The sequence below is a fragment of the Protomyctophum parallelum genome (genome assembly GCF_964188405.1).
Source record: "Protomyctophum parallelum genome assembly, chromosome: 3".
Lineage (NCBI taxonomy): Eukaryota > Metazoa > Chordata > Actinopteri > Myctophiformes > Myctophidae > Protomyctophum > Protomyctophum parallelum.
This window is the reverse complement of record NC_139698.1, coordinates 19,585,551-19,657,639: the sequence shown is the minus strand read 5'-3', so window position 1 is coordinate 19,657,639 and position 72,089 is coordinate 19,585,551. Positions and strand designations below refer to the sequence as shown.

At 40.7% G+C, this 72,089-nt stretch overlaps 2 protein-coding genes across 2 annotated transcripts; both read left to right on the top strand.

Moving 5' to 3' along the window:
• Positions 1 to 39,349: 39,349 nt before the first annotated feature.
• On the top strand, positions 39,350 to 40,477 carry LOC310855450 (actin, cytoplasmic 1-like; the record flags this gene model as incomplete). Its single annotated transcript, XM_083760468.1, has 1 exon — positions 39,350 to 40,477. One exon carries the CDS (start codon positions 39,350 to 39,352, stop codon positions 40,475 to 40,477), a length of 1,128 nt encoding a protein of 375 aa, XP_083616594.1.
• Positions 40,478 to 64,089: 23,612 nt separating this feature from the next.
• LOC310855381 (protein rapunzel-like) lies at positions 64,090 to 65,155 on the top strand. The gene has a single exon (XM_083760359.1). The coding sequence runs from the start codon at positions 64,093 to 64,095 to the stop codon at positions 64,780 to 64,782; it is 690 nt and encodes a 229-aa protein (XP_083616485.1). The 5' UTR covers positions 64,090 to 64,092; the 3' UTR covers positions 64,783 to 65,155.
• The last annotated feature ends 6,934 nt before the right edge of the window (positions 65,156 to 72,089 follow it).

Sequence of the window (72,089 nt, the reverse complement as noted above, 5' to 3'; positions counted from 1 at the left end):
GCCCATGTTCAAAAATGATGAAAAACGAGGTTAAAAAAAAAATCAAAATTTCAAAAAACGATGGGCTATAACCCATGTTTTTTGAAATTTTGAATTTTTTTCAAATCCTCAAAAATGATGAAAAACGGCGTGCTATAGTATGCCGAACGGTAGGGGCTATATAGCCCATGTTCAAAAATTATGAAAAATGAGGTTAATTTTTTTTTCAAAATTTCAAAAATCGATGGGCTATAACCCATGTTTTTTGAAATTTTGAAATGTTTTCAAATCCTCAAAAATGATGAAAAACGGCGTGCTATAGTATGCCGAACGGTAGGGGCTATAGCCCATGTTCAAAAATGATGAAAAACGAGGTTAATTTTTTTTTTCAAAATTTCAAAAAACGATGGGCTATAACCCATGTTTTTTGAAAATTTGAATTTTTTTCAAATCCTCAAAAATGATTAAAAACGGCGTGCTATAGTATGCCGAACGGTAGGGGCTATAGCCCATGTTCAAAAATGATGAAAAACGAGGTTAATTTTTTTTTTCAAAATTTCAAAAAACGATGGGCTATAACCCATGTTTTTTGAAATTTTGATTTTTTTTCAAATCCTCAAAAATGTTGAAAAACGGCGTGCTATAGTATGCCGTACGGTAGGGGCTATAGCCCATGTTCAAAAATGATGAAAAACGAGGTTAAAAAAAAAATCAAAATTTCAAAAAACGATGGGCTATAACCCATGTTTTTTGAAATTTTGAATTTTTTTCAAATCCTCAAAAATGATGAAAAACGGCGTGCTATAGTATGTCGAACGGTAGGGGCTATAGCCCATGTTCAAAAATGATGAAAAATGAGGTTAAATTTCTTTTTCAAAATTTCAAAAAACGATGGGATATAACCCATGTTTTTTGAAATTTTGAAATGTTTTCAAATCCTCAAAAATGATGAAAAACGGCGTGCTATAGTATGCCGAACGGTAGGGGCTATAGCCCATGTTCAAAAATGATGAAAAACGAGGTTAATTTTTTTTTTTAATTTTCTAAAAACGATGGGCTATAACCCATGTTTTTTGAAATTTTGAATTTTTTTCAAATCCTCAAAAATGATGAAAAACGGCGTGCTATAGTATGCCGAACGGTAGGGGCTATAGCCCATGTTCAAAAATGATGAAAAATGAGGTTAAAAAAAATTCAAAATTTCAAAAAACGATGGGCTATAACCCATGTTTTTTGAAATTTTGAAATGTTTTCAAATCCTCAAAAATGATGAAAAACGGCATGCTATAGTATGCCGAACGGTAGGGGCTATAGCCCATGTTCAAAAATGATGAAAAACGAGGTAATTTTTTTTTTCAAAATTAAAAAAAACGATGGGCTATAACCCATGGTTTTTGAAATTTTGAATTTTTTTCAAATCGTCAAAAATGTTGAAAAATGGCGTGCTATAGTATGCCGTACGGTAGGGGCTATAGCCCATGTTCAAAAATGATGAAAAACGAGGTTAATTTTTTTTTCAAAATTTCAAAAAACGATAGGCTATAACCCATGTTTTTTGAAATTTTGAATTTTTTTCAAATCCTCAAAAATGATGAAAAACGGCGTGCTATAGTATGCCGAACGGTAGGGGCTATATAGCCCATGTTCAAAAATTATGAAAAATGAGGTAAATTTTTTTTTCAAAATTTCAAAAATCGATGGGCTATAACCCATGTTTTTTGAAATTTTGAAATGTTTTCAAATCCTCAAAAATGATGAAAAACGGCGTGCTATAGTATGCCGAACGGTAGGGGCTATAGCCCATGTTCAAAAATGATGAAAAACGAGGTTAATTTTTTTTTTCAAAATTTCAAAAAACGATGGGCTATAACCCATGTTTTTTGAAATTTTGATTTTTTTTCAAATCCTCAAAAATGTTGAAAAACGGCGTGCTATAGTATGCCGTACGGTAGGGGCTATAGCCCATGTTCAAAAATGATGAAAAACGAGGTTAAAAAAAAAATCAAAATTTCAAAAAACGATGGGCTATAACCCATGTTTTTTGAAATTTTGAATTTTTTTCAAATCCTCAAAAATGATGAAAAACGGCGTGCTATAGTATGCCGAACGGTAGGGGCTATATAGCCCATGTTCAAAAATTATGAAAAATGAGGTTATTTTTTTTTTCAAAATTTCAAAAATCGATGGGCTATAACCCATGTTTTTTGAAATTTTGAAATGTTTTCAAATCCTCAAAAATGATGAAAAACGGCGTGCTATAGTATGCCGAACGGTAGGGGCTATAGCCCATGTTCAAAAATGATGAAAAACGAGGTTAATTTTTTTTTTCAAAATTTCAAAAAACGATGGGCTATAACCCATGTTTTTTGAAATTTTGATTTTTTTTCAAATCCTCAAAAATGTTGAAAAACGGCGTGCTATAGTATGCCGTACGGTAGGGGCTATAGCCCATGTTCAAAAATGATGAAAAACGAGGTTAAAAAAAAAATCAAAATTTCAAAAAACGATGGGCTATAACCCATGTTTTTTGAAATTTTGAATTTTTTTCAAATCCTCAAAAATGATGAAAAACGGCGTGCTATAGTATGTCGAACGGTAGGGGCTATAGCCCATGTTCAAAAATGATGAAAAATGAGGTTAAAAAAAATTCAAAAATTCAAAAAACGATGGGCTATAACCCATGTTTTTTGAAATTTTGAATTTTTTTCAAATCCTCAAAAATGATGAAAAACGGCGTGCTATAGTATGCCGAACGGTAGGGGCTATAGCCCATGTTCAAAAATGATGAAAAATGAGGTTAAAAAAAAATTCAAAATTTCAAAAAACGATGGGATATAACCCATGTTTTTTGAAATTTTGAAATGTTTTCAAATCCTCAAAAATGATGAAAAACGGCGTGCTATAGTATGCCGAACGGTAGGGGCTATAGCCCATGTTCAAAAATGATGAAAAACGAGGTAATTCTTTTTTTTAAATTTTCTAAAAACGATGGGCTATAACCCATGTTTTTTGAAATTTTGATTTTTTTTCAAATCCTCAAAAATGATGAAAAACGGCGTGCTATAGTATGCCGAACGGTAGGGGCTATAGCCCATGTTCAAAAATGATGAAAAATGAGGTTAAAAAAAATTCAAAATTTCAAAAAACGATGGGCTATAACCCATGTTTTTTGAAATTTTGAAATGTTTTCAAATCCTCAAAAATGATGAAAAACGGCATGCTATAGTATGCCGAACGGTAGGGGCTATAGCCCATGTTCAAAAATGATGAAAAACGAGGTAATTTTTTTTTTCAAAATTAAAAAAAACGATGGGCTATAACCCATGGTTTTTGAAATTTTGAATTTTTTTCAAATCGTCAAAAATGTTGAAAAATGGCGTGCTATAGTATGCCGTACGGTAGGGGCTATAGCCCATGTTCAAAAATGATGAAAAACGAGGTTAATTTTTTTTTCAAAATTTCAAAAAACGATAGGCTATAACCCATGTTTTTTGAAATTTTGAATTTTTTTCAAATCCTCAAAAATGATGAAAAACGGCGTGCTATAGTATGCCGAACGGTAGGGGCTATATAGCCCATGTTCAAAAATTATGAAAAATGAGGTTAATTTTTTTTTCAAAATTTCAAAAATCGATGGGCTATAACCCATGTTTTTTGAAATTTTGAAATGTTTTCAAATCCTCAAAAATGATGAAAAACGGCGTGCTATAGTATGCCGAACGGTAGGGGCTATAGCCCATGTTAAAAAATGATGAAAAACGAGGTAATTTTTTTTTTCAAAATTTAAAAAAACGATGGGCTATAACCCATGGTTTTTGAAATTTTGAATTTTTTTCAAATCGTCAAAATTTTTGAAAAATGGCGTGCTATAGTATGCCGTACGGTAGGGGCTATAGCCCATGTTCAAAAATGATGAAAAACGAGGTTATTTTTTTTTTCTCCAAAATTTCAAAAAACGATGGGCTATAACCCATGTTTTTTTAAATTTAGATTTTTTTTCAAATCCTCAAAAATGATGAAAAACGGCGTGCTATAGTATGCCGTACGGTAGGGGCTATAGCCCATGTTCAAAAATGATGAAAAACGAGGTAAAAAAAAAAATCAAAATTTCAAAAAACGATGGGCTATAACCCATGTTTTTTGAAATTTAGAATTTTTTTCAAATCCTCAAAAATGATGAAAAACTGCGTGCTATAGTATGCCGAACGGTAGGGGCTATAGCCCATGTTCAAAAATGATGAAAAACGAGGTTAATTTTTTTTTCAAAATTTCAAAAAACGATAGGCTATAACCCATGTTTTTTGAAATTTTGAATTTTTTTCAAATCCTCAAAAATGATGAAAAACGGCGTGCTATAGTATGCCGAACGGTAGGGGCTATAGCCCATGTTCAAAAATGATGAAAAATGATGTTAAAAAAAAATTCAAAATTTCAAAAAACGATGGGCTATAACCCATGTTTTTTTTAATTTAGATTTTTTTTCAAATCCTCAAAAATGATGAAAAACGGCGTGCTATAGTATGCCGTACGGTAGGGGCTATAGCCCATGTTCAAAAATTATAAAAAATGAGGTTAAAAAAAAATTCAAAATTTCAAAAAACGATGGGCTATAACCCATGTTTTTTTTAATTTTGAAATGTTTTCAAATCCTCAAAAATGATGAAAAACGGCGTGCTATAGTATGCCGAACGGTAGGGGCTATAGCCCATGTTCAAAAATGATGAAAAACGAGGTTAAAAAAAAAAATCAAATTTTCTAAAAACGATGGGCTATAACCCATGTTTTTTGAAATTTTGAATTTTTTTCAAATCCTCAAAAATGATGAAAAACGGCGTGCTATAGTATGCCGAACGGTAGGGGCTATAGCCCATGTTCAAAAATTATTAAAAATGAGGTTAAAAAAAATTTCAAAATTTCAAAAAACGATGGGCTATAACCCATGTTTTTTGAAATTTTGAAATGTTTTCAAATCCTCAAAAATGATGAAAAACGGCATGCTATAGTATGCCAAACGGTAGGGGCTATAGCCCATGTTCAAAAATGATGAAAAACGAGGTAATTTTTTTTTTCAAAATTTAAAAAAACGATGGGCTATAACCCATGGTTTTTGAAATTTAGATTTTTTTTCAAATCGTCAAAAATGTTGAAAAATGGCGTGCTATAGTATGCCGTACGGTAGGGGCTATAGCCCATGTTCAAAAATGATGAAAAACGAGGTTAATTTTTTTTTTCAAAATTTCAAAAAACGATGGGCTATAACCCATGTTTTTTGAAATTTAGATTTTTTTTCAAATCCTCAAAAATGTTGAAAAACGGCGTGCTATAGTATGCCGAACGGTAGGGGCTATAGCCCATGTTCAAAAATGATGAAAAACGAGGTTAATTTTTTTTTCAAATTTTCAAAAAACGATAGGCTATAATCCATTTTTTTTGAAATTTTGAATTTTTTTCAAATCCTCAAAAATGATGAAAAACGGCGTGCTATAGTATGCCGAACGGTAGGGGCTATAGCCCATGTTCAAAAATGATGAAAAATGATGTTAAAAAAAAATTCAAAATTTCAAAAAACGATGGGCTATAACCCATGTTTTTTTTAATTTTGAATTTTTTTCAAATCCTCAAAAATGATGAAAAACGGCGTGCTATAGTATGCCGAACGGTAGGGGCTATAGCCCATGTTCAAAAATTATAAAAAATGAGGTTAAAAAAAAAATCAAAATTTCAAAAAACGATGGGCTATAACCCATGTTTTTTGAAATTTTGAAATGTTTTCAAATCCTCAAAAATGATGAAAAACGGCGTGCTATAGTATGCCGAACGGTAGGGGCTATAGCCCATGTTCAAAAATGATGAAAAACGACGTTAAAAAAAAAAATCAAATTTTCTAAAAACGATGGGCTATAACCCATGTTTTTTGAAATTTTGAATTTTTTTCAAATCCTCAAAAATGATGAAAAACGGCGTGCTATAGTATGCCGAACGGTAGGGGCTATAGCCCATGTTCAAAAATTATGAAAAATGAGGTTAAAAAAAAATTCAAAATTTCAAAAAACGATGGGCTATAACCCATGTTTTTTGAAATTTTGAAATGTTTTCAAATCCTCAAAAATGATGAAAAACGGCATGCTATAGTATGCCAAACGGTAGGGGCTATAGCCCATGTTCAAAAATGATGAAAAACGAGGTAATTCTTTTTTTCAAAATTTAAAAAAACGATGGGCTATAACCCATGGTTTTTGAAATTTAGATTTTTTTTCAAATCGTCAAAAATGTTGAAAAATGGCGTGCTATAGTATGCCGTACGGTAGGGGCTATAGCCCATGTTCAAAAATGATGAAAAACGAGGTTAATTGTTTTTTTCAAAATTTCAAAAAACGATGGGCTATAACCCATGTTTTTTGAAATGTAGATTTTTTTTCAAATCCTCAAAAATGTTGAAAAACGGCGTGCTATAGTATGCCGTACGGTAGGGGCTATAGCCCATGTTCAAAAATGATGAAAAACGAGGTAAAAAAAAAAATCAAAATTTCAAAAAACGATGGGCTATAACCCATGTTTTTGAAATTTTGAATTTTTTTCAAATCCTCAAAAATGATGAAAAACGGCGTGCTATAGTATGCCGAACGGTAGGGGCTATAGCCCATGTTCAAAAATGATGAAAAACGAGGTTAATTTAATTTTATTTTTTTCAAAAAACGATAGGCTATAACCCATGTTTTTTGAAATTTTGATTTTTTTTTCAAATCCTCAAAAATGATGAAAAACGGCGTGCTATAGTATGCCATACGGTAGGGGCTATAGCCCATGTTCAAAAATGATGAAAAACGAGGTAAAAAAAAATAATCAAAATTTCAAAAAACGATGGGCTATAACCCATGTTTTTTTTAAATTTGAATTTTTTTCAAATCCTCAAAAATGATGAAAAACGGCGTGCTATAGTATGCCGAACGGTAGGGGCTATATAGCCCATGTTCAAAAATGATGAAAAACGAGGCTATTTTTTTTTTTTTTTTTTTTCAAAAAACGATGGGCTATAACCCATGTTTTTTGAAATTGTGAATTTTTTTCAAATCCTCAAAAATGATGAAAAACGGCGTGCTATAGTATGCCGAACGGTAGGGGCTATAGCCCATGTTAAAAAATGATGAAAAACGAGGTAATTTTTTTTTCCAAAATTTAAAAAAACGATGGGCTATAACCCATGTTTTTTGAAATTTAGATTTTTTTTCAAATCCTCAAAAATGATGAAAAACGGCGTGCTATAGTATGCCATACGGTAGGGGCTATAGCCCATGTTCAAAAATGATGAAAAACGAGGTTAAAAAAAAAAATCTAAATTTCAAAAAACGATGGGCTATAACCCATGTTTTTTGAAAATTTGAATTTTTTTCAAATCCTCAAAAATGATGAAAAACGTCGTGCTATAGTATGCCGAACGGTAGGGGCTATAGCCCATGTTCAAAAATGATGAAAAACGAGGTTATTTTTTTTTCTCCAAAATTTCAAAAAACGATGGGCTATAACCCATGTTTTTTTAAATTTAGATTTTTTTTCAAATCCTCAAAAATGATGAAAAACGGCGTGCTATAGTATGCCGTACGGTAGGGGCTATAGCCCATGTTCAAAAATGATGAAAAACGAGGTAAAAAAAAAAATCTAAATTTAAAAAAACGATGGGCTATAACCCATGTTTTTTTTAATTTTGAATTTTTTTCAAATCCTCAAAAATGATGAAAAACTGCGTGCTATAGTATGCCGAACGGTAGGGGCTATAGCCCATGTTCAAAAATTATGAAAAACGAGGTTATTTTTTTTTTCAAAATTTCAAAAAACGATAGGCTATAACCCATGTTTTTTGAAATTTTGAATTTTTTTCAAATCCTCAAAAATGATGAAAAACTGCGTGCTATAGTATGCCGAACGGTAGGGGCTATAGCCCATGTTCAAAAATTATGAAAAATGAGGTTAAAAAAAAATTCAAAATTTCAAAAAACGATGGGCTATAACCCATGTTTTTTGAAATTTTGAAATGTTTTCAAATCCTCAAAAATGATGAAAAACGGTATGCTATAGTATGCCAAACGGTAGGGGCTATAGCCCATGTTCAAAAATGATGAAAAACGAGGTAATTTTTTTTTTCAAAATTAAAAAAACGATGGGCTATAACCCATGGTTTTTGAAATTTAGATTTTTTTTCAAATCGTCAAAAATGTTGAAAAATGGCGTGCTATAGTATGCCGTACGGTAGGGGCTATAGCCCATGTTCAAAAATGATGAAAAACGAGGTTAATTTTTTTTTTCAAAATTTCAAAAAACGATGGGCTATAACCCATGTTTTTTGAAATTTAGATTTTTTTTCAAATCCTCAAAAATGTTGAAAAACGGCGTGCTATAGTATGCCGTACGGTAGGGGCTATAGCCCATGGTCAAAAATTATGAAAAACGAGGTAAAAAAAAAAAATCAAAATTTCAAAAAACGATGGGCTATAACCCATGTTTTTGAAATTTTGAATTTTTTTCAAATCCTCAAAAATGATGAAAAACGGCGTGCTATAGTATGCCGAACGGTAGGGGCTATAGCCCATGTTCAAAAATGATGAAAAACGAGGTTAATTTTTTTTTCAAAATTTCAAAAAACGATAGGCTATAACCCATGTTTTTTGAAATTGTGAATTTTTTTCAAATCCTCAAAAATGATGAAAAACGGCGTGCTATAGTATGCCGAACGGTAGGGGCTATAGCCCATGTTAAAAAATGATGAAAAACGAGGTAATTTTTTTTTCCAAAATTTAAAAAAACGATGGGCTATAACCCATGTTTTTTGAAATTTAGATTTTTTTTCAAATCCTCAAAAATGATGAAAAACGGCGTGCTATAGTATGCCATACGGTAGGGGCTATAGCCCATGTTCAAAAATGATGAAAAACGAGGTTAAAAAAAAAAATCTAAATTTCAAAAAACGATGGGCTATAACCCATGTTTTTTGAAAATTTGAATTTTTTTCAAATCCTCAAAAATGATGAAAAACGTCGTGCTATAGTATGCCGAACGGTAGGGGCTATAGCCCATGTTCAAAAATGATGAAAAACGAGGTTATTTTCTTTTCTCCAAAATTTCAAAAAACGATGGGATATAACCCATGTTTTTTTAAATTTAGATTTTTTTTCAAATCCTCAAAAATGATGAAAAACGGCGTGCTATAGTATGCCGTACGGTAGGGGCTATAGCCCATGTTCAAAAATGATGAAAAACGAGGTAAAAAAAAAAATCTAAATTTAAAAAAACGATGGGCTATAACCCATGTTTTTTTTAATTTTGAATTTTTTTCAAATCCTCAAAAATGATGAAAAACTGCGTGCTATAGTATGCCGAACGGTAGGGGCTATAGCCCATGTTCAAAAATTATGAAAAACGAGGTTAATTTTTTTTTCAAAATTTCAAAAAACGATAGGCTATAACCCATGTTTTTTGAAATTTTGAATTTTTTTCAAATCCTCAAAAATGATGAAAAACTGCGTGCTATAGTATGCCGAACGGTAGGGGCTATAGCCCATGTTCAAAAATTATGAAAAATGAGGTTAAAAAAAAATTCAAAATTTCAAAAAACGATGGGCTATAACCCATGTTTTTTGAAATTTTGAAATGTTTTCAAATCCTCAAAAATGATGAAAAACGGTATGCTATAGTATGCCAAACGGTAGGGGCTATAGCCCATGTTCAAAAATGATGAAAAACGAGGTAATTTTTTTTTTCAAAATTAAAAAAACGATGGGCTATAACCCATGGTTTTTGAAATTTAGATTTTTTTTCAAATCGTCAAAAATGTTGAAAAATGGCGTGCTATAGTATGCCGTACGGTAGGGGCTATAGCCCATGTTCAAAAATGATGAAAAACGAGGTTAATTTTTTTTTTCAAAATTTCAAAAAACGATGGGCTATAACCCATGTTTTTTGAAATTTAGATTTTTTTTCAAATCCTCAAAAATGTTGAAAAACGGCGTGCTATAGTATGCCGTACGGTAGGGGCTATAGCCCATGTTCAAAAATTATGAAAAACGAGGTTAAAAAAAAAAATCAAAATTTCAAAAAACGATGGGCTATAACCCATGTTTTTTGAAATTTTGATTTTTTTTCAAATCCTCAAAAATGATGAAAAACGGCGTGCTATAGTATGCCGAACGGTAGGGGCTATAGCCCATGTTCAAAAATGATGAAAAACGAGGTAAAAAAAAATAATCAAAATTTCAAAAAACGATGGGCTATAACCCATGTTTTTTTTTAATTTGAATTTTTTTCAAATCCTCAAAAATGATGAAAAACGGCGTGCTATAGTATGCCAAACGGTAGGTGCTATAGCCCATGTTCAAAAATGATGAAAAACGAGGTAATTATTTTTTTCAAAATTAAAAAAAACGATGGGCTATAACCCATGTTTTTTGAAATTTTGAATTTTTTTCAAATCCTCAAAAATGATGAAAAACGGCGTGCTATAGTATGCCGAACGGTAGGGGCTATAGCCCATGTTCAAAAATGATGAAAAACGAGGTTAATTTTTTTTTCAAAATTTCAAAAAACGATAGGCTATTACCCATGTTTTTTGAATTTTTGAATTTTTTTCAAATCCTCAAAAATGATTAAAAACGGCGTGCTATAGTATGCCGAACGGTAGGGGCTATAGCCCATGTTCAAAAATGATGAAAAACGAGGTTAAAAAAAAATCAAAATTTCAAAAAACGATGGGCTATAACCCATGTTTTTTGAAATTTTGAAATTTTTTCAAATCCTCAAAAATGATGAAAAACGGCGTGCTATAGTATGCCGAACGGTAGGGGCTATAGCCCATGTTCAAAAATGATGAAAAATGAGGTTAAAAAAAATTCAAAATTTCAAAAAACGATGGGCTATAACCCATGTTTTTTGAAAATTTGAATTTTTTTCAAATCCTCAAAAATGATGAAAAATGGCGTGCTATAGTATGCCGAACGGTAGGGGCTATAGCCCATGTTCAAAAATGATGAAAAATGAGGTTAATTTTTTTTTCAAAATTTCAAAAAACGATGGGATATAACCCATGTTTTTTGAAATTTTGAAATGTTTTCAAATCCTCAAAAATGATGAAAAACGGCGTGCTATAGTATGCCGAACGGTAGGGGCTATAGCCCATGTTCAAAAATGATGAAAAACGAGGTTAATTTTTTTTTTTTAATTTTCTAAAAACGATGGGCTATAACCCATGTTTTTTGAAATTTTGAATTTTTTTCAAATCCTCAAAAATGATGAAAAACGGCGTGCTATAGTATGCCGAACGGTAGGGGCTATAGCCCATGTTCAAAAATGATGAAAAATGAGGTTAAAAAAAATTCAAAATTTCAAAAAACGATGGGCTATAACCCATGTTTTTTGAAATTTTGAAATGTTTTCAAATCCTCAAAAATGATGAAAAACGGCATGCTATAGTATGCCGAACGGTAGGGGCTATAGCCCATGTTCAAAAATGATGAAAAACGAGGTAATTTTTTTTTTCAAAATAAAAAAAAACGATGGGCTATAACCCATGGTTTTTGAAATTTTGAATTTTTTTCAAATCGTCAAAAATGTTGAAAAATGGCGTGCTATAGTATGCCGTACGGTAGGGGCTATAGCCCATGTTCAAAAATGATGAAAAACGAGGTTAATTCTTTTTTCAAAATTTCAAAAAACGATAGGCTATAACCCATGTTTTTTGAAATTTTTATTTTTTTTCAAATCCTCAAAAATGATGAAAAACGGCGTGCTATAGTATGCCGAACGGTAGGGGCTATAGCCCATGTTCAAAAATGATGAAAAACGAGGTTAATTTTCTTTTCAAAATTTCAAAAAACGATAGGCTATAACCCATGTTTTTTGAATTTTTGAATTTTTTTCAAATCCTCAAAAATGATGAAAAACGGCGTGCTATAGTATGCCGAACGGTAGGGGCTATAGCCCATGTTCAAAAATGATGAAAAACGAGGTTAAACTCTTAACGAGCTTACACTTAAGACGGAGGGCGGAGGTTGGAGGTGAGATTTATTGCAGATGAATTGATTACAGTTTGGAGCTGGGATTGAGTGAATGGACAGAGAAGTGACTGACAGTATGATAACAGAATGATAACGGAATGATGACAGTATGATGAGGAGGTGACAGTGGAAGGGCTTTGGCGCAGGCCCCCTGGAGACGGGCCAGAGCCTCGGCTCGGATCCTGCCTGGCGGAGGCAGGGGGCTCTTGAGCCTGCCCCCCTGGGGCCGACCTGGTGGAGCCTGCTGCTGGGCGGTCGTCGGGGAGGTGGCGGGTACCTGAACGGAAGCACAGATGAGCGATTGGGAAATGAGGACCGTTTATAAAGGGGCGCGGACAAGGTATCGCAGATCTGATTGGAGCAGACGAATGATGGAGCGTTGCAGCTCTTGAGTTTAACTATAGTTAGAAACTAAACTTAAACTCTTAACGAGCTTACACTTAAGACGGAGGGCGGAGGTTGGAGGTGAGATTTATTGCAGATGAATTGATTACAGTTTGGAGCTGGGATTGAGTGAATGGACAGAGAAGTGACTGACAGTATGATAACAGAATGATAACGGAATGATGACAGTATGATGAGGAGGTGACAGTGGAAGGGCTTTGGCGCAGGCCCCCTGGAGACGGGCCAGAGCCTCGGCTCGGATCCTGCCTGGCGGAGGCAGGGGGCTCTTGAGCCTGCCCCCCAAAAGGAATTAAATAGTGCGCGCCTGGAGGAATGGTGCAAACGTCTGGAGGAAGGAGTAAATTAAGGTTTACCTGGAAGGGACTATACAAACGATGTTGGAGAGATTCCCTCGACGAGCCGGGGCCTTTAGCGAGAAGGGATCCGTGGGAGAGTGAGGAAGGCCCCGCGCCATTGGAGCCTCACGACGGCTGGTGCCGCCGACATGGGAGCCTTCGCGGAAGGGGCTTGTGGGAGAATGGTTAGTAGGTATGGTTGGTAGGCGAACAGCCCGATGGTTAGCGAGCCTCTGGATGGTTGGCCGGAAATCGTTTGCCGGCGGAGTCTGTTTGGGATGAGAGTAAGGTTGGTTAGCATGGCATGAATGAGACGTGAATGGAATGATTGTTTAGCAGGCGTCCTCTCGACAGAGGGCAGTGAGTGAGAATTTGATTAGCAGGCATCCTCTCGACAGAGGGCAGTGAGTGAGAATTTGATTCGCCTGGCGGGACAGGGAGACTCCCGACGGAGGAGGCCTGCGTGGCCGGAGGACGGGTCGACCGTCGTTTTGGAGGAAGTGAGTGGGCGTCCTGGAGAGGGAGAACATGTTTAGAAGAGGGCAGAGGAGGAGGTACCCGCCACCCGACACATCCACCAGTCAATGTAGGTACCGCGCTGGAAGACACCATGGACTTCTGGGCATCGAGCACGGAGGCGGAGGAAGGTCTGACGTAGGAGGAGAAGGCGGAGGACGACCAGTGGCCCGAGGCTTGCAGGATCAGGACGGAGACGCCGCTGGCAGCAGCGGTGGTGGCGGCTCCGATTCTCAGGGAGTGGCTGGAGTATAGCGGTCAGGAGGGAGACCACATCTTAGGAGCAGCGAGCGGAGATGGGAGGCGAACTCTCTACGACGACCTCAGACGAGCCCTCCAACGACGACTCCGGTCATCTCGGTCCTTCGTACATCTGGCCAGCTCCTTTGTGCTTCCGCACCGGTATCTTTCTTTAGTGCGTCTGCCTAGGAAGGTGTGGGACGTCCTCTCGATCGACGCCCAGCGTTGGTTCCCGCGGTGCGGCCTTGGCCGGGAGTTCTCGATGGCGGTGGCAGTGACCAGCTAGTCTCCTCACTGCTATCTTCTCTGTTATACTTGGTAATGGCCCGTACGGATGCTCGTTGGTGATGTGCTCATCCTGGTTGATGTCAAGTATCACGGAGACATCCTGGTGCAGCACCCGTCCAGGGATTTCCGTGGGGCGGAAGTGTCCGGCATTCACGGCCGAGGAGGAGGACGGTCTCCGCAGTAGCAGGGAAGAAACTGGTCTTAACGTGGAGGGGGAGGAGCACGGAGGAGAGGTACCTGACCACGGTGCCGGACTAGTAGACGCCATGGATCTCTGGGCATCGAGCGAAAACTGGGCGTCGTGATGTTTGACGAACGCGGCAGACCCGAGGGGAAAGGTTTGACGAACATAGGTTCTTGGGCTATGGCTGACGCATTGGACGTGGAACCGAAATTATTAATAGTGATATGGCCGACTGCGGGAAACTATTCCGCTTGGAATTCCCCCCCCAAAACTGAAGTGGGAGCGTAGCACGGTGGCCTGAGCTCTCCGAGCAACGGAGGCTGTGAATAGGTTATGGCTTAATCCATTTAGGCCTAAGGCGGATTCTAAAAACGCCTCTGAATCCTGACCTAAGGTTTCTGAAAAACTTCAAATATTTATAAAGCAGCATCGAAATTTTACATTTGAATACTGTACGTACTGTATGGGTTCCCGGCCTGAGGGGGTAAGATACCGATAGGGGTTCCCGCCCGGAAATGGGTTGAGGTGAGTGGTTTGAGACGTTGAGTGGGTGGTTACCTATGAGTTTAGACATTACGGCGCAGTTGAGACGTTGCGGTGCGTGGCTGTCGAGCTTAGCTGGTGCAGTGCATGGCTGCCAGAGAGTTTAGCTGTTGCAGTGCGTGGCTGCCGACTGAGTTTAGCTGTTGCAGTGCATGGCTGCCGACTGAGTTTAGCTGTCGCGGTGCGTGGCTGCCGGCTGGGTTTGGCTGCTGCAGTGCGTGGCTGCTGATGGGATTAGGCTGCGGTGGATGGCTGACGAGTTCAGCTCGGTGGGGGTCCGTGTTGAGGCCTAGCCGGGAACCTGGCCTTCCAGGCATGCGTGAACAGTGCTCGTTTCCCTGATGATCGCCGAGCAGGTAGCTGGACAGGAGGGGCACAAGCATGGAGTTAGTATGGTCGGACCGACGTGGCAGTTGGAGTGAGAGTAGAATATTAAGACTTAATTTTTTTTTTTAAGATATTTTTTTGCGGCTTACGCCTTTATTGATTTTTTAAGGGATAGAAAGTAGGCTGACAGGAAACGGGAGAGAGATGGGGGGATGACATGCGGTAAAGGCCGTGTCGGGTCCGGGAGTCGAACCCGCGGCACACCGCGACTGGATCACCAGTCCGGTGCCCAGACCGTTACGCTACGGCCTGGGCCATATTAAGACTTAATTGACGGGAGAAACAATGCAGTTGACGGGTGAGTAACAGAGAAAATCTTAATTAGGTACGGCTCGGTGAGCACGGTCTCGCCATCGAGAAGGTCGACATAGGCGGACCTGAATCCTGAGAGAAGACAGACTATGCGCCCACTGCGCGTGAATGAAGTGGAAAGCGAGCTACGCTTTCTAACCATGTGTTGAACCGAGACATCAGAGACACGTACTTCCCACGGATTACAACTGGAGATTGAGAACGTGACCCGTGGCGAAAACTCCCATATCTGCTGGGCGAGGTACGACAATGTGCAAACGCGGCAGCAGATTTGAGATTTGCTGTGAAAGGAGAGGAATACCAGATGGAACACGGCCGCCCTGAAGACAAGCCATTTGTATGTTTGCACTATACCTGCGTCGAGTTAGCGGAAGCGGTCGGGGAGGGTGAGTGGAGTGATGCGTGCTGCGGTTTAGTCATGTCGTGACCATGAGAGATGACTGCCTGCGTGGCATTAACTGAAGCTGGGATGCGACGGACGAGTGAACGGCAAATCGAATCTCGCGTTTGACTTTATTTTCCTTTTCTTTCTTTTTCTCTTTCCTCTTTCTTTCTTTTTCCTCTTTTTCTGTGAAACGTGACGAGTCCTAAATGAACGATTTAGGGGGACAGCGGGAAGCCGATCCGCGCACTTGAGCCGATTCCTGAGCAAACGCAATGTGATAATCACACCCGTGAGAAATGAGGGGCGCTGGTGAAAAGGGGGCTAGCTCAAGTTAACTAGGTGGTGAAAGGTCAAGTGAACGAGCGGTGCCGGCATGAACATTAAATGCCGTGAATGATAGGAACAGAGTGGCGTAAAGAGGGACAATATGGCAAGCATTTTCCCTTCATTGACAATGTAATAATGGAGCGTTCTTGAGGGTCTAACGTCGATCAGGGGGTTAGACATGGAATGAAAACCCGGGAATAAACCACAGCAAAATGTGACTTATTGAGCTGATAGTGGGAGCTCCGACCTGTGAAGCTCACGGCTTGTAGATCAGCTATTTGAACGTGTTCACACTGACACACGCACGCCTCTCTTTTCTCTCTTCTTCTCCTCTTTTTACTTTGTTTCTTTTCCTCCTCCTTCTCTTTTTTCTCTTTCTCCCTTTCTCTCTTCTCTCTTTTTCTTTGTCCTACGATTACGCTCAACATCTCATCACAATCCACATGATTGAAGCATGAATCTGGAGCACTAGTAGATTGCCAGGGCATGAATGAATGGGGCACCGAGTTGCCATGTTGGAGGAGACAAGCGCCAGGTCCGCGAAAACAAGTCACGAAAACTAACTTGAATGATTATGAAAACGATCCGACAGCGTCAGATAATTTACCAACATGTAACACTGAGGGTGCTTCGAATGAACCGTGGGTTTAAACAACGGCGTCCACCCGGCAAGTGATTAAATAAAACAAGCCTGAGACGCTTATAATGAGCGGACGTGGCAACCTGACAACACCGGACGTGCTCAGAGTAGTCTAGGAGTCTAAGATACGATAGTGGTGACGCTAGTGTAGCGCCGGCCGCAGCTAGAAGAAAATGCAGGCTTTAGACTCTCTTTATAAGGATAGATGACGAGGAGTTTATCATTGGAACGCCACCGGTCGCTCCGTTTATTATTATTCCATCCAACAGCTCATCACAGCCAACACTGGCGCATCACAACACTGCGTCATCAAAGCACGCCAGCCTTCAGGCAAAAGCAAACGATCCTCGAGCCTACACTAGTGTTGACTCCCGTGGCAACAATGGAATGCGGAAGTGCTCGTTCTATCTCGGGGGAAAGTTCCGCCAAGGAACAAAAAGTTTGGAACTAGACAAAGCGTGTCGCCACTCTACACTGTGGACGAACTAAAACGCCGTGTATGATTTTAGAACTGCAGCCTGATCTATGCTACGTTCACAGGATGACCAGTAGCTTACTGCCGTGAAAGCAACGTTTAATGCATGATCGCCCAGACGCCACCTGAAGCAGTAGCGAGACTCGTGGCATGAGGCATTAGCAGCAGTATACACTATACAGCATAAGCAGCCTTGTAACGGCAACGCACGACATACAAAGCACTGAGCAGCAACAAGCAAGCAGGGTAAAAAGTGGCTAGTGCGGAGGCAGCATCGGAACGGAATCGAAATTAGGCTGTTAGCAGTTACGTTTGTTTTGAAGGTTGAACCATTCAGGTGGATAAATAGCAGTGGCGAGCAATTAGAATGATACTGTATCTGATGGAGGCATGCAGGGCCTGGGACGCTGGCGAAACACCTGACGGTGTGTCCTGGGATGAAAGCTGCGGCCGTGGAGGAGTTTGTTGACTCTTGAACTTGGATGGAAATGACGAATGAAGAAGGTGAGCTGTGAGCTCTCGAACGTGTCTGTGTGCTACCTGAACGGAAGCACAGATGAGCGATTGGGAAATGAGGACCGTTTATAAAGGGGAGCGGACAAGGTATCGCAGATCTGATTGGAGCAGACGAATGATGGAGCGTTGCAGCTCTTGAGTTTAACTATAGTTAGAAACTAAACTTAAAAAAAAAATCAAAATTTAAAAAAACGATGGGCTATAACCATAGACTGTAAAAAATATGGACAAAGCGTTCCCCAGGTCTAACATGAACGTAAAATGAAGCCTGTAATGATATGCTAATTCCTGATGTAAGTCGCCATCTTTTGGTACCAGCTGGCCATTGGCTGGCTCCGTTTTGTACCAGCTGGTCATTGGCTGCCCAGACAACGAGGCGGGACTTCCCCCCTTCTTCTCCGTTGGTTTTTATTTTGACTCGAGTGGGAGGAGAAGACTCTTGAGTGGGAGGGGAATCCCGATCATAGACTGTAACGGTAGCCACGCCCCTCAGAACATACGCGACTTTATGGTCATTTTTTTAATTAATGGGACCATACTTTTCCAAAAAGAATATTATGACATTAGAAATGAGACTTTAAACTAGTGACTGGAAGAAGAAAGTATTCATGACCATGTTTATTAAGGTAATACAGTCTAGGTGAAGTTGGGCCAAAATACATGGGCCTCTATGGAGCTATGGGGCTTTTTGGGTCCAGCCCAGCGCCACAACAGGCCATTATATGAACTACCGATTTCAAATGAGGCTTCACGAAATATCTGGCTGACTGCCCCCCTGGCTATAACCCATGTTTTTTGAAATTTTGAATTTTTTTCAAATCCTCAAAAATGATGAAAAACGGCGTGCTATAGTATGCCGAACGGTAGGGGCTATAGCCCATGTTCAAAAATGATGAAAAACGAGGTAATTCTTTTTTTCAAAATTTAAAAAAACGATGGGCTATAACCCATGGTTTTTTAAATTTTGAAATGTTTTCAAATCCTCAAAAATGATGAAAAACGGCATGCTATAGTATGCCGAACGGTAGGGGCTATAGCCCATGTTCAAAAATGATGAAAAACGAGGTAATTTTTTTTTCAAAATTTAAAAAAACGATGGGCTATAACCCATGGTTTTTGAAATTTTGAAATTTTTTCAAATCGTCAAAAATGTTGAAAAATGGCGTGCTATAGTATGCCGTACGGTAGGGGCTATAGCCCATGTTCAAAAATGATGAAAAACGAGGTAATTTTTTTTTTTTAAATTTCAAAAAACGATAGGCTATAACCCATGTTTTTTGAAATGTTGAATTTTTTTCAAATCCTCAAAAATGATGAAAAACGGCGTGCTATAGTATGCCGAACGGTAGGGGCTATAGCCCATGTTCAAAAATGATGAAAAACGAGGTTAATTTTTTTTTCAAAATTTCAAAAAACGATAGGCTATAACCCATGTTTTTGAAATTTTGAATTTTTTTCAAATCCTCAAAAATTATTAAAAACGGCGTGCTATAGTATGCCGAACGGTAGGGGCTATAGCCCATGTTCAAAAATGATGAAAAACGAGGTTAAAAAAAATCAAAATTTCTAAAAACGATGGGCTATAACCCATGTTTTTTTAAATTTTGAATTTTTTTCAAATCCTCAAAAATGATGAAAAACGGCGTGCTATAGTATGCCGAACGGTAGGGGCTATAGCCCATGTTCAAAAATGATGAAAAATGAGGTTAAAAAAAAATTCAAAATTTCAAAAAACGATGGGCTATAACCCATGTTTTTTTAAATTTTGAAATGTTTTCAAATCCTCAAAAATGATGAAAAACGGCGTGCTATAGTATGCCGAACGGTAGGGGCTATAGCCCATGTTCAAAAATGATGAAAAACGAGGTAATTTTTTTTTCAAAATTTAAAAAAACGATGGGCTATAACCCATGGTTTTTGAAATTTTGAAATTTTTTCAAATCGTCAAAAATGTTGAAAAATGGCGTGCTATAGTATGCCGTACGGTAGGGGCTATAGCCCATGTTCAAAAATGATGAAAAATTAGGTTAAAAAAAAAATCAAAATTTCAAAAAACGATGGGCTATAACCCATGTTTTTAGAAATTTTGAAATGTTTTCAAATCCTCAAAAATGATGAAAAACGGCGTGCTATAGTATGCCGAACGGTAGGGGCTATAGCCCATGTTCAAAAATGATGAAAAACGAGGTAATTTTTTTTTTCAAAATTTAAAAAAACGATGGGCTATAACCCATGTTTTTTTAAATTTTGAATTTTTTTCAAATCCTCAAAAATGATTAAAAACGGCGTGCTATAGTATGCCGAACGGTAGGGGCTATAGCCCATGTTCAAAAATGATGAAAAATGAGGTTAAAAAAAAAATCAAAATTTCAAAAAACGATGGGCTATAACCCATGTTTTTTTAAATTTTGAAATGTTTTCAAATCCTCAAAAATGATGAAAAACGGCGTGCTATAGTATGCCGAACGGTAGGGGCTATAGCCCATGTTCAAAAATGATGAAAAACGAGGTAATTTTTTTTTCAAAATTTAAAAAAACGATGGGCTATAACCCATGGTTTTTGAAATTTTGAAATTTTTTCAAATCGTCAAAAATGTTGAAAAATGGCGTGCTATAGTATGCCGTACGGTAGGGGCTATAGCCCATGTTCAAAAATGATGAAAAATTAGGTTAAAAAAAAATTCAAAATTTCAAAAAACGATGGGCTATAACCCATGTTTTTTGAAATTTTGAAATGTTTTCAAATCCTCAAAAATGATGAAAAACGGCGTGCTATAGTATGCCGAACGGTAGGGGCTATAGCCCATGTTCAAAAATGATGAAAAACGAGGTAATTTTTTTTTTCAAAATTTAAAAAAACGATGGGCTATAACCCATGGTTTTTGAAATTTTGATTTTTTTTCAAATCGTCAAAAATGTTGAAAAATGGCGTGCTATAGTATGCCGTACGGTAGGGGCTATAGCCCATGTTCAAAAATGATGAAAAACGAGGTTAATTTTTTTTTTTCAAAATTTCAAAAAACGATGGGCTATAACCCATGTTTTTTGAAATTTTGAATTTTTTTCAAATCCTCAAAAATGATGAAAAACGGCGTGCTATAGTATGCCGAACGGTAGGGGCTATAGCCCATGTTCAAAAATGATGAAAAACGAGGTTAAAAAAAATCAAAATTTCAAAAAACGATGGGCTATAACCCATGTTTTTTGAAATTTTGAATTTTTTTCAAATCCTCAAAAATGATGAAAAACGGCGTGCTATAGTATGCCGAAAGGTAGGGGCTATAGCCCATGTTCAAAAATGATGAAAAATGAGGTTAAAAAAAAATTCAAAATTTCAAAAAACGATGGGCTATAACCCATGTTTTTTTAAATTTTGAAATGTTTTCAAATCCTCAAAAATGATGAAAAACGGCGTGCTATAGTATGCCGAACGGTAGGGGCTATAGCCCATGTTCAAAAATGATGAAAAACGAGGTAATTTTTTTTTCAAAATTAAAAAAAACGATGGGCTATAACCCATGGTTTTTGAAATTTTGAATTTTTTTCAAATCGTCAAAAATGTTGAAAAATGGCGTGCTATAGTATGCCGTACGGTAGGGGCTATAGCCCATGTTCAAAAATGATGAAAAATGAGGTTAAAAAAAAATTCAAAATTTCAAAAAACGATGGGCTATAACCCATGTTTTTTGAAATTTTGAAATGTTTTCAAATCCTCAAAAATGATGAAAAACGGCGTGCTATAGTATGCCGAACGGTAGGGGCTATAGCCCATGTTCAAAAATGATGAAAAACGAGGTAATTTTTTTTTTCAAAATTTAAAAAAACGATGGGCTATAACCCATGGTTTTTGAAATTTTGAATTTTTTTCAAATCGTCAAAAATGTTGAAAAATGGCGTGCTATAGTATGCCGTACGGTAGGGGCTATAGCCCATGTTCAAAAATGATGAAAAACGAGGTTAATTTTTTTTTTTCAAAATTTCAAAAAACGATGGGCTATAACCCATGTTTTTTTAAATTTAGATTTTTTTTCAAATCCTCAAAAATGATGAAAAACGGCGTGCTATAGTATGCCGAACGGTAGGGGCTATAGCCCATGTTCAAAAATGATGAAAAATGAGGTTAAAAAAAAATTCAAAATTTCAAAAAACGATGGGCTATAACCCATGTTTTTTTAAATTTTGAAATGTTTTCAAATCCTCAAAAATGATGAAAAACGGCGTGCTATAGTATGCCGAACGGTAGGGGCTATAGCCCATGTTCAAAAATGATGAAAAACGAGGTAATTTTTTTTTCAAAATTTAAAAAAACGATGGGCTATAACCCATGGTTTTTGAAAATTTGAATTTTTTTCAAATCGTCAAAAATGTTGAAAAATGGCGTGCTATAGTATGCCGTACGGTAGGGGCTATAGCCCATGTTCAAAAATGATGAAAAATGAGGTTAAAAAAAAATTCAAAATTTCAAAAAACGATGGGCTATAACCCATGTTTTTTGAAATTTTGAAATGTTTTCAAATCCTCAAAAATGATGAAAAACGGCGTGCTATAGTATGCCGAACGGTAGGGGCTATAGCCCATGTTCAAAAATGATGAAAAACGAGGTAATTTTTTTTTTCAAAATTTAAAAAAACGATGGGCTATAACCCATGGTTGTTGAAATTTTGAATTTTTTTCAAATCGTCAAAAATGTTGAAAAATGGCGTGCTATAGTATGCCGTACGGTAGGGGCTATAGCCCATGTTCAAAAATGATGAAAAACGAGGTTAATTTTTTTTTTTCAAAATTTCAAAAAACGATGGGCTATAACCCATGTTTTTTTAAATTTAGATTTTTTTTCAAATCCTCAAAAATGATGAAAAACGGCGTGCTATAGTATGCCGTACGGTAGGGGCTATAGCCCATGTTCAAAAATGATGAAAAACGAGGTTAAAAAAAAATCAAAATTTCAAAAAACGATGGGCTATAACCCATGTTTTTTGAAATTTTGAAATTTTTTCAAATCCTCAAAAATGTTGAAAAACGGCGTGCTATAGTATGCCGAACGGTAGGGGCTATAGCCCATGTTCAAAAATGATGAAAAACTAGGTTAATTTTTTTTCAAAATTTCAAAAAACGATAGGCTATAACCCATGTTTTTTGAAAATTTGAATTTTTTTCAAATCCTCAAAAATGATTAAAAACGGCGTGCTATAGTATGCCGAACGGTAGGGGCTATAGCCCATGTTCAAAAATGATGAAAAACGAGGTTAAAAAAAAATAATAAAATAAAAAAACGATGATTTTTTTAAATTTTTAAATTTTTTCAAATCCTCAAAAATGATGAAAAACGGCGTGCTATAGTATGCCATACGGTAGGGGCTATAGCCCATGTTCAAAAATGATGAAAAACTAGGTTAAAAAAGAAAAATCTAAATTTCAAAAAACGATGGGCTATAACCCATGTTTTTTGAAATTTAGATTTTTTTTCAAATCCTCAAAAATGATGAAAAACGGCGTGCTATAGTATGCCGTACGGTAGGGGCTATAGCCCATGTTCCAAAATGATGAAAAGGCGAGGTTAAAAAAATTTCAAATTTTCAAAAAACGATGGGCTATAACCCATGTTTTTTGAAATTTAGATTTTTTTTCAAATCCTCAAAAATGATGAAAAACGGCGTGCTATAGTATGCCGTACGGTAGGGGCTATAGCCCATGTTCAAAAATGATGAAAAACGAGGTTAATTGTTTTTTTCAAAATTTCAAAAAACGATGGGCTATAATCCATGTTTTTTGAAATTTAGATTCTTTTTCAAATCCTCAAAAATGATGAAAAACGGCGTGCTATAGTATGCCGTACGGTAGGGGCTATAGCCCATGTTCATAAATGATGAAAAACGAGGTTATTTTTTTTTTTCAAAATTTCAAAAAACGATGGGCTATAACCCATGTTTTTTGAAATTTTGAAATGTTTTCAAATCCTCAAAAATGATGAAAAACGGCGTGCTATAGTATGCCGAACGGTAGGGGCTATAGCCCATGTTCAAAAATGATGAAAAACGAGGTAATTTTTTTTTTCAAAATTTAAAAAAACGATGGGCTATAACCCATGGTTTTTGAAATTTTGAATTTTTTTCAAATCGTCAAAAATGTTGAAAAATGGCGTGCTATAGTATGCCGTACGGTAGGGGCTATAGCCCATGTTCAAAAATGATGAAAAACGAGGTTAATTTTTTTTTTTCAAAATTTCAAAAAACGATGGGCTATAACCCATGTTTTTTTAAATTTAGATTTTTTTTCAAATCCTCAAAAATGATGAAAAACGGCGTGCTATAGTATGCCGTACGGTAGGGGCTATAGCCCATGTTCAAAAATGATGAAAAACGAGGTTAAAAAAAAATCAAAATTTCAAAAAACGATGGGCTATAACCCATGTTTTTTGAAATTTTGAAATTTTTTCAAATCCTCAAAAATGTTGAAAAACGGCGTGCTATAGTATGCCGAACGGTAGGGGCTATAGCCCATGTTCAAAAATGATGAAAAACTAGGTTAATTTTTTTTCAAAATTTCAAAAAACGATAGGCTATAACCCATGTTTTTTGAAAATTTGAATTTTTTTCAAATCCTCAAAAATGATTAAAAACGGCGTGCTATAGTATGCCGAACGGTAGGGGCTATAGCCCATGTTCAAAAATGATGAAAAACGAGGTTAAAAAAAAATAATAAAATAAAAAAACGATGGGCTATAACCCATGTTTTTTTTAAATTTTTAAATTTTTTCAAATCCTCAAAAATGATGAAAAACGGCGTGCTATAGTATGCCATACGGTAGGGGCTATAGCCCATGTTCAAAAATGATGAAAAACTAGGTTAAAAAAGAAAAATCTAAATTTAAAAAAACGATGGGCTATAACCCATGTTTTTTGAAATTTAGATTTTTTTTCAAATCCTCAAAAATGATGAAAAACGGCGTGCTATAGTATGCCGTACGGTAGGGGCTATAGCCCATGTTCCAAAATGATGAAAAGGCGAGGTTAAAAAATTTTCAAATTTTCAAAAAACGATGGGCTATAACCCATGTTTTTTGAAATTTAGATTTTTTTTCAAATCCTCAAAAATGATGAAAAACGGCGTGCTATAGTATGCCGTACGGTAGGGGCTATAGCCCATGTTCAAAAATGATGAAAAACGAGGTTAATTGTTTTTTTCAAAATTTCAAAAAACGATGGGCTATAATCCATGTTTTTTTAAATTTAGATTCTTTTTCAAATCCTCAAAAATGATGAAAAACGGCGTGCTATAGTATGCCGTACGGTAGGGGCTATAGCCCATGTTCAAAAATGATGAAAAACGAGGTTATTTTTTTTTTTTCAAATTTTCAAAAAACGATGGGCTATAACCCATGTTTTTTGAAATTTTGAATTTTTTTCAAATCCTCAAAAATGATGAAAAACGGCATGCTATAGTATGCTGTACGGTAGGGACTATAGCCCATGTTCAAAAATGATGAAAAACAAGGTTAATCTTTTTTTCAAAATTTCAAAAAACGATGGGCTATAACCCATGTTTTTTGAAATTTTGATTTTTTTTCAAATCCTCAAAAATTCTGATTATGTTTTTCATAATTTTTGAGCATTTGAAAAAAATTCAAAAAACGATGGGCTATAACCCATCGTTTTTTTATTTTATGTATTTTTTTTTTTCAAATCCTCAAAAATGAAAATGATGAAAAACGGCGTAGCCCATGGTCAAAAATAGACGTTTTTTATCCCATTTTTAGACGCTCATCTAATAGGCCATACCGTACGGCATACTATAGCACGACGATTTTCATAATTTTTGAGGATTTGAAATTCTTTTAAAAAATCAAAAAACGATGGGCTATAACCCATCGTTTTTTTATTTTATGTATTTTTTTTTTTTCAAATCCTCAAAAATGAAAATGATGAAAAACGGCGTAGCCCATGGTCAAAAATAGACGTTTTTTATCCCATTTTTAGACGCTCATCTAATAGGCCATACCGTACGGCATACTATAGCACGACGATTTTCATAATTTTTGAGGATTTGAAATTCTTTAAAAAAATCAAAAAACGATGGGCTATAACCCATTGTTTTCTTTTTGTTTTTTTTCAAATCCTCAAAAATGATGAAAAACAGCGTGCTATAGTATGCCGTACGGTATGGGCTATTAGACGAGCGTCTAAAAATGGGATAAAAAACATCTAAAAATAGACGTGTTTTAGACGTCTATTTTTAGTCGTCTATTTTTAGACGTTTTTTATCCCATTTTTAGACGCTCGCCTAATAGCGCTTTCTCCATAGCGCGACAAAAACTTGCGCTTTCTCGATAGCGCGACAAAAACTCGCGCTTTCTCGATAGTGCGACAAAAACTTGCGCTTTCTCGATGAAAAAATCTGACCTTGATTTGCTGTGGACAAAATAGATCAGCCCCCCCCCGCCCCCCAATCCATAATGGGCGCCGGCGGGGTAGAGTGGCCGGATGGTAACCGCATGGTTGCCAAACCCGGGGGTCCCCCAGAGTGTCGAAGTGTCCTTGAGCAAGACACTGAACCCTTCTGATGTGCTGGTTGGTGCCTTGCATGGTTTCCGCTGCCATCGGTGTATGAATGTGTGTGTGAATGGGTGAATGTAATGCACAATTTATGTAAAGCGCCTTGGATAAAGGCGCTATATAAATGCACCATTTACCATTTATAATAAAATAAATTAAAAGTATTCATGAAGTTTTTTACATTTACAGTATCTGCAAAAGGAACTGCTAAAAGTGAACAAAGCCAAAGGTGTTTTACTTCACTGTGAGAAAAAAAACATGGATAAATTACATTAGAAAAACACAATTTTAAATTTAACGGTGTTCCACAAAAGTCGGATACATCTGTGATAAAAGAGTTTCAAATAATGGCTTAGAACTGCACTTCTGCCTTGACATCTTCCAAAGCTGGCCTAGCTGTGGATCTAACTCATTTAATCACTTGGTTCTTGTTCTTTCTAAACTCACACTGCGGCTGTGACATATTGAGTCTGCAAACTTTCCATGTTCCTCCAGAGGTCATTGGGCCAGCCCCAATCTAGCCTCTGAAACCCAGCCAAGATTTCCACTGGTGTCATTCAGATTAGTATATTAGTCAGGAGTGCCTTTCCTAAGCAAATCAGACAGTGTGAAGGCCAGAAGCATTCTTCCATTCAGGCACGCCTGCTTCTTGTTAACCCATTTAGGTCTGACGTCGAAATTGTCTTCTAAATCCTGACAGTTTTCTGAAATACCCTTGTTTCTGTATCGGTGGTGCTCAATATTTCATGTCAAGGACCCCAAAAATTATATGTAATTGGCCACCGACCCCCATCTGAAAATATGTTGTTCCAGGGACTCCCCAGTCCCCAGAAGCAAATATTTGAGTTAAAACCTTTCACTGTGAAAGAATATATATATATTCAAAGATATGCAACACATTTTCACGAATTTTCAAAAATAGCAGACCTGCAAGCTCGTAGCGCGGCACCGAGAGCAGCGCTATGAGCTTGTAGATCTGCTATTTTTCAATAGCTAAAGTATAACATAATGCTTAAAACACCAAAAGGGTGTTCCCGTTCTGAATATGTTAAAGGGAGACGAGGCAATAAGTTATAGGTCGGACAAAGGGTAATTTGTGATACAGTATAAATCTTCCCAATTCTAGTTATTTTGAATCCCCCCAAAATAGAGAACAGAATAGAAAATAGAGGATAGAATAAACAAGATACATGTTTAGATGTTTAGTGTTTGCAGTCTCCACATCATTAAAGGTAAGTGATTGATTGAAGAATGTATTAACAGTTTGGAGAATTACATTTCAAGCACAACTCATTAAAAAATGTGTTAACTGAGGGACCACACCATACAGATAGGAAAAAGAAAACTTGTCTGTGACCATGGGTCTGACATCAGAACATTTAGAGACGAATAGGCTACAAAAAAACACACACATATACAAATATACACACATTTATCAAAAACAGGAAAATCATCATAAAATGTGGTAAAACAACCGTGTTTGTGCCGAATCTGGGTTGCACATGGTTTGTTGAACTCCCTCTGGTGTTGTGGGTGTGGCGTGGACTTCGTTGACATTAATTATGTGGAGTTAGCAGCTGAGGTTTAACCGCTGTTCCTTTATCTTTGTAGTTTTTGCAATACACTGACACGACAACGCGTATTCAGGGCGGAGTCACCACCCCCAGGGGAAGTTTGGATTTGCTCTCGTTCACTGCAATGCAATTTGCGGCATTTCCAAAACAATATTGCGCAGAGTAGCGATTATCAAACGTATTTGCAATGCCATTGTTACGGTGTCAAAATGTGTTGAACCCAAAATGCAGAGTCACGACTAACAAACAGCGGAATAGTGTTCAAACACTAATTTATTGAATAAATGCAGAACAAAGGCAAGGTAACAAAAATGGGCAGAGCATAAGCAATCCCAAAAACACAACACAAAAATAGGTATGAGCAATTACCGGAGGTATTCACGGCAGGGTCCAGAGGAACAGAGAACACAGACAAGAGCTCCAGGGTAGACCACATAACATGAATGTATGAACTGACAAAGTGTGAGTGCAATGAGTCCAGTTATATAAGGGGCAGGCTGATTGTCAAAGTGTTCACAGGTGGGATGATGAGGGGGTTGGAGACAGGTGAGTGAACTGACTGTGTGAGTGGAAGGGAAAGTGGGAGTGGCCAGGTCTGACATGGTCTGTGGAGAGACAGATGGACAGGCAGGGAGCCAGACCATAACAGTACCCCCCCCCCCCCCCCTCAAGGGGCGGATTCCAGACGTCCCACGACCTTGACCAGGAACGAGCAGGGTGGGTGGAGGGCGTCTGGAGGAGGGAGACTGTCATGGTACCAGAGCAAAGGGATCTGTGAACCTTAACCTCAGGCGGACGGCCTGGGGGGTGGACCAGGACTGAGCAGGAGACATCTGGTGGGCGGCCTGGGGGTAGAGACGAGACAGAGGAGGCACAGTCTGGAGGGCGGCCGGGAGGCCAGGACGAGAGGGTGGAGGAGTCATCTGGAGGACGGCCAGGAGGCCGAGATGAGACAGGGATGTCATCAGGAGGCCACTCAGACCCCCAAGACTGCACAGGAGAGGGATCTGGAGAATGACCAGACGGTGCCACCCAGGAGGCCGGCGAAGACTGCAGGACCGCCCAGGATGAAGATCCTTGGACCAACGTCGCTGCAGCTGGAGGCGACGCCACAGGGCATGCTGCCGGCTCTAGACACAAGGCTGCAGACAGGGTTCTGGGCAGCCTGGGCACTGGGGCGCTGAATAGCGGAGCCTCAGTGGGAGCAAGCTGGAGGTCCTCAGAGAGCTGCAGCGGTGAAACCTCGGAGGAGAGCTGCAGCGGTGAGACCTCGGAGGTGAGCTGCAGCGGCGAAGCCTCGGAGGAGAGCTGCAGCGGCGAAGCCTCGGAGGAGAGCTGCAGCGGTGAGACCTCGGAGGAGGTGAGCTGCAGCGGTGAGACCTCGGAGGTGAGCTGCAGCGGTGAGACCTCGGAGGTGAGCTGCAGCGGTGAGACCTCGGAGGTGAGCTGCAGCGGTGAGACCTCGGAGGTGAGCTGCAGCGGTGAGACCTCGGAGGTGAGCTGCAGCCGTGAGACCTCGGAGGTGAGCTGCAGCCGTGAGACCTCCGTGTAAAATCCTCAGGGAAAAGCTGCAGTGTAAAATCCTCAGGGGAAAGCTGCAGTGTAAAATCCTCAGGGGAGAGCCGCAGTGGAGACGCCTGGTGGTATAGGGAGCCATGGCGGCCACTTATCCTGGCATGGCCACGGTTCCCCACCCTGTCAGGACAGGCTGGCTGGGCTGGCTTGGTGGCCAGGCGACCCAGGGGGGCACCTCCCCGCTTGTTGAAACTACGGGGACCCCCACCTGCCAGGCGGGTGCCATACAAAGGATTTGGGGCAGTGGAGAGCCGGGCAGGCTGGGCGGCAGAGAGCCGGGCAGGCTGGGCGGCGGAGGGCCGGTCAGGCTGGGCGGCGGAGAGCCGGGCAGGCTGGGCGGCGGAGGGCCGGTCAGGCGGAGAGCCGGGCAGCGGAGAGCCGGGCGGGCTGGGCGGCGGAGCATAAGCAATCCCAAAAACACAACACAAAAATAGGTATGAGCAATTACCGGAGGTATTCACGGCAGGGTCCAGAGGAACAGAGAACACAGACAAGAGCTCCAGGGTAGACCACATAACATGAATGTATGAACTGACAAAGTGTGAGTGCAATGAGTCCAGTTATATAAGGGGCAGGCTGATTGTCAAAGTGTTCACAGGTGGGATGATGAGGGGGTTGGAGACAGGTGAGTGAACTGACTGTGTGAGTGGAAGGGAAAGTGGGAGTGGCCAGGTCTGACATGGTCTGTGGAGAGACAGATGGACAGGCAGGGAGCCAGACCATAACAGCCATACGTTGAAAGATCTGTTGCCCGTGGGACAAGGCACGTTACCTAAGTTAGATATTATCGGCATAGATGTTTGTCCGTATGTGATCAAGGATTGGAAAAAGTTGCATTGGCAGCCATAGAAAATTCTGCCCAGGGTAAAAAACCGGATGCGACGTTTTTTGGGCGTTCCTGTCTTGCTCCGTGTCAGTGTATAGATGTACAGGTTACAATTCAGCTGGCCGGCTACTGTGAGTGAGCAGGTTTATATGCTCCTATAGATCATAGACTTCTAGTGATAAGTAGAATGCAGAGCTGGTCAACTGGCTTGAACACTTTCTTTCCAGTAGAGTTCAGTCAGGTAACCATGCTGTGCCTACACTCCCCTTCGTGTTGGGCTGCCATAGAGGTTGAGGGGCTTGTTGGTATCATAGACTGTAAAAAAATATGGACAAAGCGGGTTCCCCGGGTCTAACATGGACGTAAAATGAAGCCTGTAATTCCTTGCACTGTAAGTCGCCATATTTCTAGATCCGTTTGAGCCCAGCTGGCCATTGGCTGGCTCCGTTTTGGCCCAGCTGGCCATTGGCTGGCCCAGACAACGAGGCGGGACTTTCCCCCCTTACTCTTCGTTGGTTTTTATTTTGACTTAACGGGGGGTGGCTCCCGTTCATAGACTGTAACGGTAGCCACGCCCCTCAGAACATACGCGACTTTATGGTAATTATTTTAATAAATGGGACCATAATTTTCCAAAAATAATATTATGACATGAGAAATGAGACTTTAAACTAGTGACTGGAAGCATAAAGTATTCATGACCATGTTTATTAAGGTAATACAGTCTAGGTGAAGTTGGGCCCAAATACATGGTACTCTATGGAGCTATGGGTTTTTTTGGGCCCAATGACAGCGCCACAACAGGCCATTATAGGCCTATGAACTTTCAGGAAGTCCCGATTTCCTTAGTGGCTTCACGATTCTTTTTTTTTTTTTTTTTTTTTTGTCTTGTTCCTGTTAACTGTATTGTCCTGTCTGTCTTTGTTTTTGTTTTATGTTATGTTTTGTTTGTTTTTGTTGTTTTTTCTTTTCTCCCTTCTGTTTGCTTTGTTGTACTATTTTACTTATGAAAGCCATCTATTTTTTAGAAGGGTAGGCACTATAAGCTTTGGCTTCAGCCTACACCTTTTTGGTCTGTTTCTTTTGCAAAAAAAAATAATGTATTGATTTGATTGATTTGTTATAATGACCAAAATAAATAAACTCTATACTCTATACTAAATATCTGTCTGACTGCCCCCCCCCCCCTGGTTGGTACACTGGTTGACCTTATTGGTTTGTAGTGGTTACGTTGCTCTGTTGAGTTGCAGTGTTGGCTTGGATGCCATTTGTAGGGTGTGGTGTTAAAATGTGTGAGTTCACCCCATGTCCCCATCTATTCCCCTCTCTAAGTCTGCAGCCCATAGAAATGGAGCACAAGCCAGCTGGTCTGTCTGTAGCAACAATCAGGGGATGCTTTTAAATGTTTGTCACTCATCAAAGTATTGAAATTAATTTCCAATAAAACTGAAAATCCTTTTGTACCAAATAAAGATTCATATGATGTTCTATTCTACCTGTCCTGCCTGTTAATCATGATAGCAGGGTTACATATATTCTGCAGGAATTTACAGAAGAGTTTGTTATCATTCATAGCCTGATTTACATTTTTATTCCGATGGCGAAATTTTATGGCGAAAATGGGGATTTTATGCCTGACAGTATTTTTTGATTCATGGAGTGCACACCTACTGGTTGTTTGGCTAATAATTACAACATAATGCAAAATAAATATATCTCGTTTTTCATGTAACATACATGTGTATTAAATACATTTACATTAGACTGTCGTATAGACTGTATAAATAAAAACTAAACAAATTGCATAAAGAAATTATTATTAAATGCAATGAGCCATTTTGTAAATACCGGTAGTAGTAAGATTAAGAATATAGTAACTCCAAGAATACAGTAGGTGGCGGTAATGCACAGTTATGTTTGCCAACAGTACACAACTTCCAATCTCGCGAAGGTTCGTTCTCTTCCTCCTTGTTCTTCAACCAAAAACAGGTTGGTGAAACATGCACACTGACGACTTTTAACATTAAACATGGAATTAAAACACATTGTCCAAATGTCCTCATCTGTATGGACCTTTGTTGCGTTAGTTTGAGTGGTTTTCAGCAATGGACGTCCGTTTTTTTAAAGACAATCCGAGTAGGCTATCATAGGGTGCGTTCGGAAATGCGCACATGGACTGCCCTTAATACGTACGTACGTACGTACGTAGTAGACACACACACACACACACACACACACATGAATCTGATCTCAGGTCAGAATGGGTTAAAGGGTTAATTGGAGGAGGAAAAAAAGTCTGTCAAAAAAAAAAGTCTGTCAAAGAAAAGTCTGTCAAAAAAAGACACTACGAGCTTGTAGGTCTGCTATTTTTGAAAAATCGAAGAACGACTGACATTTTTAGAATCTGATCTCAGGTCAGAATGGGTTAATCAGACCAGCAAGGCTGTACCCTAGCCCTTATTTTAGGACTCGAACTTCGGCAGGAATTTGAGTGAACAGTCGGACCAATCATGACAAACACAATTTTTCGGGCCAAAGAATTCTAAAGTAGAAAAAAAAACGGTAGGTTACGTTTTGTTCTTCTTTGTAATTATTTGGTCCAAAATATTGTGTGTGTTGTCATGATTTGTCACAACAAGAGTTGGCTTCGTATGACGCTTAAAGGTCTTTAAATAAATAAGTTTTGAAATGCCTATGGAGAAAATTAAATGGAGAATAATTTCCTGGGCCACTCGTCGTTCTGAAAGGGGGAGGGACTGAGACGCTCTATTGTGCAAAAGGATGCCTGTTTAACAGATTAAATGTAATCAGCAGGGCGCAGCAGGGAATCGAACCCAATCCCAGTAAACCAGGAGCGCCATGCCTGTGCCAAAGTGCTTAGTTTGCGATGCAACGCAAAAACCTACCCTAGTAGGAGCCCTACCCTACCAGCCCTACCCTACCAGCAGCAAAGAATACAAAAACAGATACTTACCGTGAACCATCACGTTCTTCTGCAGATGACAGGCAGTGTCCACAAGTTAGGTGAAATGAGGTGAAATGACGGAACCGGACGAAATTGTGGCAGTCGACGCAAAAAACACAACGCAGCAGGCAGCCCGACGCGACGCAACCGCAGGAAGCCGGAACGCAAACGAGAGCAACACCACAGTACCCTGCTTAACCACACCAGCGACAGCAAAGGACAATAAACAAGACTTGTACTCACTGCGCAGCAAGCAGCTCTTCCCAGCAGCAGCTATAGCGTACAGTTCCTACCTCAATGTCTTGTGCAGGGAGCGGGGCATCGGTCTGGGACACTTCACATGGGCTCCAGGGTGGGGGTCCTCGGAAGCCTAAATTGGTGGGGCTGTGGGGCCCACAGACATGGCTCGTCTCAGGGTCCAGGGCTTGGTGCTGCCTACACCACTGGTCTCGTGACTCTGAAGAGAAAAGTGTCCTTAGTCCTTAGTGTTATAGGCCTACATCACATTAGAAACACATGTGGCTGTATAGCCTTGTCAGCCCCCACAACCCATATTTTACAACTTAACATCCCTCCCCCAAGCTTACATTTTTAATATATACATTTTCCCCCAACTTTTGAAATATGTTTTCCCTTCAGCTTTGAATGAAGTTTAAGCCCAACATTGTATTGTGCGTTTGTGACAATACCAATTTGATATTGAAGATGAAGTGTTAGCATGTTTAATCAAATGGACCCTTACAGCTCTCGGTGTACAAACGGAACCAAATGGACCCTTACTGCTCTCGGTGTACAAATGGAACCAAATGGACCCTTAGAATGTGGACCCCGTTGTAAACAAGTGTAATGCTTAATTGGGTCGTCCACTCACAGTTGACAGTCTTTGTATTGAGTTTGTGCTTAAAATGTACTGTAAATTCTACAAACTGTTAATAAATATTTCAATCAATCAAACAGCTCTCGGTGTACAAATGGAACCAAATGGACCCTTACAGCTCTCGGTGTACAAATGGAACCAAATGGACCCTTACAGCTCTCGGTGTACAAATGGAACCTTACAGCTCTCTGTGTACAAATGGAACCAAATGGACCCTGTCCACTGTCTGAAGAGTTTGAATGCCAGTCAAAGACACTATGAGCCATATTGGAACAGTTACCTTAACTCTTGTTATAAAACTCCACATCTCAGTGGCATTCATTCACAGATCAAGTTACCCAAACTGAATCATTTAAAACAAAGCTAAAGGTTTAAGTTTAACAAGTAGTTACCTTCTTGCTACAGCCAGACTGTGTGTAACTTCTTGCTACAGACAGACAGACAGACGTTGTGTAACTTATTGCTACAGACAGACGGTGTGTAACTTCTTGCTACAGACAGACCAAACACACACCAGGAAGAATACATCAGAATGCTGCTTCCACACAGCCTTATATAGCTGAGGCCATCACAGGAGCCAATCAGCAGCCTGGCTCCTCCTAAACAATCACACACAGTCACCACACTTTTTTTCAATTCAAAGGAGCTTTATTGGCATTGAGAAAACATACGTTTACATTGCCAAGGCAAAAAGCACAATACAACAAATTAACAATACAATCAAAACTAAATGTATGTACATTTGAATTGAAAGTCAGAATATTCAATAAATCAGTGTCACACACACACACACACACACACACATGCGAGTGCACACACACACACACACACACACACACACACACACACACACACACACACACACACACACACACACACACACACACACACACACACACACAGGGTTGGGAGGGTTACTTTTAAAAAGGAATCCCCTACAGTTACAAGTTACTTGCTAAAAAATGTAGTCAGTAACGTAATCCCGATTACTCCATTTAAAAAGTAACTACAAGTTACTTTCAGTTACTTTTGGATTACTTTTAAGTAAAACTCAATTTAATTAGATAATACAAGTTTTACCATTGATAGACAAGAATGTTGAGCCTATGAAATTAAGATAAGGACAACTGAAATATGGTTAAGGTAATTTAATTGTTAAGAATTTGACCTCTCTGAACAGTTACATTACTGTAGAGTCATTGTGTCAACTTATAACAGATCATAAGAAAAATCTTATCTCATCTTGACCTACAGAACCATTTTGATTGTTTGATTGACAACAACCAACAACTTTGACAACCAACAACTCCATCCATGTGTGGTCAAAGTGGCAAATAAAAACTCTTTTTGACATTCCTGGCTGACACTCATTTAGATAGACATGGCATGAGTTTAAAACATTGACTAGACAGTAAAGACTCATTTATAGTCTACAAATAACTCAGCCCTATACAATTATATTTATACCCCGTAGGCTAATCTTTAAATAAAAAGCCTCATTGTATTTGACATAAAAGAGAAGACTGCGCTACCCATTATTTATCCCCAATCCAATATATCATATATGCTCTCCTATCTAGTATCTCTGCAGTGTTGCCTGGTCTGATTATTATAAGCCACATTGGGCTTATTTTTATGAAGTTGCTTGTAAATAATGGTAGAACGGTTGTGAGCTTGTAGATCGTCTATTTTCAAATAGCCAACATATATAAATATGCACATTGTTTAATGGACGATATATATAGCTTTGAAGTGCTCGTGTGGCCTTTTATAGTCGCTTCTTTTGGGCTTGTTTTCATAGACCTGGTTGCTTATTTCTCTCGCAAATTGGCAACGTGCACCGCCCTGACACAGCAGCAGCCTCCACTGTGAGTCAGAGAGGTGCGCGCTGCGCTCAACTCCAATCCATTCCGTTTGGTGTTATAATAACTTGTTTGTAAAATTAATGAGGGGAAGGGGAGAATGTAATCCTCATGTAACCCCCGTTACAACACCCCCGTTACTGTAATCCAGATTACACATTTTAAAATGTACTCTAAGACGTTACAGTTACGTTTTTCTTTTTACTCTGATTACAGTAACGGATTACATGTAATCCGTTACTTCCCAACCCTGCACACACACACACACACACACACACACACACACACACACACACACACACAGACAGACAGACAGACAGACAGACAGACAGACAGACAGACAGACGCAACAGCACAGCGAGAGAGAGAGAGAGAACTAACCTTTTTCTCAAATTGTGACGTGCTGGTGTGTGTGCGTGTGTGTGTGTGTGTGTGTGTGTGTGTGTGTGGGTGTGGGTGTGTGTGCGTGTGTGTGGGTGTGTGTTTGTTGCTGATTGGCTGCAGGCCCATCACCAAATTAATGTGCACAGGGGATTTTGTAGAGGGACAGCAGAGATAGACATAACTTCTGACAGGAATGCACGAGAAACTTACTTTTTAACATATATCACATTCTCGCCAAGATATATTTTCGAGTTAATAAAAAAGGAAAAATATATATATATATATTTATATATATATATATATATATATATATATATATATATATATATATATATATATAAAGAAACAAATGGTTCAAACCCATTAATTAAGATTCGAGTGCCAACCCTAACGAGCGAACATTCGAACCTTGAATGTTTGGGGACAGCCATAGGTGCTATTTACACGAGGATGGTGTTCATATAAAACGTCAAAATAAAGTATCGTTTGCTGCTGTCATTTAGACGAGAACCGTGTTCTCAGGAGGTGAAAACGCAACGAAGTGAAACCGCCTCCCAGAGTGGAAATCTTTGAGAACGCCGTTTCCTATGGTCTCCATATAAACAGGCAAAACGGTGAATCCGCAAAACTTATGACATCATGGCTCACGTTGGCTCACAGCGCATATGTTTATTACATTGATGCAGAGCAATATCATTATGATATAATGGAGTTCCTGAACAAGCCTCCCTCCTCGCCTACAAAGTGATGCTCATCAGCGATGTTGAATGTAAAACCATGATGTAAATAAATATAAAAATCTCTTCAGCTTTCCATCTCTTTCCAGTGTTCTTCTGGATGTTATTCTCCAAAACATGCTACAGAGTGAAAGTGTGACGAACTCAGCAGGATTTGAACTCACAACCTCTGGCTCACATGGATGTTGTCTTATCTTTTTACTTTGAAATGTTTTGTAGTTTGAGATAATTTAACTTACACGCCCAATGCATTCCCAATGGCAATAGCACAAACGTTGGCATGCTACTAGTCCTACACACTTACACCTAGAAACCCCATTCAAACCTATTTAGGTTCATCTTACGGCGGACATGTTTGCCTGAAAAGCAATCTTTGAAATGTTTCATAGTTTTAGAAATATAGTGATTTCAAATTTGAGATATATATATTTTTGGTTTGTCATTTTTTCTATAAGGTGACAGTACTTCATTAGATACCCTGGAGTCGTTTGTATGTGCAATGGTGTATTAACTTTGTATTTAGGGTTTCTTCCTGAATGCTAAACCGACAAACGGGCCAATGAAATAAACAGAAATATAGTGACATCACATTATCAGCCCCTCCCCTAACCCCTCCCCCTTTATCATACAACTACAGCTGTGGGTGCGGCTTCAGTTCAGGTGGATCACCACCCATCACCACCCACCAGGCAAACCAGGCATACTTAATGAACTGGTGGGTGTGTCCACATAAAATAATGATTTTAACAAATACTGTACACTTTTTGGAAAAAGTTATTCCTCCTTATATTATAATAATACCTGATGATCATGTTTTAGGAAGGAAAGACTTTTATAATGGGGCTCAATGGCAGATTTTGGCACGTCAAAAAATCACTTTCACCTAGAAACTCCATTCACACTTTTTATTATTCAGCTTACTGTGGAGACACATGCTGGAACTTTTTACTTTGAAATGTTTTGTAGTTTCTGAGTTATTTAACTTAAATGCCCAATGCACTCTCAATGTCAATAGCACAAACTTTGGCATGCTACTAGTCCTACATACTTACACCTATAGAAACCCCAATCAAACCTATTTAGGTTCTTACGGTGCAGGACATGTCTTTGAAATGTGTATATAAGTGCTTTCAAATTAGTGCTTTCAAATTTGAGAAATTTACAATGGGGCTCAATGGCAGATTATGTCCATATAATACTATAATAGATTTTTCAAAAATAGCAGATCTAGAAGCTCGTATCTGCTATTTGTCAATAGCTAAAGTATATAACATAATCCTCAGAACACCAAAAGGGGTTCCCATCCTAAATGTATTAATCCCGGTGCGTTTTCCTGCTGGGCAGTGATGTCATGCACATCTTTATTCCCGGACACATTTTTATTTGGCCACTGGACTCTGACGTCATTTGTGGCAATACATCATCATCATCATCATCATCATCATCATCAAGTATCTCCCTTACTGTCGTACATCTTTTAGACCTAAGCCTGTTTGCCTAGTGAGCTGTGACATCATGGGGGTCAAGGTCAACCAATAGGAAGACAGAGATAGGGGGGCTGTGACCAGAGCCATAGAGTATAGAAAGAGTTGCGACATTGATGGGGCAGAAAACAGCCCGGTCACGTGGTTCATGTACTCGCAAGAGCCCATAGACTCCAATGCATTCCGTAAACTTCCGGTGTCCCTATTCGCGTCTATGTAGAAGAGCTGCCATTGAACTGGCCCCATGAAGTGAATGGCGTTGTTGTTACTCCGTCTATAGTATGGCTCTGGCTGTGACGTCTTGTGGGTCAACCAATAGGCAGACAGAGGGATTAGGGGGGGGGACAGAGGGAACGGTGTCCCTCCCAATTTACTAGGTAAAGGTGACACCCCAAATACAAGGACGACATCAGCCTGCTCTCCAACCACATGGAACAAGCTCAGGAGCTCCTAACCAGAGTGGGCAGAGTGGGCCGCACCGGGCCGGCACCCAGGGCTCGTTCCTGTGGGGTCTGGAAGTTCCAGGGACCCCCCCCCCCCCCCCCGTAGACCCCCACACGGAGTTGCACCACTCACTTAACACGGGTGTGATTTTACTTTAAACGTATAATATGAGAAGGATTGTGTTGTTTGTCTTGGGGCTATTAAGCCATTTGTTGTCATCAATATTTACTTGATCAGATATCATGTATGTGTTTATTTCAGTTTGTATTGTCTAGCTTCAACTTTAACTTCAGAATGATCTTCTGAACTTGTATGATACACTTGCCAAGCTTGGACAAGCTCATGACGTCATGGTGAGGACACATGGTGTGCATTTAAACTGATTCTCACTTAAGCATTGAACCATTTGTCTAGAATACTTCAAACTGGCAAATTGCAAAAGATCTGTCTATCTGAAACAAGTTCCTGAATCAGGTTCATTTAGCAAAACAGTACCATGGAAGATGAAGTCCTCGCACTCGTCGTTGACAATGGCTCAGGAATGTGCAAAGCGGGTTTTGCTGGGGACGACACGCCTCGCGCTGTCTTCCCCTCTATCGTCGGTCGTGCCAGGCACCAAGGAGTGATGGTGGGTATGGCCCAGAAAGATTCTTACGTAGGAGACGAAGCCCAGAGCAAAAGAGGTATCCTTACCCTGAAGTACCCCATAGAGCATGGAATTGTCACGAACTGGGACGACATGGAGAAAATATGGCATCACACATTTTACAACGAGTTGAGAATCACCCCTGAAGACTACAGCATCCTGCTCACGGAGGCCCCCCTGAACCCCAAAGCCAACAGAGAGAAGATGACACAGATCATGTTCGAGACCTTCAACACTCTCGCGATGTACGTGGCCATCCAGGCGGTGCTGTCCCTGTACGCCTCTGGTCGTAACACCGGTATCGTCATGGACTCCGGGGACGGCGTGACGCACACCGTGCCCATCTACGAGGGCCATGCCCTTCCACACGCCATCCTGCGTCTGGATCTGGCCGGACGCGACCTCACAGGCTACCTCATGAAGATCCTGACTGAGCGCGGTTACTCCTTCACCACCACGGCCGAGAGGGAGATCGTGCGTGACATCAAAGAGAGTCTGTGTTACGTTGCCTTGGACTTTGAGCAGGAGATGGGCACTGCTGCCTCCTCGTCCTCCATAGAGAAGAGCTATGAACTGCCCGATGGAGTGGTCATCACCATTGGCAATGAAAGATTCCGCTGTCCAGAGGCCCTCTTCCAGCCTAACTTCCTTGGTTTGGAGTCTGCCGGTATCCACGAGACCACCTACAACAGCATCATGAAGTGTGACATCGACATCCGAAAGGACCTGTACGCCAACACCGTACTGTCCGGAGGCACCACCATGTACCAAGGAATTGCCGACAGGATGCAGAAGGAGATCACAGCCCTGGCGCCATCCACCATGAAGATCAAGATCATTGCCCCGCCAGAGCGTAAATTCTCTGTCTGGATTGGAGGTTCCATCCTGGCCTCCCTGTCCACCTTCCAGCAGATGTGGATCAGCAAGTTGGAATATGATGAGTCCGGACCTTCTATTGTCCACCGCAAATGCTTCTAAACAAACTGTTCCTCGTTTCTTCCCTGGAACAGATGCAGAAACGACAAGTTCCTCAAGCTCCACTCCAGGCTTCCGTGCTGAGCGAGGACTTTCTCAATGGCCAAAAACCATAAACAGTAGAGCATGGCAGTAGACAGACCAGAGTACCCAACGAACTAAGGGGACATGCATACTAAACTGAAACACAGACATAATGTATGTCATTTTTCAGGTTATTGCCGGTAAGCTGTATTCCTCTTCTTTTTTTTTACCCTCACAAAGAACATTTAATAATCAGGGATTTTCTTTTTCATGCAATGGCCAGTGAGCTTTCTTTATTCCATTATTTTTTCCCCTTCTTTGGGCAAAAAGAAAAGAAGGTCCATATCACGAACATTATCAAAACATTATAAGCTTTTTTTCTTATTTACTGCCAGTGAGGTCTATAATTTTTTTAATTTTAATTTTATTTGTCATTGTTGTTGTCGTTGTTGTGATATTTGTCGCTGTAGATTTGCACATACAGGACATTTGTTTTTTTGTGAAGCCCCGCCCATGGCCATTGTCAAAGAAGATATTTTGTTGAATGATAGCCTTTACTCTGGTTACTGCCACTGAGCTCTATTTATTTTTTATTTTTTTGTTAACGACATTCGTCGCTAGTAATAATTAGCAATTTTTTTAGGTATAGCGGCCAGTGAGGTCTCACCTTTTTATTTTAGTTTTTAGTTTATTCGAAAGCCTGCCTGCCTGCCCGTGGACATTATCAATAAAAACACTTCAGATAATAGTTATTTTTTACTGCCAGTGTAAGACGGGGGTGGGGGGAATCTATCATGGAATAACAGTCCCCCCTGCAATCCCTTAATCATTTTTGTTCTGACTTGGAACTCATATCATCACTGTTGTTTACATCTGACAAGAGCATTAGGAGAACTGCATAGGATTATCACACCACAGGTACATCATGATGCTGCCTTTACTGTTTATTAGTTCAACAAGGCTTTGTTAAACTAACGCAGGTCCTTAAGCACTTCTTGGAAAGCTACAGATCCAGCTCTTTTAGTCCACCGTTTGTTCTGATGTCTGCAGGCAGAGACTGAAACAAGAGCAGGTCAATGAAAGCGACGTGCAGTGCTGGTCTGAACAATCGGATTCTATCACGTGGACCGGTCTACATGATGTTTACGATATTTCAGCACTGCCTCTTGGAATAACGTCCACGAGTTCCGAGATGAAAATAAAAGACCGTTTAGATTTATCCCAACCAGGAACTGTGGATTGACGGCGATGTTTGCACAACACACATGCACAAGCACTCCAAGGAATGACCGGAGACCTGCAGCCCTCTCCTCAATTGTTGCCAAGTGCTGCTGCCTTCCCACACTGGACCCATGTGGCACTTTGATAGCCAGAACCACTGACGATGCAATTGCCATAGCTCTTCATGCCGCCCTGTCTCACCTTGAGGGGAGCAACATGCGTACCAATTGTGAATCGCAGCTCGGCATGAAACACAATAGGTTTGAGCTGAGCTCAACACAAAGCTTGGATCCAGGCCTGTATACCTGGCCTCTGGGGACATCACATCAGATTCACTGACATGTACATGCTGTGTGGCTACACAGCTCCAATGTTGGCATCAAGTGTTGACAATCCATCCATCCATCTTCAACCGCTTATCCGGAATCGGGTTGCAGGGGTAACAATTCCAACAGAGATTTCCAGTGTTCCTTCTCCTGTGCAAGATTATCCACTAACCCCCTTGGGATCCCCAGGCATTTGCAGGCCAGTGTGGAGATGTAATCATTCCATCTGGTCTTTGGTCTGCTAAACCCAGTGGGACGTGCATATAGGACCCTCCTATGGAGACGCTCGGTAGGCAGCCATACTAGATGTCACAAGAATGTCACAAACGCACACAAAGGACACAGAGGAGCTGATCGTCGACTACAGGAGGTAAGGGAGCAACCATCGATCACAACGCAGTGTAGCAGGTCACTTACTTCACGTTCCTCAACATACACATCGCTATGCCACGAACCTCTTGGATGTGTAGAGGCCACACACCATAAGCATTATAGATGTGGTGGAAAAAAGGCACGATACCTGTACCGAATGCTGAAAACATTCAGCCCTACATCCTTAGGACGTTCAGCCCTGACGAGCGCCTGGTGACTGCATCGCCCCTCGTCTGCAGAGCCTCTACAGAGGGATGGTGCAGACGACCCAGTGCATCATCGGAGGTGAGCTAGCCTCCCTCCAGGACACATGACAAGCGTGCAAATACATTCATGTACGTTTTTTTTTACAGGGCGGCCCTTTGCCCCATCAGGACATTATAATTTTATTTCATGTTACTACCAGAAAGCCTATTCATCTTTTTGTTTTCTTTTTTATATTGCCACCAATGAAGACAGTAATGCCTTCAAATGACTGTCTATGAATGCAGTCGTGTGCAATAGCAAAAACATGCATTCTAAACAAAAAGATGGTGGATGTCCCCAAAGTAGTGCTTGGAGTGGATAAGCAAACACAAAGTGAAGTCTTGGACTGGAGACCATGTGTGTCCCAATAGTCTGATCATCTTGGGCCTTATCAAGGAGAACATTTCTCAATAATAATAATGTGAAATTTATTTCATGTTACTGCCAGTGAGCTTTATTCATCTTTTTGTTATTCTTTTTTAAATACTGCTTCCAATAAAGGCATTCTCTTTTCGGATGACTACCGCCAGCAAATACGCATACTCAACCAAAATGACCATGAGAAACCCAGAGTGGAGACCATGAGTGAGGACTTCCTCAAAGAGAAAAATGGAGTGGTTTCTCTTTGGTAGCAAACCGGACACTATACCCCCGCGTAATGGATAGCGCCGTTGCTGCTTTGGACAATGACATGTCGGAAGTTTATTTTTAAAAGAATATTCCCTTCCACTACCATGTGGATGGAAGAGCACCTAGAAGAAGAAAGATGCTGAACCAACGACCTGAAAAGAAGTATCTGGAATGTAAGCTGGATGACATGGGGAACCAGAACTTATTATTGTTGAGGTGCACTGAAAGTGACCAAACACTGCTGAAATGCATAATGGAGATGCTACCATGCTGGCTGGAGCAGGAGACAGAGGGATCTTTTCACCCTGGAGAGAGCTCATCCGGGGGGAATGCGTTAGTCCGACATCCCGTTAGTCCCACATACGTGTCCGGTTAAGACTCACCTGTGGCTTCCGCGCGTGTTTAGGGTTTACGGTTTGGGGTCGGGTTTGTAATGTCGGATTATTGGGACGTCGGACTAGCGCTATACGCACCCAGCTCATTCAACAATCACTGCGGAAACGGCGCAAACCTGAAGAGAGCGGTCATTACAAACATAACGTGACGCACTGGAGAAGCAACGAGCTCTTTCACATTTCATCACCAAAAGAAGCAGAGGATTTCCATTCGTAGTCACGTCTGATTGGAGTAGCGCTGAGAAGCACTTTAACCTGTTTCTTTGTTTTCCTTTGTTCTTGCCCAAGACTGCTTAACAGATATGAACCTAACTCCTCTACACACCAAGCTGGTGATAAGAATCTGTGGATAAGAATCTGTGGCCTAACGTCGGCTACACACGGCTGGCCGTGATAGTGAGGCATCTGCATGAGCCGTTCACTCGATCCTCAAGCATATAGTCACGATGTCGAGTGCGGCGGAAAGTGCAGTCACGTGCATGTGCGTGTGAGAGAGAATGAGCAAGAGAAAGAGTGAGAGGCGGATGAACGTCGAAGTTGCAAATGAACAACACAGTACGTGTTCTCAGTTCCTTATCCTCAGCACATACTGTATAGGAGACCATAATCAAGAGTTAAAGAAGAAAGGGTTCCTACTATTTTGTCCCATACATTGCTGTATGCGAAACTTGTTCTATGCATTTGACCCAACTCTTTGAGTGGTGAGCACAGCCGTGCCATGCTCTGGAATCATTTTGTAGTTGATCTAACCCCTCCAATCCAATCCTTGATGCTGAGTGCCACGCAGGGAGGCATCAGGTCTTTGGTATGACCCCGGAGGCCCCGGACAGGGTTCGAACCCCGACCTCCCAGTTTCAGGGCGGACACTTTGTCACTGAGCTGGTTAAAGTTGGTTGCATGAAAAAGCTCCATTTGTTTTTGTTGCTCAACGCCTCTGGCAGGCAGCCTTCTGGTCGTCTTCACACTGCAGGTCCAGAACACTATTACTGCCACTGTTATTTCCTCTCACGAAGGCACACTACAGCAATCATCAGCCGACTATAACCAAGACCCCCAGAGGTGGGGGAGTGTAATGCGTAAATGGGGCCATTTGTATGATGTTTGATGTGTAGGGGCATAAATACATAAAACTGCACTAGCCAGGTCCAAGAAGAAACTAATATACCCTGCTGATACTGACAGCTATAAACATGCACTGGGTTTAAAAGACATATTTTTTGTTTTAGATTATTGCCAACGGTGAGACAGGTTTTTTCCCTCATGAGAGCCAACTGGTATTTCCTATCATTTACTCAGGCTTTTTACATTATTTGTTATATTTTAATTTATTTATTTTTGAGGGGCGCTAGCACCTCCTATATACAGCATTTGTCCCCACATGTCTCACATTTGCCATTGACAATGAAAGGAGAAATTAGGTCATATGTGCCTCAAATATGATGTAAATTTGTGGCAACACAAACATTAAATGCCATTGACAATGAAGGGAAAGTCATATGTAGATGAGCAAATCGGCTAACCAATCACATAAATTCAGTTGTTCGTGAGATCATGTATATCATGTATGATGACGTATAATGATAAGAGCGCCCCTCACTTCACACGGGTGTGATTTTTTTTATTCTATTTGTTTGCACTCTCTAAATACTCTGTAGTCTCAATGTTTAATGTTTAATGTGAAGCACTTTTAATTGCCTAGATAAAGTCTATTTGCCTCTGGTAAGCACACTGAATAACTAAAATCTATTTGCCTCTGGCAACCACTGAACCACACTGAATAACTAAAGTCTATTTGCATCTGGCAACCACACTAATAACTAGAAAATACTGTTCCTGAATAAACAGTGTGCATGGGCTACTCGATGATGCTGTATTGACATCACAAAAAGGGAATAAAGAGTGGAAATAACAAAATCACACCCATGTGAAGTGAGGGGCGCTCTTGTCGTCGTACATCATCCAATAAAAAATGTATATACTTCTTCATGAATTAATCTGTCAACTTGTGTTATTATCTTTTAAACATGATGATACAATGTTTTAAAAAAACTCATCTTTGCCAAAAGGACCACTTCTGTGTGGGACTACTATAGTCTCAAGACAAGGTGCATTGCAGTGGATAACTGCTAGATTTAATAACATCTTATTGTGCATTGGGCCAGATTTGATGACTTTTTGAATGGCAATCGAAAAATGTGAGATATGACCACAATGTCACGAAATGTCTAATTTTAAAGCTGCAAATCTCTACTTTATAGCAAAAAAATAATTATGTTTCTATCATGTTCCCTCATTTACTTATAAGCATTTTAGTACACCTTGGTTTAACTTTGCACTGAAACCAGGGTCTACTAAAAAGCTTATAAGTAAACGATGGAACGTGCTATAATCATAATTCTTTTTCATTGTAAAGTAGTGACTTGGAGCTTTAAAATTAGACATTTCGTAACATTGTGGTCATATCTCACATTTTTCATTTGCCATTCAAAAAGTCGCCAAAGCTGGCCAATGCTGGCCAGAGGACCATTTCTTAATTCGTCATTTGAATGCAAAAATAAATCTCAGCGATCTAAATAATATATTTCACTTTTCACTTTCACTTTCAAAGTAATACCCACCATTATGCTGATTTTGGCTAAAGTGTCAAATCTGGCTAAATCACTTCCTGTCAAACGGAGGTAAACAACCGAGGGTAGTTTGACCCCGAACAGATAGCTTTGGCTGTCCGGATTGCTAAGCTAACACTAGCTTTTTCATAACTTAGTCAAATTAAGCCCAAAAACGGCCAGGAACATCCCAAAATGTCACATGTTTTGCCGCGAGAGACGGCACGCGTGCACGATAGTGCACGATCGCGCAGATTTCGGCCGGTTTTTGGTAGATTACATAAAAAGAAAAAGTCTAAAAGTTACATTATTTTGTTATAATAAGACGTACTGACAGGGCAGTACGTCTATTACGTCAATAACGTCACTGGCCACGAGGGATTTGTTGATTTAATACGCAGATTACGTCATTGGCACATTTACACTGCAGCACTGCTACACCTGCTCCATGGTAGCGTAAGGATGGTATGATTCATTCTGCAGAGTGAATCAATTAAATACAAGCCCCACAGTTTAAACGTGGGGAGGTGGGTCGTGGGGGGGGGGGGGGGGTAACCCTTTGGGCTGGAGTGAAGAGGTTTACAGTGTTCTCTGTGCGTTGAAATACACGTGTTATGTTTGTAAACGTTTCATTTTTTTGTAGGGTCTACTTGAGGAATTCATTTGTGTCAGCGTTCATGTTGCAAGCTAGGTTAAATGTACATGCAGGAAATTAAATCAAACATGGTATGATATCCAAGTTATGAGTTCTATCTACTGCGCCATCTCTGGGTATGAAGGGACTTATTTTAAATTAAGTTCTGCAAGAGTGTTCGTGTGACTTTCTCAGGATTTGGAATTTGGCCAGCCGTACTTTCTAGCCTGTGTAAGTGTTTGTGTTGGTGCTGCATGAACCGGTTCTCTTATCTCTGCTACTGCTGCTTCTGCTATCTCTCTCTCTTTGACCTTGGAGTAATGTAAGCTTATACTATCTCTCTCCTCTCTCTCTTTGACCTTGGAGTAATGTAAGCTTATACTATCTAAATGATTTGGACAATGGTGACTCAGTCTGTTCATAAACTTAAACTGAGACTAAAATAAAATAGTGTAACATAAATAAAAGTGCATATAAACCAAATTTATATTGTGTGTTTAGGGTGTGCTACTATAGAATATATGCTCAATATCAAACTTTACATATAACACACATAACACGTATTGTTGGTATTGCAAGCTCACAGCGCGTCACTTTGTACTGAAAAGTCTTAAGTGTGAGAACTACTAATATAGAATGGACTTGTAGAATCGGCCTCAGGTCTTAATGGGTTAATAAACTTGTAACTATAAATATAATAGTTAGCCTGCAGCAATCTGAAGTTAGTGGATATATTTTTTTTTAATCCTTACTGTCCTTCTAGGTCAGGACAATTGTTTCCTATAGTCAGTTCCTCACTCAAATACAATATCGTCTATATCTACACATAGACATTTTAAATACACATACATGGTACTGCACACACACACAACTATATATGAGATTGTGTCATGATCCAAGGAGTTGAGGGGGAAATTCTTTGACTATGAGGGAACACACGATAGATTACACGTACCAGCCTAATTGTCGCGGTGAGCCAAGGACCCAAATGCAGGACAGAGAGGCCAAAGAGCTCAAATGCAAACAGTTTATTAAACAGCGACTGGAACATAACACTTACTATGACAATACAACAAAGATCTCACAAGGAACTGAAAAGACAGGGGAGTATAAATACAAACAGGGAAAACAGGGCACAGGTGAACATAACTTCAAATCAAGACAGGGATTGGCTAAGAGACTAACAGAACACAGGTGGGGCAAACTAATAATCACAGGTGGTGAGACAAGGCAGGACAACAGTAACAAGGCATACAGGAAACAATACTACAAAATAAAAGCACACAAGAAGAGAAAACATTAACCAAAACTAGGAACAAGGACCACTAGTGACCACGGATTGTGACACTAATAGATAGTACAGCACCGAAGTCTGACGTCACTTTCAGTAGAGGGAGCCAATATACAGGTTCATGTATTTTGTATTTGCGTTGTAATCTCCATAGGGGGATTTTAGGTCGCTTCATATAAGAACTGTGTTTGAAAAATAAACCGACCACCCCGGCCTTGAAACTGTCACGGTTTGAGACAAGGAGAGATAGGACCCAAGTGCAGGACAGACAAACGGAGGCTAAGTACGATGCAAGAGGTTTTAATAGTAGAATTAAATACACGAGGAGAAACACTAGGAATAAACACGCTGACTTACATTGAGGATCTGACAAAGGACTGAAACACACTGGGGCATATATATACAAAGACTGACTAGACACAGGTGAACAACTAACAAAATCAACACAGGGATTGGCTGAGAGACAAACAAGACACAGGTGGAGAAAACTAATAATCACAGGTGGTGAGACAACACAGGTAAAAGCAACAGAGGAAACCAAGGGACCAAAAATACTACAAAACAAAAGCACAACAGAAAACGTCACGGATCGTGACAGAAACTACATATGAAGGCAATGTCGCTGCTCCCAGCTGTCAACACATTGCGTTCCTGAGATTCCTCGTTGACATAAGCTCAGCTGGTGGTGACTCGACTCGTACTAACCACGAAACATTAAATATCAATAAAATAAAAATAAACATAATTAACATTCAGTTTCTGTTGTGCGACGGGCAGATGCAGCCACCCGCCTACCCGGAAAGGTAGTCTCTGGGTTGTTTGACTCGTTTCTAACGCTTATTTTGTTACTCTTTGGGTACATTTCCACCTTCAGTCGATGCTTCATATCCATATGAGTGAAAAGGCCGGGATGATCGGTTTATTTTTCAAACACCCCCTATGGAGATTACAATGCAAATAAAAAGTACACGAACCTGGGGACTGACGCTCTCTACTTCGGCGCTCTATAGAGCATTCACTACATTGGAGTCTTGACAATGACAACCAGTAAAGACGCCTGAGGGCGAGAAGCGAGGTCACGTGCATGCATCCGCCTCATTGACGGCAGACTGCTGGCCGAGGGGGGGGGACGGGACGGGACGGACACGACATTAACTTATTTTACAGGGGCCAGTTTTGAATTGCTCTTTGAGGGCGTTTTTTAAGGTGTCCATAGATTCACATATCAATGGCTGTCTATGGGATTTTGAGCGGTGCCTCCGCAACATTTCGCAGATATGTGTCCCTATACGTATGTATGCGTGTCCCTGTGTCTGTCCGAGCACAGAAAGCTGCAACACGGTAACTCTGTCATTTCTCCACTGGATGTTCCGGGGACCCCCACATGGTAACTCTGTCATTTCTCAAAGATGTTTTCCAAATATAATCAAAGTACAGCACAGAGCACACTAGCACAGTACACTACAATACAGTACAGTAACTATAACAATACATGTAGGCCTATAGTTGCACCGCTCAGTTCACACAGGTGTGATTTTAAAAGTTTGTTTAGAGCATGACGTAAATCGTTTACAAGCCAAGTCTATGGACTTTAATGTTTGTTTAGGGCACTAAATGACAACCTTATAGACGCCATGTGCATGGCCAATATAAATACATCTTGTAACTAATTTTGTTTCATACGTAGCAGCAAAATATGAAGAAAATCTGTTTAAGTGCCAGGGACGTTATCCCGTCTTATTGCCGTCTTATGGATGCCACGGGCGTTAAGACGTCCTCCCTTGGGATTCTTTTTTTTTTTTTCAACCATATTTTGAAAATTCCTCTAATCTGGTGTACAGGTGATGACATGCACATTACATGCAGAATAGAATTACAAATTATTTATTTCTTTATAATGGGAGAATTGGCACTCAGAGCCTAAACTGGTGACCACCAGGTGGCGCTTAAGTGGTAAAACATAACAAGAGAACCATGAATCAACAGTCAGAATTTGTTATAGTTTGCACAAACTATGAATGGGATATTCTCGTAAATTTAAACTAGAGAAAGAAAATCAGTGTGTTTAAATGAGACAAGATGATGTGGATCATACATGGGCAACTGGCGGCCCAGGGGCCACATGCGGCCCTCACTTCACTTAATGCTGCACGCAGGTTAATATCAGAATACTGATATATTATTGATTTCAGCTGTTACAATTCCAAACATGCAAATGTGACGGGCTTTAATTACTTCAGTCTAAATTAATAGCTTAATGAGTAGAATTAAAATGTTGTTGTCTTGTATTTTTATGTCTAATGTATTTGTATTTAGTTCATAAACATAATTCAGCATTCCACTTCAAATATATAGAAAAAATAGCTATTTTTGCTACAACACTAATATGCAATGTTATTATGCAATATAGTGGCCCTCTCCATCGTCAAAGTTGCCCAGCCCTGATGTGGGACGGTTTGATTCAGTGATTCGACATCTACTTAGAGCCAACCAGTGAGCTCCGATGGAGGTTATCCCACTGGTGAAGCGTCAGCTGATCAGCACGAGCCGAGCGTCAGGGTGAACTGGGTAGAAGTTGAAGGAGTAGCCACTGGGCTGGCCAGCTATCAACAATGCACCCTCTGTTGGTCACGAAATACAGCGGCACAAGAAACAGGAATGAAAGGGTTAACTCAGTATATTCAACTGTAATGTAGGCTCCAGTGCTGCCGTTACAGTCAGACCCCTTTTCCACCGGTTGGTTCCGGTTGGTTCCGGTTGGTTCCCAATGGAAACCGGTTCAGTTCTTTTTGGTTCTTATAATCCATGAGCCAGAGCTCACGATAATTATGAGATGGGTAAAACCATATAAAACTATATTAGATTGTTATCACCATGAAACCTCCCCAGTTGATTACTTACATGAAGACAATGATTTATTGTATTACAATAAATAAATAAAAATGCAAATGAGGCATTATATAGGAAAATATGCAAAACATAGAAAATATGAAAAAGCTACTATACTGTGGAAGGGTTATCATATATTAATATACTTATATTGATCCTATAAACAATTTAATATACAGTAGGTATAGTTTTGCCCACTCAATTCATAATTCCAATTTTGGAGCTCTGGCTCCAACTGAACCGGTTCCCATTGCAGTACAATGCAGTAAATGATCTGGTGACAAATGATGACGCATCGATGTTGTCAGTTACTGGGAAGTCGGATGTCAAGAACTTCCACAGAAAAGTGAGTTAGAATCTCAAGGGAAACCATACCGGATTGCCTGGTTGAGTCACCATTATAAGGAAATGTGCCCATAATCAATCGCAAGTGTCTGCTTACTCATAGAATAAGTTACAATGAACAGCAACATGAGTTTAATAATTATGGAAGGTTAATTTCTTTCCCCCACACCATGACCATATCCCCCCTCCGCACAGCAATGGTCCCCAGGTTAATTATCAGTCAGGGTGGTGGTCCCCAGGTTGATTCTCAGTCAGGGTGGTGGTCCCCAGGTTGATTCTCAGTCAGGTTGGTGGTCCCCAGGTTGATTCTCAGTCAGGGTGGTGGTCCCCAGGTTGATTCTCAGTCAGGGTGGTGGTCCCCAGGTTGATTCTCAGTCAGGTTGGTGGTCCCCAGGTTGATTCTCAGTCAGGGTGGTGGTCCCTGGTTCATACTCAGTTGAAAACCCCTGCTGTGGGAGAGTGCAATCATCCAATCCACTAAGCAACTCAAAGCAAGGGTTGGTATACCAACCATTTGCAATTTTGGCACATTTTTTGGGGGCGCTACCCACACGTTTAGCTGTGTTGCTCATTACACGAATGCCCGATTCTTACGATCTATACAGACTAACTCGTTGTACAGGTGACAACGATCAACGATTAAAATTATTTAAAACATAATACCAAATGATATCATCAAAGTGGAGAAATAAAGGACCAAAGTTACGTTTCTGAACCTTTAGAGTTTATATTTTTAAATGGTATATTTTTTAGGTTTAATTACACAATACTTATTGATCTTTTTTAATCCTATTACCTAACCAAAGTACGAAAAAAACTAAAACTAAATTATAACTAAACTAAAACTAAACTAAAGAGAGAGAGAGAGAGAGAGAGAGAGAGAGAGAGAGAGAGAGAGTTAGATAGATAGATAGATACACTGACAGAGCGGGATTGACAGCTCATCATATTGCATTGTGATTCATTGTGAATTTGTACAGGTAGATCATCTATGTTCATAATGTGGTCAGAATGTACAGAGAGGTCATTTAGCCCTTTGAGATGCAGCTTCTCATTTTAGAGGGGGCAAACGCTGTGTTTCCCTCAAAGTCCTCCATGTCCACCCTCAGCTCATACGAAATTGGTGAGGAGATGCATGTTCTCCAGTCCCAGCCAGTACTCGCCTGATGCGTCTCCAAACCCAGCTTGGTACTGAGCCCAGGGTCTGTAGAAGTTAACAGTGCCGTCTCTGGATGACTGTCCACTTCCCTCCGTCTGTGCCCATGTCACAGTAGACCTTGACAGGTGTAGTGGTGGGGTAGATGGAGCACACACACCACTCTGTGTGGAGACGTTGTTGGAGATTTCATCGCATTTAATCTGTTTTCGATGGTGACGTATATGCAGTGTTGGGCAAGTTACTTTGAAAGCGTAGCTTGTAAAGCTACAAGTAGCTCACCATGGCAGTAGCTTGATCAAGCTACATAGCTACCCCTGGAGAGATGTAGCTTGTAAAGCTACAGCTACATGGAAAAAGTAGCTCAAAGTAGCTCAGCTACTTTTTATTTTTCAGCGTTAAATTGAGAATGTACATGCGGGAGACCCCTCCTCCCCTCTGGGAGACCCCTCCCACCCTGCTCCCCTCGGGGAGACCCCTCCTCCCCCTGCTCCCCTCTGGGAGACCCCTCCTCCCCCTGCTCCCCTCTGGGAGACCCCTCCCACCCTGCTCCCCTCTGGGAGACCCCTCCCAGCCTGCTCCCCTCTGGGAGACCCCTCCCACCCTGCTCCCCTCTGGGAGACCCCTCCTCACCCTGCTCCCCTCTGGGAGACCCCTCCTCACCCTGCTCCCCTCTGGGAGACCCCTGCTCCCCTCTGGGAGACCCCTCCTCACCCTGCTCCCCTCTGGGAGACCCCTCCTCCCACCCTGCTCCCCTCTGGGAGACCCCTCCTCCCCTCTGGGAGACCCCTCCCACCCTGCTCCCCTCTGGGAGACCCCTCCTCCCCCTGCTCCCCTCTGGGAGACCCCCCCACCCTGCTCCCCTCTGGGAGACCCCTCCTCACCCTGCTCCCCTCTGGGAGACCCCCCCACCCTGCTCCCCTCTGGGAGACCCCTCCTCCTCCTGCTCCCCTCTGGGAGACCCCCCCACCCTGCTCCCCTCTGGGAGACCCCTCCTCACCCTGCTCCCCTCTGGGAGACCCCTCCTCCCCTCTAGGAGACCCCTGCTCCCCTCTGGGAGACTCCTCCCACCCTGTGATACCAGGGCCAATCAGAGGCCAATTAGAGGCAGCTGTCAAGTGCTGATATGCCCTCAAAGCAATCAGAAAAAGGAACAGTCCTTGATTTTTCAAAGGGGGTTCTAGTACAAGAATGAACACAGCAACCAATGGTCAAAATTAATATATTTCTTTCATGTTATTGCCCAAAATTGTAGCTTGTAACTTGAGTAGCTAAGCTACAAAAAATGACCCAAAAGGTAGCTGAGCTACTTGACGAGGTACACAAATATGAATGTAGCTAAAATACCACAAGCTACAGCAAAATGTAGCTCAGCTACGTAGCTCAGCTACATGTAGCTTAATACTCCCCAACACTGCGTATATGTCGATCAGTGTTGGGTGGATTAAAGGAAAGGACCGAAAGGTGAAAGGTGGAAATGCCTCTATTGAAATTTTCTTTCTAGTTAATTTATTATTATTATTTTAATATTTATTTTGTGCATAAAATTTGCAATTTTCTTTTTTCCTCTGATAAGTAGTAAAAAGTAGGTTTTACAGGGTTTTAACTATCCTTTGCATAGTAGGCTATGTCAGGTGCTACTCTGATCATCTCATAATAGAGCTGCTCCACTCAACAACGGGTGTAGGCTTGGAGTGATTGGCTATCGCACGCACACACACCCCACGTGCACCTACTCACACCACCGCAATTATTCATGTCCACGTTCATCCCAGTACACATCAGATCACTGTTTTGACAAGCGTATTGATTGGCAAATAATACAATACCATATACAATATTGAGGCATAATAGTGAATATGAACACACCTGTTCAATATGACCACTCTTAGCTGGGGAGGAACTCGTAAGAAATCACCAAGATTTGGCTTTTGGTTAATTCATTTTGGCATGAATTTGCACGGGAGTTTAGATTGAAACTACCTTGAGAATTCCTCACTTGAGAATTCCTCAAAGTGTCAAGGCTGCTCATATTGTTAATAGTACACTTTATATTTGTCTAAGTGCATATTCTTGGCTTTGTTTTCTTACACACTGAATTAATCTTTCTGATCTTAACAGATCTTAATCTGATCATTCCATTGAGCTTTGGAGACTACATTTTTGAAACGTTACCAGGTAGGTAATTTATTCTTTCCTGATAACAATTTCACCCACTTTGACCGTGAGGTCTTTGTCCTGGCAGAGGTTAATTCTGGACCCAAAAAAGAATGGACTCAGTTTTTGCCCAATGATATGAGTGAGGAGGATATATTATGAGTGAGGAGGTGCAGATTTGACAGAGTTCACGGCTGAAGGCTTTTTCAGAGAAATAAAACCTTATGAAATATAGAGCTTTTATCCAAAGCACTTTACATAGATTGTGCATTACGTAATTTACATTCACACATTCACAGTCACACACACACTGAGGGCAGAAGAAAACATACAAGGCACCGACCTGCACATCGGGATCAATCAGGGGTTCAGAGTTTAACTCTGGGGGAGCCCTTGATCGAACTGAGAATATGGTATGATATAGTACTACCGGTATATTGTTAGTTCACACTGAATTCTTTCTTGCGAAACTCACGGTTCTCCATCCGGACGCTCTACTGACCACTCTATCCCTGAGGCACAGAACCTCACGGTTCTCCATCCGGCCGCCCTATCTCTGAGGCACTGCCGCCACGGCAAATTACCGGTATTATATATATTGTATATTTAGGAGCAGATGATGTACAACTTCATCAACTTCATCAAATGACATTCAAATGCCATTCAACACACACTACGACTCGCTTACAATTCGCGAACCTGGCAACACTGCCCTGTCTTCTAATAGGCCCACACTAGCTCTCAGAATCTGATTCTGATCTCCCGCAGGAGAAGAGAAACAAGGAAGACGAAGGAGAGGAATTGTAGCCTCACGATTTAGCTTATTCCTTCTAAATCTCTGTATTTAAACTCACTCAGCAAATCTCTTAGTTACATCAACATTGTACTTTGTCAGTAGTTTGTTTGTTCCTAAATATTACGATTACACGGATCACTTTTGCTATTTTCGCCTGCCAGCCAACTGCCGAGTACACACGCCTGCACATGCACGCCTGGCTTGCACACACACACACACACGCACGCCTGGAAGCCACGATCTCTCTCTCTCTCTCGCCACACACACACACACACACACACACACACACACACACACACACACACGCGCGCGCGGCGCCGCCGCGGCAGCGAGACAGGACGTTATAATCTTGAGTTTCATTAAATAACTGTCTTTCTCCGCACGCGCAGGTGCGCACACAACATTATTCAAGTGAAATGCGTAACGGCAATATTGGGCTAATATAGGCTACCAATACAGGTCGTTATAATCTTCAGTTTCATTAAATAACTCTGTCTTTCTCCGCACGCGCACGTGCGCACACAACATTATTCAAGTGAAATGCATAACGCCAATATTGGGCTAATATAGGCTACCAATATGTGGGTAGCCTACAGGGATTTACCCACAGAATGAATATATATATATATTCATCTATACCAGGGCTGCCCACACTTTTTTTTTACTTCAAACTTTACTTTCAAAACGACCAGCTAAATAAACGACCAAATAAAACTATCATCCCATTGCAGAAAATAGTTACAAAATGTAATTGAGGCTACATACAGTGGTGTCCCCTTCGTCTGTACCAGGCTGACTTCTATAGGTTTTGAAAGGTACCTTTCTTTTTTTTTTCTTTTTTTTTTTCTTTTTTTACCCAGGGAAGTAGCTGAGCACATGCAGGTGCTCATTTTCAGCAACGCCCTGCACATCGAAACACACACACACACACACACACACACACACACACACACACACACACACACACACACACACACACACACACACACAAAATGTCATGTCAAAGGTACCTCTGGAAGCCACACCTCTGATGGGTTGGGTTTAGTCTTAAGGGGTGTGTTTTTTTCACTCACTGTGTAATAGAATGAATGGACGGTAGGTGGCAGTAGTACAGAGGCCAGAGAAACTATAAGACAAACGCACATGGAATGGGAAATAGAGGGGGGGGAATGGAAATGGTAGGGTTTTTATTTTTGGGATTTGACTTTTCTACTGATGATTGTACGCAACAACAACTATTGCATTGTGTGTTTGAGCTGACAGGCCCTTTTTTATGTCAATCAATCAAGTCATCTCAGGTCATCTCAAGCGGCAGATGCAAAAATAGTTTTTTATATTAAAATTATATATATTGTTAGGGCCATGTCATGTGCTCTACCTGCAAAAACCCTTTGTGATCTATAACTTTTGGGCACCGCTTAACGTCAGATCAGGGGTTTTGTCGGCCAGCGCCAAAAATGCTCCCCGACAGCATAATCGGAGCAAATACTGGGCAGTGTGTATGAGCCGTAACGTGTTGACTACACTACACTACACTAATAAGGACACATAATAATAACTAATAACCCATCCGTTACTACATGTGGAGTCAACTCCCGCAATTTCCTTCTTCCCATAGTGCGCGGCAACGTAACTCTGGGATGAGCGGCCGCAAAGCGGCCGCGAAATTCTAGTATATTATATAATAGGGATGTCCCGATAAACTTTTTTCGCTTCCGATCCGATCCTGATACCTACATTTCTGTGTTAGCAGATACCGATACAGAATACCGATACTGGTGTTGTGATTTCATGTTGTGTTTATAGCTATATATCTCGTGTTGTGTTTATAGCTATCTAGGTATATATATTATGTTGTGTTTACAGCTATGTAGCTATATATCTCGTGTTGTTTATAGCTATCTAGCTATATATCTCGTGTTCTGTTTATAGCTATCTAGCTATATATCTGGTGTTGTGTTTATAGCTATCTAGCTATATATCTCATGTGTTTTATAACTATCTAGCTATATATCTCATGTTGTGTTTTATAGCTATCTAGCTATATATCTCGTGTTGTGATTATAGCAGACTCCTCACTCAAATGTGCACTTGCAGTTTGGGCAACTCCAAAGCAAACTCCACATGTCCCAACATTTTATTTACCTGCCATAATGTCAACCCCTTACCCCTGTGTCGGATCTGTGGTTAGACTGGCAATTTCACAGATACCGATATGACCCGATATGACAAATAAGGGCCGATACCAGTGTAAACATATTGCCTGGGTTCAAGCCGCTGCTTTCTGGGGATATGAAAATGTCACTCCGCTATACTCAGTCTGGACAGAGGCTGCTTGGCTCGCATTTCATAACGTCAACTGTTACGTATAGCCACGTTGTTGCTGATACGTCATCAGCCGGCACCACTCTGTCCATGCTTCTCACTGTTGAAAATAATGGCGCCATTCGAGACTTGGGAGTAAAAACCTTCAGTATACGGTAAAAAGTAAACGATTAAGTAGTCCACTGTCAGATTCAGTAGTACAAAAAAAATGACGGCCGTGTGAGGTGATTTTAGTGAATGATAAGGGGACGTTGCAGGGCAACAGCAGTAGCTGCGCGGCGCGCATTGATACAGCGTCAAACTGGTGTTTTTCCTCAACCCGCACCACAGACCAATCAGAAGCCACGGTTCCATTTCAACCTTCATATATCCCGCCTACCTGTGGAGAATAGGAGACTGTCCAGACTGAGTAGCACAGTGATATTTTCAGATCTGCGGAAAGCAGCGAATCAGGCTGGAACCCAGGCTGTAGTAAACAGGCCATGCACATGCCACAGGAACCAGTTCTTTGGCCTAACCCTACAGTAGTTCCACTGAAATAGGGAAGGTTCATTCCATGTTAATCGTGTGTAACGTAGTTCCACTGAAATAGGGACGGTTCATTCATGTTAATCGTGTGAAACGTAGTTCCACTGAAATAGGGAGGGTTCATTCATGTTAATCGTGTGAAACGTAGTTCCACTGAAATAGGGAAGGTTCATTCCATGTTGATCGTGTTTCATCCTAACGGGAAATCTCTGCCCCCCCGCATAATAAAAACCAGTAACACCAGTGCTCCTCGGAAATCTCAGATACGTCAGATAATTGTACGTAGGGAGGAGGAATTCACCCACATTGTTTCAGGTAAAGCTATGCATAAAGAGAGCATATATAAACGCAAGTGATGTCTGACTAGGATCACAGACTGAGGAGCAGGACAGACTGACTTTGACCTCTCACCTAGACACGCTGCACACAGGTAAGCATACAGGGAACACATAGAAATACAATACAATAGAATAAAATGACAAAATAGTCACAGCTGTTCATTCACATGACATTAAGAAGCGAGGTATAGCCTATACAACCTGCTCTCTCTCTCACACACACACACACACACACACACACACACACACACACACACACACACACACACACACACACACGCCATTACAATTAGTTATACAATCTATTTATTATAACTACCATGGTACTTTCAAGAACATGATAGTTGTAATGGTGATGGTTTGGTTGGTTTGATGTTCATAGCTTATAATTTATTTAGCAACATTTTACCTGAAAACCTTTCTGTATAATTAATTAAACAGCAGAACAAGCAACCGCAGGTGCTCGAGTGAGTACAAAGTATTTGGAAAATTATAACAATATCTGATGCTCTTGGAACATTATGAACCAAGATATATCCAAACAAGAAAACAGATGTCCCATGCATTGGAATAAATACAGTATATTTGAAAAGGACATCATAATATCCAAGTGAAGACCAGCTACTGTATGTGGTCTAAATATGCTGTATTGCATCCTTTTAACTTTGCAGCCACCTGACATTAAAGGACCACTTCACCACTTTTCAACCTATCTTCATATAATAGGTCCTCACTAATAATCATGATAAAATGGCACGATTTTTTTCCTACTCAGTCTGTGTCTCATAGGAGGGCTGTGGGCAGTTTAGATTAGGCAGATCTTTTTACAAAAATGTTTAGATTTTCATCATCGTGAGAACGATGGCTTCCATTTTCGCATTGCAACTTTTCAGGACTAGAAAGCCTGCAGTTTCTATTAGCTTGTATTCCCCATCGATGATGTCACTGGAAGACGGTTTATGAACTGCCCACAGCCCTCCTATGAGACACAGACTGAGTAGAAAGAAATTGCGCCATTTTTTCATGATTATTAGCAAGGACCAATTATATGAAGATAGGTTGAAAAGTGGTGAAGTGGTCACAACTTGTCACAACATTAAGTGTGAACGCACGATTGTAGAGATAGGATAAAGAATTAAAGATATAGGCCTAAAACAAAACCATCAAAACAAGTTAACATTGTGTATATATTCTATCAATATGTATAAATGTGCATCACCAGTGAATCCATGCATGAATCTATTTCCAATGTACAGTATTTATGAATGGATATATACAGTAGCCTATGTACACACACACTATCAATAGTAAATATGACTTTGACATACATTATGTGCAGTGTGTGCGTGTGTGTGTGTGTGCAGATGACTATTTTCCCACGTTTCTCTCCTATCAGTCAATGATAGTGTAAAAGATTACACAACAAGCGTGTCCTGGTATCCTCTTCTGCCCTCACCACACGTATGCGTGACTGCGTGTGCGGCTATGCAGCGAGCTAAACATCCTTCTACAAAAAGCAGTCAGATGAATCTTTATATAGAAGTTATTTTTGTAAAACTGTGACAAAAGACGGAAAAAAGAGCATGTGTAAATTTCCCATATTGTGAACACTCTTATTGTGTGTTCACAATATGATTTTAATGGAATAAGGTCTTATCAGAAAGGCCTTATCAGAAACATAGCTCCTGGAAGAGCAATATGCCACCTTACCTGTTCACCCTCTACACTTTCCGACATCCGCTTCAACTTGGGCATGTGCTAACTCAGAGGTTTTCTGATGACTCCTCCATTTGTCAGCTGCATCATGGATGAGAATGAGCTTCGTATGGTGGTGTCACTGGTGACAACAATCATGAGCAAGACGTAGGAGCTGCTGGTGCCTGGTGTGCATGGCGGCTGGTGGGCTACCGGTGGAGGAGCAAGAAGATGCCCCCCAACTCCCATGCATCACCATCAAGGGTGGAGATGATGATGGTTGACATATTCAAGTTCAAAAGGTTCAACAGGCTGCTGCAGATGTTGTTAAATCTCCTTTATCCCATTAATAATATATCGTATAAGTCAGTGCTATTTTTGATATATTTATTTGTGTCTTATTTGTTGTATTAATAGATTTTTAGGACGTTTTGTTTAGTATGAGAAATGCTGATGGAAAATTGTTCCTAAACTTGTGCTCATTAGTCATTAGCCTCATTCTGCTCAATGAGTTTTATAAGAGTCAATTGATTCTTCTCATTCAAATCCAACAAGCCATGACCATAGCTAAAATATTTATGGGAGGCACCGGTTTTGTCTTTACTTGTCTTTACTTACTACTACTAAGAAAGGACAAAAACATGCAATTGGATGCAATGCTGAAACTTTAAACATGGCTGTCAAGTAGCTCTGCTGCTAGCCCTGTCCTTTTGGCCCTTAAGTTATATGGGTGACCTCAAACATATTTCCTCATCCTCACCCCCGCAGGTTCTGAAGGTGTGGCGATGATTGGTAACTGAAACAATGAGAGGATAAGCCTTTTGCTTTGGATACAGTCTGTGGTTACAGCCGCAGTATACACTTAATAACCAGAACATCCACCCAATCAGCAATAGGCAAACATGAGTCACTACTGCTTGACATACTCAGTCATACGACGGTGTCCAGTGCCGAAAAGTCCGATCTACAAGACCAGATCGGCACTTTTCGACGCGGAACACAGTTGTATGGCCGGCTTACAGCATTTATATGACCTTATATGGCACAAAGGGGCTGGTCTTTAATATTTGTCCGAGTAGGAGGAAAATGGTGGAAAGGAAAGCCTGACAGATTTTCAGAGGACTATCTTTCAGCAGTTTTATCTCGGATAAGTAAACAAATGGACATCAGCATGTGTGACCTAAGGGCTATCTGAATTCTGTGTTGGGAGATGTATAGCAGACCATAAATGAAAAATAGATGAGACATGAGAGATCAGGAAATGAGTGTGCGGTATTATGGTCATTGGTCAAAACAAATAACGCATGTAGCTTGTCTTCCCGAAAATTATTTTTTTCTGATTTAATATGAGACATCACATGTGCATAACTGATTTGGAAATAAGGAAATGCAGAGCAACCTTGCCAAAACAAATAAGTATTGAAAAGGATTTCATAATAATGGGCCTTAAGCCTTGTAGGAGCTTAAAAAAATAGTTTCTATGTTTAATGTAATCTCTATGCAAATGAGCGTTTTAATGTATCAGTGTCCAGAAACTATCCTCCCTAGTCATATCTTTCTTATAGGCCAGGTTTACATCCATCACAATTTCTCTTTGAGGATATGTTATTTTAATTTACAGGTTACACTAGTAGCCTATGAAGACACACCCCCACTGTTCCTCCCTGACAATATTTCCCCTGCAGTGTAACCTTCAAGCAGATGATTGATAGTCATAGCTTTAACAGTGGACAATTATAATTGTCTGTTTAGTATAGCCTACAGCTTGTGAGCTAAACGTTAGTAATTATTGCCCGCTATAGGCTACATACAGCAATACAGTTAATGTGTGTAATATAATTATTTTCTAAATAGTATTAACATTTATTTGCTTATTTAATAATACACCCAAGCACACATCCTACCCTCAACTCAACATATGAAAACAATCCTCTGATTTGATTTCTGGAGTAACTCCTAATATGCTACTACTGTACATTAACACTGACACAATAGCCTACTCTCAGGTCATTTCATACTTAGCCTCGAAAACCAGACGTTTTTATTTCCAGGGAGAAATAATACTTGCATTAGGTCATATGGGCCTAGATCCATGATTGTGCTTTATATTCACAAGAGACAGCTATGTGTCTGCGTATCTTCTGGCACCTTTTTGTTTTTACTGTAGATGTTGCAGACAAACAGGCCTAAGTCAGTAGGCTATTTGACAATCATACATTTGTCTAACATCTCCTTACCTTACTTAAATATTAGCTCTAAATGATACAGCCTAAATTAACAAATCAGGGGTTTGCGTGTACGCAACCTGCTGTCAATATGTTATGTTATATACAGTGAAAGTAGCCTCCCTCCCGCTTAACCTGAGTATAGGTCTGAGTCAGTGCAGAGAGGACAGCTCCACCTAAACCTGAGCTGTAGACGGGCCTGGAGTCGACGAAGGGGTGTGGTCCTCCCTTTCACGATATTTACTGCAGGGTTTACGTTTTAGATATAGTGAAGTATATAAATCGCTCTCAGTATCTACTGTATACTCTGTCGTGGACCAATGAAACAAACCAAATGATGTAATACAAACTGATGTTAGCTTTTTCTTTGTTCGGGCACATACATTGCAAATATTTATTTCAATATTTATTTTAAGTAGGCCTACGCTATTCTGGATTGTATGCTATACTTGTTTTAAGGAAACCACTTAAGATACAAAAAACTCAAAACAAAAGGCATTGAACACCGACCTGCATCATGGCATCAAACTCACATTCAAAAACGTTTTGGCTTTTCCCCTTGCACACCTGGGTCACCTCACTCACGAGTCACTACCATGAATATGTAACCACCCCCTGTGGTGGTTGCCATGGTGAGTAATAATGCCACACCTCTAATCTGCACCATGAGGTATATTTTGAGGCCACCCACTGTGATTAGAATGACATCAAATTCATTGTCATCAAGGTAAAAACGAAACAAAATAAATAGAAAAGCATTTTGGCTCCAACAGTAACTGATGCCTTGGTTTTTATGAACCAGCTACTCACTTTAGTGGGGAAGTATGCATTACGTAAGACTATTGCCTATGCACAAACCAATTACTCAGATATCTTCCTTTTCACCTTAATGTCTACATTCCTTCAGATTATTCAAAAGGTTAACATTATAACCATTTCATATTACAATAACACTCATTAGGCCTATTGATTACTTAATTTTAATAGAGTACTTCATCCATACGCTCAGAGATAGCAGACCTATAAGCTGTATTGCCTTGCTCTCCTCTCCCCTGCTGTTAAGAATCGGCATGTAAAGTGAATCCTTTTGCAAATAGTTTGGTGCAGACCCTGTCACACAATTGTTGGCTCTGCAATTTGAGAGGTACCCTGGGTTTCCCTGGGAACACTATACTGTAATTAACCCTAGGATAGTAAATTAGTATAACACAGAAAGCAATCCTTTAAACTGTAAGTAAAACGTGAAGACGGTAAAAAATGTGACTTATGCACACACAATTACGTACACCTTAATTTCTTGCACGAGTGCAATATTCCTAAAGACTCACATTACGCTACACCTCTCTCATTTCAGCCTCCTGACTAATTTGCCTGGACGTTGGGGTTTCGTGGGAGGTCGAGGAGCCATAAGCAGCAGCCATGGCTAATGCAGAACAGGTGAAGAAGACTGTGGTCATAGTGTTGGACTGTGTGGAGAAGGTGGCCTCCTTTGCATCCTCCATCAACCCCATGTTTGGAATCGTCTCCTCTCTGATCGGGTTGGTCCGCAAGGGCATGGGGAGTGAGGAGGCACACGCTTGCGACAAGGACTTCCAAGAAGTCCACAGCAAGCTCACAAGCATTTCTGAACAGAACCGCCAGTGCCTGCGGCAGATCCGCATCGATGAGGTAAACCAGACCTTCGGCAAGTATGAGGAGCACATCAAACACCAATATGAAGCCTTCAACAACATGGTGAAGATCGTGAAGAAAGATCCAGAGAATGCCCAGGACCACATGAAGGAGTATGCAAGCATTTATGCGAATGACAAGATGGACCTGAGTCTCGACGTGTACTACCGTGGTGTAATGGGGACCGAAACGGTGTTCGGGAGGCCCCTACTGAAGGTGTTCCTGGACCACTGTGAGGGTGACCGAAAGATCATGGAACACCGCTGCTTCCACCTGGGCCACCTCTTCCAGATCGGCCTCATTGCCCTCATGGCCTACACGGTGGTTACCGAGGACAATGAAGACGAGGTTAGGGAGAAGTGGAGCAAGAGGGTGGAGGCTATCCAGAACAAAATGCTGGAAGTGCTGAGTCAGTGCAGAGAGGACAGCTCCACCTAAACCTGAGCTGTAGACGGGCCTGGAGTCGACGAAGGGGTGTGGTCCTCCCTTTCACGATATTTACTGCAGGGTTTACGTTTTAGATATAGTGAAGTATATAAATCTCTCTCAGTATCTACTGTATACTCTGTCGTGGACCAATGAAACAAACCAAATGATGTAATACAATCTGATGTTACCTTTTTCTTTGTTCGGGCACATACATTGCAAATATTTCTTTCAATATTTCTTTTAAGTATAGGCCTACGTTATTCTGGATTGTGTGCTATACTTGTTTTAAGGAAACCACTTAAGTTTGTAAGTTGCACCTGCCAATAAATGCTGATATAAATGCAATATTTTAAATAATCTATTCTATTGAATAAAAAAATATCAAAATGATTGATTCATTATTTATCTGAGCGTTTGTTATGTACAGCTTCAAAAGGTTGATAAAGATAAAGTACCACACTAATGACACTATACTTTTTATACTAAGGATAACTCTCTGAATGTTGAAAACATGCAGTCCCGGACTGTGCTTTCATTATTAAACAAACTTTGAAAAAGCATACAGCAGTTTAGGAGCCTAGGAGGGTCATTTTCTGGCAGTAAACAGGTTTCATCTTATAATTATAGGCTGCTACTTACTACTACTCATGGTAACTAATTAAAGCGAATACATTTGTACATGTTTCATCCATGATGTTTATTGGTCTTTAGTCTGTATAAATCATTGACTGTAAAGATGTTATACGCACTGAGTCCACCCCGCCACCAGAGTCCTCTGTTGTCAACAGTGAACGTAATGTGACTCTTCTTGTCTGTTTCGCTTCTATTCGTTTTGGTGTTGGTGTTGTTGTCGGCAGCAACCCTGCCCAATGTTAACGGCAAGAAAGAAACGAAAATAAACTCAACCACATTGTTCATAATTATTCAAAGTTGACCAGTATGTATGGACATGGTTGCGCAGCATCGTGTTTATAGGAGAATGAAGAACGACTCTATATACATCACACGTTGGTGGAAATAAATAATTTTAGGTGAGTTTACTTTGAACTGCTTACACGCGACAATGATCCTGTCATTCATCAAAAAACGTTATGCGCCGCTTAAAAGTTACGATTTCAATAGAAGTCACAGTACTTGATGGATATAAAAAATCCATCTTTTATAATTAAAGCAAGGACTGTATCATTTGGAAACACTGTAAATCTATACCTTCAAATAACCCAGCAGGGAGACCAATTAAATACCGTGCTGTATTTACCTTAAAAATGAGTGAGTAGCCCTTTAAATGACAATGACTGTACCAAAAAAATAGAAAGATACCTTAAAAAATGATTTGGAGGCAGATGAAATAAAGTTTGAAATTTAAGGTTTAACCATTATTTTAGTAGGTATAAAGTCAATTTTCATAGAGAATGTGCTACAATGGTTCAGAATATTATTACATCAATATAATTTAAAATAATCGTTTGTTGATTCCAAAAGAACCCGAAGCTGAACTGAACTCCGGAACTGAACCCCTCTTCACAGTATTTGTTCCAGGCTAAATACTGTAGATCACATCAGATTTGTTGATATAAAGTTCATTGGTTGGAGATGTTTCATGTCCGCAATGTCAGATGACAAGACCAGTGTTGGCGGTCTCTCATTAGTCCAACGCCTAGATGAAGAATCCATGGAACATGCAGTGTTTGTAATTATTATTATTATTACGCAATGTCCTGGAATTACCAAACAATCCTCCGCTGACCAATGGCAGCTGGACTAATGCCAACATAAGCACGGGTGCACGCACACACACTCTCTCACACGCGCGCACACACACGAGCGAGCGCGCACACGTCACACACACACAGTGCCGCCATCCGTGCACGCTATTTTTTTCTGAGAAATCCCCGCTAATATGATTTCACCAGAAAACAGAGCGAGGCAAGGCGAGGCTCCACAGTGAGGCAGACGGTAGGAGAAGAGCATGGATGAAGCCTGGAGCAGAAAGGCTGGGGGAGACGAGACGAGGAAACCTAAACCCCCTGACACCTTCAATTAGAGGCTTCTCCCTGACAGGCTGTGTAGCAACTCATAATGTAATAGCAACTCATAATGTAATAAGGGCTCAAAAAGGCTCATAATGTAATAAGTTAAATGTAATAAAAACTCATAATGTAATAATCAGCTCATAATGTAATAAAATCATGAGCGCATAACGTAATAACAGATTTTTTAAAAAAAAGACGTGTTACATTTTGAGTTGCCTTAATAGGCAGCTCATAATGTAATAAAAGTTCATAATGTAATAATGGCCCATATTGGTGAGAAAAGTCTTACACTGTCATTGTTATTACCTCTGTTGACAAATGTAGACTTTCATATGGCCCATATAGTCTTACACTGTCATTTGTATTACCTCTGTTGACATATGTAGACTTTCATATAGCCCATATAGTCTTACACTGTCATTGTTATTACATCTGTTGACAAATGTAGACTTTCATATGGCCCATATAGTCTTACACTGTCATTGTTATTACATCTGTTGACAAATGTAGACTTTCATATGGCCCATATAGTCTTACACTGTCATTGTTATTACCTATGTTGACAAATGTAGACTTCCATATGGCCCATATAGTCTTACACTGTCATTGTTATTACCTCTGTTGACCAATGTAGACTTTCATATCGTCACCTTATTAAACTAATTAAACAAAAAATATGAAAAAATATGACTATTGACATACAAATAAAGGTGTATGTCAATCATGTAACATGTAAGGATAAAATGACTTGGGCCAATATCTGAACATGCCATTTTAACTTAGGCAATTATAAACGTTATTTAGGCCAAATTACTTCTGCAGTAAGTGACTTAGGCAAAATGTTTTATTCCAATTATTTTTAATAAACCATGGTTTAGGGTCAGCCACAGAGTGTTTAAAATAATATCAGAGAACAAAGACATTTGACACTGAAGGGGAGTGAATGGGAGTGAATTGGGAGTGAATTTGGAGTGAATGGGACTGAATGAGAGGTACTGTTACTATGGGACTGAATGGGAGTGAATGGTACTGAATGGGACTGAATGGGAGTGAATGGGAGGTACTGTTACTATGGGACTGATACTATGGGACTGAATGGGAGTGATTGGGACTGAATGGGAGTGAATGGGACTGAATGGGAGGTACTGTTACTATGGGACTGATACTATGGGAGTGAATGGGACTGAATGGGAGTGACAGTCCCATAGTAGCAGTACCTCCCATTCAGTCCCATTCAGTCCCATTCAGTCCCATTCACTCCCTTTCACTCTGAATGGGAGTGAATGGGAGTGACAGTCCCATAGTAACAGTACCTACCATTCACTCCCATTCACTCCCTTTCACTCTGAATGGGAGTGAATGGGAGTGACAGTCCCATAGTAACAGTACCTCCCATTCACTCATGTCTATGCTGATGATACCCAACTATATCTTTCTGTGGCTCCAGATGATCCCTGTGCTTTAGACCCGCTGTTGACCTGCCTGTCTAGCATCAAATGTTGGATGAGTGAGAACTTTCTCAAGCTAAATGAGGATAAGACAGAAGTTCTCATAATCGGTTCTAGTGAGCAGAAAGAATCAATAATAAGCAGACTGGGCAACCTAACTGTAGAAACTAACAGTACAGTAAAGAACCTGGGGGTTATTATTGATTCTGTCAGGTGTAGGTGAGGTAAGGACCCAAACGCAGGACAGCCAGGCATGTAGTGTTGGAAACCATGAAATGGTGTTTTAATTCAGAAGACAGGTGAACATGAAATAACTTAAAACAGACTGAAAACAGGTGACAGGATACAATGACTCAACAAACACTGACTGGGGAACAAGACTGATATACACATGAGGGTTGATTACAAAATGAGACACAGCTGGAGCAACCAAACATAGAACCATGAAAACTAGACCAGGGAACAAAACATAGAAATACAAGACCTAGACTGTACAAAAAATGACAAAAGTCTGTGACTGTGACAGTACTTCCCCCTCAAGGGACGGCTCTTGACGTCCCACAATGTCCATGAAGAAGAGGGACTTGGGGATAGTGTGGGCAGGCTTGAGAGCACAGGTAGACAGGAGGGCAGGCAGGGAAAGGGGCTAAAACCCCCCAGAGCGTTCTTCCACTGCAGTGCTGGGACAAGGATGGGGCATAGAGAGTAGGTCCAAAGAGCAGGGAAAGGGGCTGAAACCCCCCGGAGCTTTCTTCCACTGCTGGACAGGAACAGGGCATAGTGAAGTGGGTCCAAAGGGCAGGGAAAGGGGCTGAAACCCCCCGGAGCTTTCTTCCACTGCCGGACAGGAACAGGGATTGACAAAGGGACTGAAGTGACATAGGACAGTCAATACTTGCATGTCCAGGACTTCGAGTGGAGATATTGGAGCCATCACGACCAGGACTTCAAGGAGTGACACTGGAAACTTGCACAACCAGGACATCACAATCAAACTAGCATGTGCTTCAGTAGTATCCCCTCCAAGTAACAGTTGACCAGCCGGTGTATCAAACAATTTCCCCAACAGTCGACCAGCCAGGTGTAGCACCAAAAATCCATTTGCCACTCATAGGGCTCGTACTGCAGTCACAGAACCATACAGCTCACTGGGTGAATGGCAGCCTGTGTGGTAGGTGGGTGCTGTCCGCTGGGTCCATTTGGTTGAGTCATTCTGTCAGGTGTAGGTGAGGTAAGGACCCAAACGCAGGACAGCCAGCAGGCATGTAGTGTTGGAAACCATGAAATGGTGTTTTAATTCAGAAGACAGGTGAACATGAAATAACTTAAAACAGACTGAAAACAGGTGACAGGATACAATGACTCAACAAACACTGACTGGGGAACAAGACTGACAGATTACAACTTGTCCAAAATGCAGCAGCCAGAGTTTTAACTAGAACTAAGATGAGAGAACATATTACTCCAGTTTTGGCATCACTGCACTGGCTTCCGGTTGTTTTTAGGATTGATTTTAAAATTATTTTACTTGTCTATAAAGCTCTCAATGGTCTCGCACCTTCCTACCTACATGACTGCCTGCCTAAATATGTCCTCACTGTACTGCATTACTGCTTGTTTTTTAATGTCGTTGCCTTGCTTTTCTTTTATTCTCCATTGTTCTGTAAAGCACTTTGAGCTGCATTTCATGTCATGAAAGGTGCTATACAAATAAAGTTTTATTATTATTATTATTATTATTATTATTCACTCCCATTCACTCCCCCATTCACTCACATTCACTTTTATTCACTCCCATTCAGTCACATAGTAACAGTACACCCCATTCACTCCCATTCAGTCCCATTCACTCCTATCGTGTCAGTCCCATAGTAACAGTACCTCCCATTCAGTCTCATTCCCTCCCATTCACTCCCATTCAGTCTCATTCACTCCCATAGTATCAGTCTCATAGTAGCAATACCTCCCATTCACTCCCATGCACTCCCATAGTATCAGTCCCATAGTAACAGTACCTCCCTTTCACTCCCATTCACTCCCATAGTATCAGTCCCATGGTAACAGTACCTCCCTTTCACTCCCATTCAGTCCCATTCACTCCCATAGTATCAGTCCCATACAGTACCTCCCATTCACTCCCATTCAGTCGCATGCACTCCCATAGTATCAGTCACATAACTAAAAAACGTTGCATGGATGCACCTGGGACGTATCCTCAGTGATGTATCCTGAGGTCAACGGGGTTTCGGGTCTCTCAACATCATACCCCTCACTCAGGCGACCCAGCCGGGGTTGATCAAGTCCCGATTTACGTCCCAGTAGCTATCCTCAATCAGTCCCACTAGGGAAAAACCAGGGGCACACAATCCGTTGGAACTATTCCAGAACTACTCTGCCAGGGCTGGGAGGTACACTTCTGGCACATGGAGGGACTAGGCTCTGTGTCTCCTGGCCGGGCCCCTCCTACGTCTCACCAGGTCCACTCCTGCTCTCACCAGGAGTAGAGCGAGGACCTGTGTGTTGCACCAGAGTCCCAGCACCAGACAGTTCATTCAGGAGTGGTGGGCAATGGTTCCGCAGGGTCATGGTGCTGCGGTTCCGCTTGCTGCTTGCATGGCCCTCCCAAAGGCCTCACCGAGGGTTGTTGGACTTCATCCTCACAGAGGACACAGGCTGGGGCGCTAAACCATACTGCTCACCCGGGTGCCGTCTACATTCCGGTGGTCACCAGACTATACCTGGTTGTCACATAGTCTATTCCTATGATTCACTATATAAATAGAACTATAACTAAAAAACATTGCATGTGTGTGGGACGTATCCTCAGTGATGTATCCTGAGGTCAACGGTGTTTCGGGTCTCTCAATATCATACCCATCACTTAGGCGACCCAGCCGGCAGTGATCAAGTCCCGACTTACGTCCCAGTAGCTATAGCTACCCTCAATCAGTCCCACTAGGGAAAAACCAGGGGCACACAATCTGTTGGAACTACTCCAGAACTACTCTGCCAAGGCTGGGAGGTACACTTCTGGCACATGGAGGGACTAGGCTCTGTGGGTTGTCTCCTGGCCGGGTACTGTTACCCATAGTAACAGTACCTCCATTTCACTCCCATTCAGTCCCATTCACTCCCATTCAGTCCTATTCACTCATATAGTATCAGTCCCATAGTAACAGTACCTCCCTTTCACTCCCATTCACTCCCATTCTATCAGTCCCATAGTAACAGTACCTCCCATTCACTCCCATTTAGTCCCATGCACTCCCATAGTATCAGTCCCATAGTAACAGTACCTCCCTTTCACTCCCATTCAGTCCCATTCACTCCCATTCTATCAGTCCCATAGTAACAGTACCTCCCATTCAGTCCCATTCACTCCCATTTTAAAAGGTGTGTTAAAATGGCCTAAGTCACATTTTATTATGACTTAGGCAAAATAATATGGCCTAAGTCTCTGATGTATATTGGAATCACAATTCACATTAAATATAGCCTAGTAATGTTAAACTAGACAGATAGTAGGCCTGACCAACAGGGACGCGTTTGGATAGACGCATGGGCACCAGTTCACAGCTTGCATTCTATGGTAAATAGCTATAGGCCTACTTTGATGTTGCTTAGATAGAGGTCTCCTATTGTGCTCCTTCCTGTTGACCACTACCTTATTTTGGACATGCATGGACCACTTTAGACTTCAGTGGGGTGGGGAACCTGAGACCACCTTTTCTCTTTGTTGTCTTTGATGTGTCTGTATAAAAGCCTACTGAAAATGTAACTGTGTGTGTTAGTGCCCAGAAGCCGTGAGGCTGCCTGGGTGCATGCATGGGGCTCC

What these genes read in the sequence shown, in the direction of transcription:
- LOC310855381 (XM_083760359.1), top strand. Translation starts at nt 64,093, where the DNA reads ATGGCTAATGCAGAACAGGTGAAGAAGACTGTGGTCATAGTGTTGGAC.